This window comes from Arachis stenosperma, chromosome 2 (genome assembly GCF_014773155.1).
Source record: "Arachis stenosperma cultivar V10309 chromosome 2, arast.V10309.gnm1.PFL2, whole genome shotgun sequence".
NCBI lineage: Eukaryota > Viridiplantae > Streptophyta > Magnoliopsida > Fabales > Fabaceae > Arachis > Arachis stenosperma.
In genome coordinates this window covers 5782045-5854133 of record NC_080378.1, presented here as the reverse complement: position 1 = coordinate 5854133, position 72089 = coordinate 5782045, and the positions used below count along the sequence as shown (strand labels likewise).

Genomic DNA, 72089 nt, shown 5'->3' with positions numbered 1-72089 from the left:
AAAGTGTACTATGGGGGTTGTATAAGTTGTAAACATGTGTTTTTCGTGACAATGAATTATTAGCGCAAAGGTTTCATTATATTATAACCTTTTTTAAAGCTTGAAAAACTTCAAGTCATTTGTTGATTTGGATGCATTTGTATCCCACATAAGTTTGCAATGAATCTATCTTTCTTTTATGATTGTCCTCCACTCAGATGTAGTAAAATTATACACAAAATAAAAAAAATACACACAAAAACACACACACACATATATATATATGAAATTATTTATAATTATTTATATAGAATAATAAGAATAAATGAACTCATATTTATAGAATTTTTTATTAATTTTTATTTCATTTTTTTAACATAAGAAAACAAGATAAAAAAAAAGTGTCCTCAAATTTATGAATATGAGTTTAAGTATGATTGATATGTAGAAGATTTAAGTCCTTTGTGGATATTTAATTTAAAAAAATAATAATAGAAAAAGGAAGAGAAAAGACTAAATGGATAAAAGATAGTACAAAGATGATCAAGCCAAATCTCTTATTTGATCCACACTACCTAGAAAGCCAAATTCTTTGCCATGCTTTATTTATTTTATTTATTCTTAGGTGAGACATGCAACTTTATATTTTGGACCAATAATATCAAAATATATATTTTTTATTAGTACATACATATACAATAATTTGTTCACTTTGTCAATCATTAATCCCAATAACAAAACAAGATAGCTAAAAAATATTGATGAAAAGTAATCAAATAAAGTTGAGGCACTTATTGCAAAGTCAAAACATTCTTTTTATAAAGACTAAAGTATTTTATCTTTATACAACTAAAATTAAATATATTTCAAAATTTAAGATTAGGCAACAGATCTGTGTATAAATTTATTCAAAAAAAAATAATCTCATTTCAAAGAAGTAATGTTTTTCGATAAAATTATTAACAAGGAGATTAATATCATATAAAAAACTATTACTTATATATATTTTAGTGAACTTTTTCATTAATGATTTTAGATTTTTTTAAATTATATTCAAACTAAATTCTTATGCATATTTATCATTTGTAATATTTAAATTTTTATAAATATTTTTAATAAATTTTTTAATATCAATAAAGATAACACTAAAGAAAGAAACAATTTAGCTTTTGCTAGTGTATACTATTATAATTATTTAAACAATTTTCGTCAACCAGTTGACATGCATAATTAACTTTTTTTTTTACTTATGACAAGCACATAACTGTAAAGATGTACAATAAATAAAATATAAAATAAAATATTATTAATTAAGGGTATATGCACGTATAAAATTCTCTTAGTAGAAAGCCAAATTGCATGATCCAACATGCTTTTGTTTGCAACTTGAGATGGTCCTTTATCTATCGTGCAAGGACCTGTCAAATTAAATTATTAATTAATTTTTATATATAAATTTTTGAATGATATCGGCAATTTGGCATTATGCAACCACAATTGAGTTGATCTAACGTTATTAGATTTTGTGAAATTTTTTCTTTGGGACTTCAAGCACAAATTTTCTTGTAAAGAATTATATTTAAAAAAGTAATTACAAAATTTAAATCAAATTAATTATTAATACTTGATTATTGAATTAAAATAATAGTTACAAAGCAAAGCTAAAACTAATCATTACATTAAGAAATCAACTTTTTTTTAATTAATAAATTATTAAGAATAATAAATGAATAAGGATTAAATATTTGAATTGTTAAAATAGAACAACACAAATTAAAAAATATATATTAATTATTGAAAAAAATAAAACCAGTTAGCACTATACAATCACAGATAGAAAACCTTAGCTGATGTGACTCCTCACATACTACATGGTTCCCTAGGCATTCTAGTTTCTTGGCAACTGTGATTGTGACTCTAACGCACACAGACATTGCCATTAATTTAGTGTGGGGCTATATTGGTTTTTCTACTTGTCCTCCTTTCCACCATGACTGTCTATACTATAAGCTCTTTCCTTGTCACAAAAATAGGACCACACATTCTTTTAAGATTTAAAATTATTTAGCCAAAGCCAGGATAGATTATTCTATTATGATTGTGATCAGATTTAAATTTCTTTTTATTTTTAATATTTATAAAAATATTTTAAATTATTCACTAAAATAGTTCAGATTTATATTGAGTAAAAATCAAATTCATTTTTTATAAAGGAATTATTTTTTATTAGTTGTGTTAATTATCTTTATAGAATTTGGATCACAATTTTAATACCCTTATTTGTTAGGTTTTCATTTGCACGGAAAGGTATGAATATAGTTGTAACTTCAACTTATCTATGTAAATTGACAAGAGAGTGTTGTACAATAATCTTACTAGGATTTAGTACATACAATTCCCTTTGTTGAGTCATATTTTCTCATTTTGGACAATTCAAAATTAATTTCAGGCAGTGACTTTACTCCCATTTGAATGAAAATGGTTATTATCATGATGGCATGATAGGTAAAAAGAATTTAGAAATTATTATTGCAAAAGGACATTTACGACATTCTATGAGTACATAGATTGCTATAACCATAGTTGGACGATTAAGTTTTGTTGACTATGGTCTTTAGTTATCCTTTTTTGTCAACTTATAATTTTTTTTTCAACTTTTTTGTCCCTTCTTTTTCCATAATTCATTTATATAATAAGGTAGCATAACTTCATTTTCTATATTCATTTTAAACCATATATATTTATAAAACTAAGAGATATAATTAATCTGAATTATAAGATTTTAATTACAAGATTTTTTCTTTTTTTCGTATACAAAATTTTAAATCCAAGATCTTACTTAAAGAAAATCAAATGTATATCATTTGAATCTTTTACAATAAATGAAATTTAATTCTAAATATTGTCATTCATTATAACCGAATATTTTTGCCTAACAAACTTCACTTTTTTCATTTTTATAACTAAATATTCTACATTTCTACCTAGCATATCTCAAATTTAATGAAAAAAATTATGTATAAAAGGGATTAAATTTCTATGCCATAAATATATATAAATAAAATATTTTTTATTTTTATAATCATATCAACATTAATATGAAATTGAATTCACAATTGAAAATTTTCGGCTAATTTAACAAGGCCATAATACTAAGAACTAAATAAAACTATTGAATGTCAACCGCCATTCAAGATAAGAACTAAGGCTATATAGTTCATACAAAAGTAGCACTTTTATGGAAATTAAATGGGCCCAAACACATTAAACTTGTCATTCCAACATTTTAGGAAACAACATGAGTATTGGGATGACAATCCCAAATTGGTGGACGACATAGAGAAATATGCCAATGTTTTTGTTCTGTCTATCTTGGGATTTATCTCCTTAACGTTTTCAAATTTCTTTGATATTTAGAATATGCTATGCACATATGATTGGTTTGGTGTTAAATTCTAAACTTTTATTCAATAAGAATATAAATTTAAAATATAATCTACACAATTTAAACACAGTTTCAAGTTCTTTAGTATGGTTCAATAAAAATTAATCTTGTATATTAAAATGAATTTGGAGTTTAATGAACTAAGAATTTAATAAAAATTAATTAAATTAGTCTTGTAAACCATCAAAATAGACTAAACTAATGATAATTAAAGTCAAAAAAATTAATAATACAAATAAAAATATTTACTTAGTACATAAAAGCACGGCTGGCTATTCAGTGGGTTAATTAGTACTACAATGATGACTTGGTTGACAAGTAAATTAAAAATATATCAGCATGCATAGAGTTAAACTTAATGGATGAAATTAAAAATTTGACTAGTAACGGTTAAAAACTCATCATCATCATCAAATGTATACATATATACAGTATTGACTGATGAGTACTTGTATCTAACAAAATGTCAAGTAAGAAAAGAAAAACACTTGAAATTACTAACATAAATATTTGTTTATTTATATTAATTGTCACATCAACTTTTTGTTTAAACCATGATGACCAAGCCTTAGCTTTCCCCACTCTACTACTTAGATTATTGGTATAGCCGTAAAAGATATATATACGTTTTGCACATGTCATCAGTATTAAACCATTAATTGTGCCCTAATAATGTTGCTAATGTACTATGTCACAATTCACAAGTCCCTTTCTTGATAGTTTGTTCATGTTTCTAGTCCAACATTGTGGAATTTTTCATATGTTAATTTTTGCTTTAATTTGCCTCCTTCACTAATCCACTGGTTTACCTAAATTGGTTTTAAAGAATTGAATCAAATACTTTCTTAATTCATTTTTCTTTATTTTTTGGACGAATATTCATCTCAACTTTTGATAATTTTTTTGAAAGACTTTGAGGTGTTCAATTAAAAATATTATTTTCGAACTTTGATATTTAATTTTGTGGGATGATTAAATCCTTTTTAACGATCTCCCTTTTTAGTGACTGATCTATCTTCAAAACATACTTATATGACACGTTAATTACTAATATATCTTCTATTTAATTTTTATAAGTAAAATAATTTAAAATTACTAATATTTCTTAGTTTTACACCATAAATTTAGTTAATATATTTAAAAAAAAATAACAAACAATATAAAAAAACTAAATGTTATTAACAATTATTTTAAAAAAACAACGAGACTTCCAATAAAATGAATTTGTCAATCTTAGTTAATTTTTAATGGATAGATCAACAGTTTAACATGTCATGTAGGTTTATTTCATTAATACAGAAAGAAAATATTGATAAAGAAACTAATCAGTCTCATAAAAATAAAGATTAGAACAAAAGGATTATTTTTTTAATTGAAGGCCTAATTATCTTTTAAAATAATTGTCAAAAATTATTTAAATTTTTTTCTTATTTTTTTTATTTCACTATAATTATTTATATGGTCTAGTTGAGCTAGTATACTATACTTGTATAAACTAATTTTATGTATATGTTTTTTTATGACTTAAAAGTAATGAACAAAGAAAGAGCAATGCTAGGGGCCAGCAATTTTTGTGATTGTTAGCCATCAATTAGCCATCAATGATGATTTGATGGTGTGAGATTGGTGTGAAATTTCATCCAATAGCTCACCTTCCTCTGCTGGTTACATGCTGGTCAAAATTCAATAAAACTACTGGCCCCTAGACTTTTCCGACAAAGAAATAGCAAAAAAATTTAAAGAACTGCTTAAGAAGCAGAGCAATTTTGTTAAATACTATTCTCAAACTTTTTTTAAGATTAACAAAGTTTCACGTAATAATAATGAAATTTTATTATTATTTTTGTTATAATATTGACTACTGTATTTATATTTTTCAAGATCAAATAAATATTAACACATGCATCATTTTCAAGTCATGATATTTCTGATCTTATGTACAAAAAGATCAACAAAATTAAAATTAACATAAAAATTATTAACAAAATTAAAAGTCTATCTCCACATAATCTGTCTTATAAATAATATTTTTGTGATCTAAATTCTAGAGTAAAAAATATCCACGCTAAATAAAAAATAACCCCTCTTACAAAATATTCTTATATATGTATATGTCTTAACATTGATTAATAAAGACAAATATAATATTAAAAGTCAATAGCTACTTATTATAATTATTTTAATTAATCATAGTTAGTGTTTGCTAAACTTGTTCAATTGAGGGTCTTTAATTAATATTAATATTTGAGTGAACGCTTATGATCAAACAAATGCTAATTGGTCAGTCCTTACGTGTAACCATGTTTCTAAGTTGTTTTTCCTATTTGGCTCATGTTTATTAAGACGGTTGAAGAAACTTGATGGAACCCACCATGACAATGATCTAAGAGACAATTAGGCCTTTTCTCCTAATACTGAATTTTGATAAAGACTTTCCAACCATTCATTAAGATATGCATTGAGTAAAGATTTAATTACTCTAGAAGTTTATATAATTTCTTTCAATTTTCATTGAAAGTTGAAATATTATTTTAATTTTTTTATAATTTGGTTAAGTTTTAATTTCATTTTTATGTTTAATCGTTTTATTTTTGTTTCAAAACATTTTATTTTATTTTATTTTTATTCTCTAATTAAAATTAAATTTTTTTTAAAACATATTTGTTTATTCTATTTTTTTTATTTTTCTCTTTTTTTTGTGTGTAATTTTCCCCCTTAAATCGTACAACCACAACTATAATTATTATAATTACAATTTTTTTGCGTTACCTAATAAAAGATCTAATGGAAAAAGGATATTTCTAAAAAAAAATTTAACTAAAACACTAAAATAAGATAAAATATAATATTTAAAATAAAAATAAAATATTTTAAATATAAAAAACAAAATTAAAATTTAACACTAATATATATTATATGCTTCTTATTAAAGTCTCTATATAATTTATGATGGAGTCACTCACTTCTCTCTGTTGCACAAAATTTTTGACGTCGCGGTAGTTTAAAATTTTTAAATTAAATCCTTATTATTCAATATAATTTTTTAAAATTTAAAAATGATGTGATAGAGTTTTTAAATTATACGCAAATTTTCAGAATAAGTAAAAACAATTATTTATTATCGTGTGGTATACGTGTTTAATTACAAAAGTTTTAAACTAAAGAGACCTAAATGAAAAAATATTTTTATATATATTGTAGAAAAAACTTGTTAATGTTTTAGAATCATATATTGGGATTTTATGTAACTGAAAATAATGTTTTGCATGCACAACACATAGGAATCTGATATCTAGATATCTATTAATAATCTTGATTAAAAAAATTAGCACCTAATTAAGTCATTACATGACCACTTCCCTAAAGTAGGCTTGCCCTGCATCTTACTAGATAGAGACACTGACCCAAGAGCAAATCCAAGCACAAGGAACAACCGAACAAAAGGATAACATGTTAACAAAAAACACACAAATAAATAAATTTTAAATTTTTACAAAATATTAAGACATATTATATATGTAAAATATAAATTTATTATTTAGATAAATTGTAATGATATTTAATAATTTATTAATATTAAAATATAAATTTATTTTTTAATTGTTTTTAATATTTTTAATTATATAAATATTTATTATTTTAATAATAATATATACTATTTTTAAAAAATATATATTAAGAATAAAATTGAATACGATGATATGTAATAGTATCTAAATGTGTTATATTTAGTTAAAATTTTTTTATTAAGATATAATTAGACATAAAAAATATATATGTCAAATAAAAATAAACAAATATCATATCTAGAATATATCTGATATACGGACACGATAATTTATCGAAGTGTTGGTGTCTCTTAGGTAACATCCCTTGTTTGGATAAGTGTGCTCAAACTATAATGTTTTCCATTATTATTATTCCAATGGGGACTCACATATTACAAGTCCATTTCAATCTGATATTGCACATCAAGATGGATGCTTATTTGTGCTTGCATATGCTATAGTTGTTTGATACTTATACCTGTGGCAGTTGTTTTGCCTTAATTCAATGAAAATAATAGTCACAAATTAATATATATATATATATATATATATATATATATATATATATATCTTTGTGTGCAACAAAATTTATCAATTCAACAGTTGAATAATTTTAACATGATCTTATTATATAAAGTTCAATCCAAGAAAGTTTCAAAAATTTAAAATTAATTTGATATATCATCATAATATATACTTTATTTTGTAAAAAATTAAGGAATACGACTATATATATATATGCTTTATTAATGAATCTTTATGTTGGGGATTTGAGGCTAAGCTAATTAAGGACCACTCATTTACAGGATTATTGTGACATTGACATGTTACAATTTATATATATTTTTCGTTTGGATTAGCTACCAAGTTCTTTGAGTGATAGGGGAAGTACGTATAAATGTATATCTCAAAGTACATGTAAAGATTGTTATTATTTACGTATAAAGTATAGTAGCAAGGTTTATCTAGTGCAATTTTTAATTAAGACAATTTCTATATATGTATACTGATAATGTTGCGATTGCGACCTTGAGGTTGGTAAAAGTGGTAGGTAGTTTGGTTCTTTAATAAGAAGTTTTAGGTTTTAGTTATAAAAATAGGAAATAAATTTTATTAAGAACTTAAGCACTTAACCCTTCTTTACAATATATCAGCTAGGTTGGATTGGATTGTTTTTAGTTAATTTAGTTTTTAATAATAGAACTAATCATATGCCAGTAATTTAATAAATAGAAAAGAAAAGGAAAATAGCAACAAAAAAAAGCCTTTGAATTTTGCCGATGTGCAATTTAAATAAATCACAAACATTTAAACTGTACAATTCAACTCTCCAAAATAGAGTTAATATTCAATTTGGTCTCTAAATTTGCACGTAAGTTTTAATTTAGTCTTTAAAACTTTAGTTACCTCTATTTAGTCTCCAAATTTTATAAATGTGTCTCACATTAGTCCTTGAGATGATTTTTAGTTCAAAAATGTTAATAAAATGTTGAAATGGATAATCAAATGCCACACTGAAACTTGTAAAATGATGTATTTTTAGTTTTGGCATTCAAATAACTCAAAAATGATGTCGCATCACTTGTTTTGTTAGGTAAAGTTTCAATAAACACCACTTATGATGTTGTTTTTGAGTTATTTGAGTGTCAAAACTAAAACGACATCATTTTACAGAGTTTAGCTTCCATGATAGCATTCTATTAACGTCTATACAGTAAAAATTGTTTCAAGGACTAATATAAGTCATGTTCGCAAAGTTTAGAGACTAAATAAGGCAATTAAAATTTTAGGAACTAAATTAAAGATCGTGGACAAATTTAAGGACTAAATTAAGTATTATCTCTTCCAAAATGATCAGATAATGTAAAAATAAAATTATCTTTTTGATAACTTTTTTTCGTAAAAAATTATTTATCCAAAAAATTTAGACGACATTAATAGTTAGATTGTTAGATATTTTACACTTTGTTTACATAAAAATTGTTATGGGATTGTTAAATTTTATATAAATTATATTTTATATTTGTCTTATGTTAAAAAAAATTTAAGTGTCAAAAAAATTAAATTTTAAACTTTAATTGTAAAAGTTATGATATTAGGTCATAAAATTAATTATTTTAAGAGTTTAAACAAATAAAAAATAATGATGTGATTGCCAAATAAAACTTGGCATGAAGGGGGAACAGAAATAAAGTATAACGGATTGTTAATGCAAAACTTGATGGTTTTCATCCATTCATGCACCATGACTAAGGTTGTGTAGTTAATGTGGATGTTACTTTTGTAATTTGTATGTGACTAAAATTGTGTTAGAAACAGTGAATGAGTAGAAACAACATAATGTTATTGTCCTAGGCCTAATCAAATAGATTAATTATGATCTAAGATGTGGTGCACTAAATAATGTTTCTCCCTATACTTGATTTTGACATAAGCGTACCATGACAACCTTTCTATTTTACCATGTTTTTGTTTGGTGGAATTGGCTATTCTTAGTGTCTAATCCGATTAGTCATTCATACCAATTAGCGTGGCATATCCCCCAAATCTCGCAGTGTTTGTGACACAATTAATGGATGAAGATAAACTTATTATTAACACAATGCAATAAGTTGTTCTTAGGAATGCGATTTTTTTACCGTATCTGCGATGTAACAGGTCAAGAATTAATTTGTTATAAATTTAAAATTTATTTATAAGTTTATTATTAATTAATCAATAAATTGTTATATATATACACAAAATAAAATTCAAACATCTAATATTTATTTAAAAATAAATAAATTAATCATTCAATTAATCTATTTTCTTAAATAGTGTTGATTTTCGAAGGGCCTTTTTAGTCCACAAGTTGGTTTTGTAGTGATGAAATGACTTACTTTAATTTTTCTGTAATTATTGTGCGACTATCATAATGCATCTTATCATCACAAAATAGAATATAATATATAATACAATAAACGGTGTTTAATTATATATAATCCAACCTAATAAAAAGTGTTAGAAATAAGAGATTAAATTAAAAAAATAGTATATTATTGAATTATAAATGAATGATATAATATATAAAAGTATATTAATATTAAAAAAAATTAAAAATATAATATCTTATAATAAATATAAAAATATACAAATTGATGCTAATTAATTTAATTGATATTAATGGATCTTAATTATACTCTAATAGAAAAACATAATATGACATAAAATTTCTTAGGTTGACTTTAAATTTATAGTTTTGACTCGATGTAATTTTTTGGTCATGTTTATTTGGTTGGTTCGATTTTATTCTAAATGTTACATATCTTTAAAATTATATTTTTTAAATGAATTTAAATAATTTATTGTTTAACTAATATCTTTTTATACTACGTAATTTTACTTTTGCATTAAAATGATATATTTTAATACACACATTGCATTTTAATTTATAATATATATTTAATTTTATTTTCAACATTTACAATCTATAAAAACTTAACTCTGAGCTTTAATCTACCTCAACTAAGTTAACTAATGTATTTACACCTCTTTAGTATTACCACAAGAGTTAAAAAAAAAGACTCTCACGCATGAATCATGCGATGCGTACGCGTGACAAACATTATGGAAGACATTTAGAAGGAGAGACTGATCTATCTAATTTTTAAGAACGTTAGAGACTTAATAATTAGGGACGGAAATGTCTGCAAAAAAAAGATCAAAAACAAAAATATCCTTTACTCACAAAAAATTGACACGTGCATACACACATCTATTTTGGCATTGAAATGGGACAAATGTTTTTGAACAAATAAAAGCTAAATACAAATAAAACAGGGTAAGATAATTACTCTAGCATTCTCATGAAAGATTTCAACTATTTTTAATGGAAGATGATACTTGGATAAAAAAAATCTTCTAATTCTACACATTTTTTTTTACTGAAAAATATCACTTTTATTGCTTTTTCTAAATATCTAAATAAAAGAATTTTGCTGTTTAATATTTTTATGTCATTTATTTTTTTATTACAGAATTTTATTGTTCTTTTTCTTGTTCATACACACCCAAAATTGTTGGGGTCATATGGACCTCCAAAATTGTTGGGATACATACATCACTAAAGCTAACAATGTACATTGAACTTATCCAAAGTATTTCAACTATTTTCCGAGCCTAAAACTATGCACATGCACATACATGCAACACCAACAAGTCTTAGATAACTATAGTAGTGTGATCACATGAATCTTAATTAGTAAACTTAATTGTGAGATAAATAAGAGTGCATTGAACTTTGCCAAAGAATTTCAACTATTTCGGACCCTATAAAATCATGCACATACATACAATCGGAAAGTTAGATAACCAGTCTCAATAAGTATGATATATATATATATTGGGAAACCCCATTGTGAGATGATGAAAAGTACATTGAACTTTTCCAAAATTATTTCAACTTTTTCGGACCCTAAAACCATGCACATGCAATATGAAAATCTTGGATAATAAGTATGACTTCTTAGGAAATTAAATTGTCATATATATTAATATATATACTCATTGTTTTTTTACCTGATTTAATCTATATAATAGATACATTAAATAAAAAAAATGTTGAACTCTGTAAAAATTTGAAATACTTCCAAGAAATTACTAAAATTCTTTGCTTGAATTATTATAATTATTGCAAAAAGAATACAAAAATTTTCACATTATTCTTAATTAGAAATAATTAGGAATTAAGAGTAACAAAATTGTGATAAATGTGCTCACATGCAAGCTAGTATTATAGTACTCTAACTGAGTCCTTATTGGAGTAGCTAAAAATAATGTTGCATGCAATGAATTCTAGTAATCATAATTATTGGTATTCACTAGTCACATGGATATTTGCTTTACAATGCAAGTTTTCAAAATCTCAATTATTCTGCGCTTACTAGAGCCTAAATATATACAGCATTCTCCTTTAAAATTAAGCTATATATGATGAAAACTTCTAATAGAAGTAATTAAAATAAATTCCTATTATATGAATCTGTCTAAACATCATAGTTCATTGAGGTAAGTTAGAATTTCATTTGATCTGATCTATTCTTCTTTTGGATTATTTATATATAGCTTTGTTTGTTTCCTTTGGAAGTGTGGACTGATGGACTCACACAAGGTCTAATAAATAAAAGAATATAATCATATTATAATGTATATACAGAGAAACCTCAACTCTTCGTGAACTTCTTCAAGATAACTGGCATTATTGGCAACAAAAATGTATATGATCAAACATTTGGTTTAGATACATTTGTAATATATTTTATTTTTTAATTTTTTTAAATTTTTAAAAAAATTAAACTTTGTTTCTATCATTAACGATGTTTTGAAAATAAAATAAATAATTATCTTATGTATACACAAACAATCAGTAGTAAATTAATCATTGGTATATAATAATATTAATATATATATATATATATATATATATATATATATATTAAAAATGAGTTAAACAACACATATATTGATACATAAATATATTTTGACTGATTTTATATGTACACATAATATTTTAAATAATTTACCTTGATAAAATAAATAGAATTTAAATTACACATATATCTTAACCAATTTTGATTTAAGACATTTACATAATTTTAAACTCCATTTATTTTATCAATATAAATTACTCCAATATTTTTGTAAAACAAAATAGAACTATTATACATACTTATTCTTATTTTACCTTGTATCACGGGTCTAACACACTCTTTTCTATTCTCCTTTTTAGTGGTAAAGAAATGTTATCAATTAATTTTAAAATAAAAATAAGTACAAATAACATATCTAAAAATTTAAAGAAAAGAATAAGAGATTGGAGCTAGCTATCCTTTTCTCTTTATAAAGGTTGTTACAGTCCCTCAGAGCAAAAGACATGAAAGAATCTCACCATAATAAACCCTATCAAGTGTGAATGACAATGACAACATAGTAGTAGCATTATTAGAAGAAGCATCACTCTATCTACCATAGGTTAAAGAGAAGTGGGAGAAAAATCCAGAGGGAACTCTCTTAACTTCTTAAGAATATTCGCATCGCGAAAATGAAAATCTCATCTTTTTTTTACACTTACAAATTTTTAACTATATAAATTATAGAAAAAAATTGTTAGAGAATCAACTTTTTTTAGTCAATTAAACATTTTTTTTTAAAATTATTTTGTTTATCTTAAATTCAAACTCTAAAATCTAATCTTTTAATCTTATTAAACTCTAAATTAAAAATTTTAAGTTCTAAAATCTCAAAAAAGGGAAATTTTTAGAATTTTTAAAAAGATTTGGGTAATGTTAACTAATTAAAAATTAGTTTTTTTTATGTTTTTTCGAAAAAATATAGGGTTTCAAGATTTAAATTAACAGTTCTTTCTTCGTTCAAAATGATAAAAAAAATTTTGAGTGTAATAAAAATTGGCAAAAGACGAGATTGTTCAATACGGGAAAAAAAGTTTAAAAGGGAGAGATTTCTTTTCGATATATAACAAGCAAGGAGGAAAAGAAAATAAAAAAGCAATTGTGGATTATTGTAAGTTATAATAATAAAATAATGAATCATTTAATAGTATGACCCAAACATGGTTCTCCATATTCCATAACTCCATCTGTCTATTGCCCTCTGAATTAAAAAACAAGGGTCCAATATCACGTCTACAACTATGTGGCCCATTTTGTCAATGGATATACATAGAGCGGATGCCAAAACTTTTCTATCACATACTCTTATCTTCATCTCTTTTTTAAATTCTTATCATCATCTTTTATATCCTAAAGTTGCAAGTTTGCAGTATTACAGTGGATTAATTCTTAATTTGTTGGACTAAAAAATATAGTAAAAAAATGCAAGTTTTCAAATAGCTATTAAGAGTTATATTTTTAACATTTTATTAATAATTATATTTTTAATTTTTTTTAAAATAAAAGTTTTTTTTTAGGTTTATTTGATTTTTTGCATAGATTTTTTGTTAATCTGTTTTATGCTATTTTTTATTTTTTACTTTTGTGGTTCTATAGTTTTTCAAGAATCTAACTCGGTTATGTGATTCTCCAAAAATCTAACTCACTTTTGAAGTTCTCAAAGAATTTAACTCTTGATCTTTCAGACATAAAATTCTGATACCATGTCATAAAATTACACATCCCAAAAATTTAAAATAATAAAAAAATAACATTAATAATTATATATAATATTAAAATTATAAATTAAATACATATAAGATATGCGTATTAATAATTTAATATATATATATATATATATATATATATTTATGTTCTTAATTATTTAAAATTTTATAATTATTTTTATATATAATTTTGATGTAGAACATAAATAAAAAATTTATAATTGATAGATAGACAATATATAAAATTTATCTTTTTTTATATATAAGTTATAATTTATTGATATAAAATTATAGATTATGTTCCTATTATTTGAGCCAGTTTATGAGTTTTTGTTGAACGGAGCTTAAACTTATAAAATAGGCTTGATTGTTAATGAGACGAGTCGTAAGCCAATCTTAATTTTCCTAAACCGATTTTGAGCTTAGTCTAACTCGACTCACTTCCAACCCTAATTACAGTATTTCACTATTCACTTCTTAATTTAAGATTTATAATATGGTAGTACAACTATTTATAGCCTAATCAAGATTATTTTTGGTATTGGACCTGAACAAGTAATCAACCACTTAATAATCCCCATTGGGCCTATTCCAAAATATTACACTATCTAATATTGGGCCTGGCTCTTATGAAGATCACACTCCAAAAATATAAAAATGAGAACAAAGCCTTGAGATGTAAGTCACAACCGAAAGCCTTTGATCTAAGTAAGGTTTGTTGACCCGTTTCTCTTCATAAAAAATGCATTTAGCCATGGCTACATAATTAAACATGGCATATAACATAATAATAGCATAAATATTTAGACTACCCACAATGCTTATGATGAAATTCACTTCAACAAATTCACATACTATAAAGTCTAAAGTAACCAAGTTAAAACAACACTGCCTCAAGTCTATGATTACCAAAATGATATTTGTGTTAATAATAATAATCATAATAATAATAATGGATATACCAAAAACCATGGTTCAAGCTCATATTCTCAGTTTTCTTCTGGCTTTGTTTTCTTGCCATAGTACTGCAGAGCAAATGCAAATCCCAATATCAGCAACGGCAGCACGTATTGCAAGAATTGAAGGACGAATCCGGCCGAGGATTGGTTGCTAGAGGAAGGTGCTAGTGTTGGTGGTGGTGGATTGTGTTTAGCTTTTGCCGGAAGTGTGTTGGTATCTACCTCGCCGACCAAGTATTTTTGCATCATCTCTACAGCAGAGTCACTATGGCCAACATCCTCAAAATCAATGGTAGCATCCTTTGCTGTTATAAACAGACTCATGTGAAAATTCTTAGCTTTTCTCTCTTCTTTTCTAGATTTCAGTATGATCATTTTTATAGCTATGACAGTTTCTTATCAGAAAATGAGTCACACACACATATTAGTATGCATACATGAAAAAAGTTGAAGTATTTTTAACCATCATAACAAGTAAATAAGAAGAGTTTTTTAGTCGAAAATCGCTGATGGAGAAAGAGAATCCAATTACCTGTTGATGTTAGCAAAACTTCGTCGCCTCCTGGATGGTCATCCAAAAATGGGGTAACATCATATGCCTGATACAATGATATGCATGTTATAATTTTCCATACCATCATTTTCTTAAATCTAGCATTTTTTCTTTCAATGGAAATCATCTAATGTTAGATAGTGAATCTAAAAAGATGGTGATCAAAGTTTTCATGGCATCAAAGGACATTAACATGATGTTGCACAGCATATGCATATAAGGTATTGAAGCATAATTGATTAGTCAATACACAATCAAATATTTCCATCATCGATGTTCTTATATAGTCGCGTTTATATGAATTCATAATGCCAACAGTTTCACGGTCCACCCAATTAGTATGTGATGAGGATCAAACTAGAACATGAAGAATCTTTGTGGAGAAAATCTTGACAAATTTGACATCTGGAGTGTAAAATTTGCAAGCATGGACATCTGCGAGGGACGCAACTACCAAACAAAAATTGATTCTAATACTACATGATAGTTATGAACACACAATTCAAATAGTTAGCATGTTGAATTGTAGTTCTAATACTCTCTTCCATCTTACATTAGTTTCCTATCTTTTCAGGACATCCCTCAATTTTCTTTCCCCCTTCAAGCTAATTAATATTCAACACCAAGGGCATGCAACTTGAGAGTTAACATAATCTTGTGGCGTTTAAGTAAACTTGAACAGCAAATTGGGTAAACTTGACGCGATTCGAGTTAATTCCAGCATTTGATAGCCTTATTCAACATACTACAGTTAAGGCAATATCTATAATGAGCAGTGTTGGTTGTGTTCAAACTCAGATAGCAAATGTCATATAGTTTTACAAAGCATTTCAACTCGGCAAGTAAGTGCTAAAATATAAAGAATTTAATTACTATGCACTGACAATATAATTAGATGCTTGTGTAAAACTTTTAAGATAATAGAAAGTTAAGTCAAAGTGTCAAACACTCTTCCTGATGTATCAATACATTTTATTTTATTTTTCGATAACTGAATGCCCAAACAAAATAGAAGAACATCAAGGAAAATACAGAATGAGTCTAACTACCCCACCACTTGAATTCGACTATACTACGTGTACACCAAAATCAGCTACCAAAGTCAGCCACAGGTATAAAATACATGTTGGAATACAAATACACATTGAAAATAAATTAAACCACACATATATCTATACACAAACACATTCATGGCTGATTTTGGTATACAAATAACATTTTTGGCTTGAATTACATGACCATATCACAGACCAAACATTACACACAGGTAAGTACTATGCAGTTTTGCTATATATAACAAATTAACAATACCAACAGAAGGTATCCCTCTTCCCTATCCCTTTTTGACTTCTAGAACCTTCCAATATACATCTATAGGAACCCTATTTTTCAATAAACAATTTCTTAAAATTATTCCTAGTGAATGGAACTGCTCCAAAAGCAGTTAGAAGCCACAGATCAGAGCAAAACAATTTCTCTGTAAATTTACGATCTTTCTTGTAATTCTAAGAGAATCAAAGGCATAGTTACAGAACTAGTAAAATAGTTAGGTTGTGCACTGAAAGAGACTAATCCCATTTCCCTTTGATGCTCTCAATTAGTATTCTCTCTAGTGGTAAAACCCAGAACCTAATATTCCTAGAGATGCCAATCCAGTGTTCCTATAATTCTAGAAATGCCAAATTAACCCAATCATATTGCAATTCAATCCTTGCAAACAGTAAAAATATGTTTTTTTTTTTAATCCTCAAACACATACGAATCAGATATATGTATTCATCTTATTAGAAGCATAGATGAGTACAAATCAGATCCAACCCAAAATCTACAACAGATGAATGTAGAACAACAGATCAAGAATAAGAAGTAATTGTCAAAAGTTAACCTTTCCATTGATTATAAGCCAGCAATCATTCTTGTGATTGTGCTTAGCCACATCTTCAAAAGTAAAAATCTTTGAACTCATGTTGCTTCTGTTACTTCTTCTGACTGTTCACATACAAATCCAAACACACCTCACTTCAAAATTATTCATCAAACCCACTCCATAATAGAGAAAAATAATTTCCAATACTAGAAGATATCAAGAAAAATATCATTCAGAGTACTTTTTCATTTTTATATTTTAAATGGACAAGAAGAGTTTGAAAGAAATGTCTTACATTGAGATGAGTGATGACAATTGACAGAAAAAGTGGATGAGTCAGGCACTTTACCAAGTATTGTGTTTTTATTTTCTAGTGAGATGAGTTAAGAGTTATGACTTATGAGTTATGACTATATAACTTGTGAATCTTATATATTTTTATATTTTTTTAATAAAATCTAAATTTTAATTGGTTATAAGAGTTGTATGCACCTCGTTTTTAACGAGATATTAAAATATAGGTGAGTTACCTTCTTTGAAATTAAAGTTCATTAAATAAAATGACTCACGAAGTAATATTATTAATTACAAATGAATCATACACATTAATTAAAGGTGAGATTTAGCTATCTTGTATAAAAAATAATTTTTTAAGTTTTAAATAGCTTATTCTTAAACAATTTTTATTAGGTAATCATTTTTATTAAGTAAAAAATGTTGCACTCTTTATCAATTAAATTTAGAAAAAGTATAGGGGACCTAAAAAATTTATATTGGGAGAAAAAAATAATATATATTATTATCAAAAGATATATTAATCTAAATTTAAAAAAATAAAAGTGCACATTAATTATTCGAATAAAAAAAATAAAAAAATTACATATAATAAAATAAAACTAAAGATATTTTTTAAAATGTGAAAACGGAAGCTGGAAAAGGGGGTTGCAGAGTTGGAATGGTGAAGAAGAATAGAAAGGGAAGGTAGAGAGAAGATTCTGAAATCTGTTTTGGTAGAGAGAGAAAGTGATGTGGATGAAATGGAAGCTAACAGAATCAGTTAGCAAACCCTGCTTTATATAACAACTTACATGATAAATATCTTAGACTAATTGAATATGCTAACTAATAACTAACTATCAATTATAAATGCTAACTAAGCTAAGTATGCCAATCTGCTATAGCTAATACATTCAGGTAACATGCCCCCTCAAGCTGGCAGTGCTTGGTTGATGAAAATCAAGCATGCCAAGCTTGGACACACAAGAATCAAAAGGAGCAGGGGATAGATGTTTGGTGAATAGGTCCGCCACTTGATCTGTAGTGGTGATTGGTAGGAGATGAAGCAGGCCGCTGAGAAGCTTATCTCAAACAACGTGACAGTCGATATCGATATGTTTGGTGCGTTCGTGGAATACAGGGTTAGCCGCAATATGCCTGGCTGATTGACTATCACAGTACAGGGAGATTGGGAGTTTGTGATCTATGCGGAGGTCCTTCAACAAGTAGTTGAGCCATTGAGCCTCACAGGTGGCCACAGCTAGTGACCTATATTCAGCCTCAGAAGATGATCTGGAAACAGTAGATTGCTTCTTACTCTTCCATGAAATGAGTGAAGAGCCCAAGAAGAAACAAAAACCAGTAATGGAGCGTCGCATGTCGGGGCATTGTGCCCAATCTGAGTCAACAAAGCTAGAAATGCGAAGCTCAGAATCTGCTGCAAAGAATAGCCCCGAGGCCGGAGCTGTTTTGATATAGCGAAGGACACGATATGCTGTTTGGAGGTAAATATTAGATGGTTTGCTGAGAAATTCACTAAGTTTACCCACTGCAAAACTGATATCTGGACGCGTGTTAGTGAGGTACACTAATCTGCCAACCAATCTGCAGTATTGTGATACGTCAGAGAGTAGCGTTCCTGAGTCCTTAGAAAGCTTGAGACTATAATCCATTGGCGTGCTCGCTGGTCTTGTGCCTAATAGGCCACACTCATCCAAGAGATCTAGAGCATACTTCCTCTGATAAAGAGCAATTCCTTTGGAAGTTCTTGCAACTTCAAAGCCAAGAAAATATTTCAAATTCCCTAAGTCCTTAATCTTGAATTGGTGATCAAGGATGGTCTTGATGGATTGAATCTCAGCGAGATCATTTCCAGCAAGGACGAGATCATCAACATAAGCAAGTATCACAGTGAAGGAGGTCTCGGATTTGTGTTTTGTGAACAAAGAATAATCATTCTTCGATTGTTGGTACCTGTGAGCACGAAGAACAGAGCAAAGCTTAAGATTCCACTGCCTACTAACTTGCTTGAGTCCATAGAGGGACTTGTCAAGTTTGCAAACCAAATCGGGAGAGGAGAGCGGTAATCCCGGGGGAGGCTTCATATATACTGTTTCCTTCAACTCACCATGAAGGAATGCGGTGTTTACATCCAATTGGTGGCAGTGCCAACCCTTGATTGCAGTGAGAGCAAGTACCAATCGCACAGTAGTGATCTTAACCACTGGACTGAAAGTGTCCATGTAGTCTAAACCATATCGTTGTGTATAGCCCTTTGCAACCAGGCGTGCTTTGTGCCTCTCTACTGATCTATCAGGATTGAATTTGACTTTGAACACCCAACGGCAGCCAATAGTTTTCTTCCCTGGTGGTAAAGGGGTGAGAGTCCAAGTTTTAGTTTGCTCAAGTGCTAGAAGTTCTGCATTAATGGCATCTTTCCAACAGTCTTTTTGGATGGCTTCTTCATAGGTTTTTGGCTCATTATGTGTGGAAACAGCAAGAGAAAAATTCAATTGGTTAGTGGACATAAAAGAGCAAGACATTGAATCTGAAATTGGATATTTGTATTTTGAAATTGGCATAACTTGTTGAGCAGTGGTATTATTTGCACAATAAAAGTCATTTAGATATGCTGGTGTTCGCCTAGTCCTACTAGACTTCCTAAGAGGTGCAGGGTGAGGTGATGCATGAGTGTCCATGTGAGTATGTGAATGAGACAAGGATGAGGCTTGTGCATTAGGAATTGAGCTTGCAGTGTTATGAGAAATAGAGTCAGTGATGGAAGTCGGTTGATGCTGATGCAGAATTGGAATTGAATGCACATGTTGGTAAAACGAAAGATGATCATGATATGCAAAAGGGTCTATCCATGGGACATGTGATGTGGTTGTGACAGCAGCAGGGTTGACATCTGAAGAGGCAGGGTTGGTTTTGAATGGAAACTCAAACTCATAAAATATGACATTTCTAGAAAGGAAAGTTTGCCTTGTTTTTAGATCATAGAGAAAAAATCCTTTGATCCCTTCTTTATATCCGAGAAAACAACATTTTTGAGCTCGTGCATCTAACTTCTTCCTATTTTGAGTTAAAGTGGATGCAAAGGCAAGACAACGAAAAACTTTGATGTGGTTTAGATCAGGTAATTTGTCATGTAATTTTTGAAAGGGGGAAAGATTTTGTAAAATGGGACTAGGGACTCTATTAATGAGATGCACAGCGTGTGCCACTGCTAGATCCCAAAAAATCTTTGGAACATTTGATTAAAAAAGTAGAGTTCTAGTCACCATAAGAATGTGTTGGTGCTTCCTCTCAGCTATCCCATTTTGTTGAGGGGTTTCCACACAAGACTTTTGCTGTAAAATTCCTTTAGAAGCAAAGAAATTATGCATGCTGAATTCCGGACCGTTATCTGATCTGACATATTTGACGGTTTTTGAAAATTGGGTTTCAACCATTTTAATGAAGTTGGGCAGAATTAATGAAACCTCAGATTTATTTTTCATGAACTTAATCCAAGTAAAACGGCTATTGTCATCGACGATAGTAAGAAAGTACTTAAAACCAGAGGTAGACACAATTGATAGAGGGCCCCAAATATCAAAATGTATTAAATCGAAAGGCGAGTCAGCTATTGAACTACTGATAGGAAAAGGAATTTTCTTCTGCTTTGCAAAATGACAAAGTTCACAAGCTAAAGCATTATTGTTACATTTGATGAAGGAAAAATCTTTTTGCAGTGTTTGCAAAGCTGAATTATTCAAGTGTCCTAGCCTGTTGTGCCATAGTTGTGACTGTTGTGTAGATGAGACCGTGTTCTCACAAGTGTGATGTAGTGTTTGTGATGAATGCTGTGCAATGCAGTGAGCTACAGTTTAATCATTTGAGTGACCCAGTACATATAAACTAGTGCTACTTTTAGCTGTGCCAATCATCTTCAATAGATGGTGGTCCCAAATCTGGCACCATGTATGTGAAAATAAAAATAGACAGTTCAATGCCTTTGTAACTCGTGAAACTGACACCAAATTGAATTTAAAAGTAAGGATGTAAAGAACATTCTCTAAGTAAAAATTTGTATTAAAATTCACTGTACCAGCAATGGTAGTAGTAGCAATAGAGCCATCAGGCATGTGCACAGTAACAGGTTCAATATTTTTGAAAGATTGAAAAGCATTTAGAGAAAAATAAACGTGATCAGTAGCACCTGTGTCCACTACCCAAGTATCTGATCTAAGAAATTTTTGATTGACAGATAATGATGCAGCTAATAAAAGGGTACCTTTGGTGATCTGTAAGTCTTTTGGCTCAGTTGATGTAGTGAGTTGGTTGATAGTTTGATTAGATTGGGTTGACTGTTGTAGGATGGACATTAAAGCAATCCGTTGATCATTGGTCAAGCTATAACTTGGATTCTCACCATTTTTAACAGCAGTTGAAGGTAATGCACTGATTTCATCATTCTCATCAGTGAAAGTGTTATTGATGCTTCCACGTTTCTGCAAATGCGGGGGAAGGCCATGCTTCTTGAAGCATGTATCAACAATGTGTCCCGTTCTGCCACAAAAGGAGCAATGCTTTGTGCTATGAGACCTGCCTGAACTTTTTCTTCTACCATTCACACCCCCCTCTACCTCTGCCTCTGCCTCTGGTGGAATTGTAACCAGAATTAGCAGCGTATAGAATTTGTGAATCTGGAGTGTCAATTGAAGGGCTGAGTTGGCGTTCTTGTTGGGTTAGCATTGCAAACATAGAATCCATGTCAGGGAGGGGTTTCAAGAGCATAATTTGGGTTTTGGCAATTGCAAATTGATCATTGAGGCCACGCAGAAATCTTGCAATGTAGTCTTCATTGCGGTACCGTCGCATTTCTTCCAAACCACAGATACACTTGCTAGTGCAGGTAAGACACATGGGAATTGGCCAGAAGTTATCAATTTCTTCCCAAATTGCTTGCATCTTGGTAAAATAGGAAGTAATTGAAAGATCACCTTGTTTTGCACTATACAGCTCCTCATACAGTTCAGAGACATGGTACAAATCTCCCTGGTAATAACGTTTCTTTAAATCATTCCACAGATCTGAAGCCACCTTTCTCCAGATGACACTCTGAAGAATATCGTGTGAGAGAGATAAGTGTAGCAAAGAGAGGACATAGGTGTTGCAACGGCCCCAAGCCGCATACATTGGATCGGTAACCTCCGGTCGAGGGAGAGAGCCATCAATAAAGGGAATTTTGTTCTTGGACTCGAGCACCAATGAAATCGAGCGGGACCAATTGGTGTAATTTTAAGAATTGAGGCGGAGAGAAATTAAAGGATTACCAGGACTTTCAGCTGGGTGCAAGAAGTATGGACTGTTCTGATCAATAGGAGGATGCACCGTTCCTGAACTCGTGCGATTCTGCAGTTGAGTGAGTTGGAGGAGAAACTGCGAAAGAGTGTTAATATCGACATTGGAAGCTGCAGTGGAGCTGACGTCACTGTGAGTGGAATCCATTGAAGAGAAAAAGCAAGAATGTGAGGAGAATCCAAGAGATGAAGATTGGAGGTGATTCGGTACAAAAACAGATCACGATTAATGAACAAATTCTGTCGAATGAGTGCAAAAGAAGGGGAAAGAACGAAGACGAAAGCAATTCCAAGACATGATTCCCTAACTCGCTGATCGGAACACTATTACCGAAACCCTAGAGATTCCATGAACAGCTCTCATCAGTCTCTACTGTGTGAGTCTGGGAAAGATGTTGGATCTGGAGGTAGATGAAGAAGCTTAGAATATGGAAGATGCCCGGGATTACTTCCGGCGATGATACCATGTGAAAACGGAAGCTGGAAAAGGGGGTTGCAGAGTTGGAATGGTGAAGAAGAATAGAAAGGGAAGGTAGAGAGAAGATTCTGAAATCTGTTTTGGTAGAGAGAGAAAGTGATGTGGATGAAATGGAAGCTAACAGAATCAGTTAGCAAACCCTGCTTTATATAACAACTTACATGATAAATATCTTAGACTAATTGAATATGCTAACTAGTAACTAACTATCAATTATAAATGCTAACTAAGCTAAGTATGCCAATCTGCTATAGCTAATACATTCAGGTAACATAAAATATTTTTTGATTATTATTTCTATAAATAAAAGATATATATTCTAAATTTGTAAAGTGATCAATTGACTTTAGAAATTTATATGCAACATAATTACATATACTAAAATAGAACGAAGGATAAACAAATAAATAATAAGGATCACTAAATTGAGAATAAAATAAAAGATATAAATTTATAAAGAGAATAAAAAAATAGATTAATACCTAAACTATAATTGCTTGAATTATAATTTGTAATTGAAATTAACAAAAAGAGAAACAATAAAATTGAAAGATATATAGAGTCATAAAGAGTTATATTAAAAAAATAGAGAATTTAAAATTTACTTTTTGATGAAGAAAAAATACCACTAAAAAAATAGAAAAAGAAGGTTGAAACTAAGAAGTGGATTTAAGAGAATAAAGGAGCGATGACGGCTGGGATTTGAGAATGAGAGAAGACTAAATTTGATTAGGTTAACTAATAGTCAAAATGATAGAAAAATAAAGTGGATTTGAGGCTTTAAATAATTGGGATAAATTTATTTGTAATGGAATCATTTAAAATTTAAAATGAGGGCATATTATATATGTATATATTTAAAAAAAAACAGTGGGGACAAATGCCCCCTAATACACCACCTGGGTCCGTCCCTGTGTATAGGAGAACAACATTTTTTCTCAACGACATAAATAATAAGTTAAAAAAGGAAAGTTAATTTTAATTTCAAAAATTAAATTTTGAATTAATTAGGTTTAATAATAATTTTGAATTTTTTTTAATTTTTGTCGCAACCACTCTCTCGCAATTCTGTGTCACCGCCGTCGCTGCTGTATCGCAACTTCGGTGCCTCCCAAAACTGCTGTCTCGTTAGTTGTTTCTTATCAACTAAATCGGATGTTCATTTTACTATGTATACGGATGGTTCTTTTCGTTTTAAAGTGGATATTTATTTGGGTATACCATTGTTATTTTACTAGATTTTCTTGATTCTGCATGCACATGCTCCGCAGGATATCATTTTACTATTTATGCGGATAGTTCTTTTCACTAGGATGTGGATGTTTATTTGTGTCATACCATTTGAGTGAAATAAGACGAGGACGAAGTAGAGACGCGTCGCGTCGTCGCGGTACAACTGTATGATGGGCCGGGCGGCCTTCTTCCTTGGCAGGAATGCGCGTCGCAGGGAGCAGTAGAGCGGTGCAGTTGTGCGTAGCGTAGTGGGGTGATTGGCGGCCTTCTCACTCGTCATAAATGCGCGGCTGTTGGGAACAGGTGCACAGTGCCGCTGTGGAGAGCAAAGACGGAGGTAGCAACGACACTTTGCAGGCTTTAGGGGAGATGGAGATGCAATGGTGCGGCGTGGAAGAGAGGCGACGATGCGGCGTGGAAAGACAGTAGTGCGGCGTGGAGCAGCGACAGAAGAACGTCTTTGTTCTAGGCGAGGTGGCGATGACGACACACTGCAACTTCTTGACCGATAAAGGTGGACGGTGTTTTAAAGAAGGTGGCAATGAGAGGCTGCAGTGAAAATAGGGTTTAGAATTTGGTGTGGATGAAAATAGGTAATGAAAAAGGTGAAAGGTAAAAGTGAAATTAGGTTGGAATGTTTTTTCTTAGTTATTGGACCTAGAAGTACAGTCTCTTGTTCACGTTGTTTATCCCTCCCATTATCTATTTAGCAAAATTTTATCATTAAAATCACTCAAGTTATGAATTGAATAGCTCTCAATCTTAAGTATTACATCACCTTCACACACTCATACACGTATTTAAAAATTTTATCTACTACTCGACCATTGTTAGAATTCAAATTCGAATGTAACATATTAAAACACAATATATTTAATCACTCAATTAAAACCTCAGTTACAAGATGGTTATTTTTTATATTTGAGCTTGCAAGTTGGTTGTCTAAAACACATGATAGGAAAATTTTGTTTTGGTCAGGCGTGACCCATTAATGTAAATGAGGTTTTTTGTGTGTGTATAGATTATTGCTAGCCGTCCATGCCTTAGCCTTGTTACAAGCTGATTATTTTGGAGATGCTTAATTTTTTTAAGTCTTATTGGGCCTTTGATGGATCTACTCTTAGGCCCAAACTATTAAAAATCTGTTAAAATTGTAATATAATGTTCAAACAGTGTGTAAAATACTTATTCTTTTACCAGATTCATCTACATGGCAATTTGGCAACAGTGTGTAAAATATTTTCACCTCCTTTCACTTTGGAATTTTTTGTTTTTCTCTCTGTTTTTACTTTTTAGTTTCCCTATCCGATTATTCTATTCTTCTGATAAGACAAACATTAAGTAACAATCTTGTAGGTACTCACATCACATAGCAGGCAGAAAAAAATAATATGTGATTTATTGATTTATTGTGATGAACAATTAAGATTGATGGAGAAATAAATTTATTTTGTTGACTGATTTTCCTATTTTTTTTTCCGGGAGGAACCTTTGTTTATTTCCACCCTACAATATTAGTTCAAGAAAAATTAAAAATAAATAAATAAATAAATACAAATTATGTGGCTATTAATCTGCTCATTTTTTTAATTAAATATGAATAAATAATCAAATACAAAATAATTAAGATAATAAGTATATTACTCTATCTTTCAATAATTGATCATTAGTTTCAAAATGTTAGATAATAATAATAATAATAAAGCATAGATATACGATAAAATTAAATAATAAGTCTCAAAGTTAAGCCTAGATTAAACGAAGAGCCAAGTTTAAACCTAATTCATACATATATAATTGAGACATGGATCCACATTCTTAGGTCAAATCAAAGTCAAAGCCAAACAAACAGAGGAATAATCACGAATTACAAAATCACACAGTTCAAGGCATTTCTCATATATAATACACTAATAATAATGATAATAATAATATTTTATATTTAAAATTTTACAATATATATAGTGAACAAAACTACATCTCCACATAATAAATAGAGGGGAATCTCCCACAGAGCTTAGCAATGCATAGCTGGTGCCTGTAAAAGTCATCAGAGAAAAAAAAAACAAAAAGCAAACAAATAAGTAAATAAATTGATTAATAAATAAATTTAATTTTAATACACTGTTAATATAAAATAATTTTAAATTAATAAAAATAATTACTTTTTTATTCTGATTGCGTAAATAATTATCTAAAAAATTAATATAATTATATAATTATATAAAATATTTTATACTGTCAATATCAAAATTAAATTTTTAATAAATAATGTTAGATTACATTATTTTGACCTTTTTGTTTGGATTTTTTATTAGTTATTTGTGTAAGGTGGGCCTAAGCATATAAATGATTGGCTGGTTATTATGACATACATGGAATTGAATATGACCTTTGGGAAACATATATTTCTCAAGCATGGACCTATGTATCTTCCCTCAAGATGCATGAATAATGATATTAAAGAATTAGGCCCTTTTCATGTGTATTTTGTGATGATCCAACATATATACAAATAAAGAAAACTGGAGTGAAAAACATTTGGTAGGGTACGGTTGAGATAAGATCATATCAATAATAATTATGGGCTCTGATGAATTGACATATTAATAATAGGCCTAAAGAAAATTAATGTTTTTAATGAGTTAAAAAATTAAACCCATCATATCATGACCAAAAAAAAAAAAAAAACCATCATATTGAGTCCCTTTTTCCATCTCTCAGAACAATTTGCACCCACAAGTTTATGATAACTACATGAACTTATCTATTTGTCTTGTTGAAAAAAACCAAAGAAAAAAAATTTCCATATATTTAAAGACATACACTTCACACTTCATCAATACCTTAATAAAAAATATTCAGTATACCCTAAAATTAGCCATTATATATTTATATATAAATATATACGTAATTTAATTATTTTTAATATTTTATATTAATAATTAATTTTAATATATATCTAATATGATTATATTTTAATATATGAAAACATAGTACCAACCACAATATTTGGTTTTTCCATAAATCTTCCTCCAAGAAAAAAAAAAAATAAATTACAAAAAAAAAAGGAATTAGGAGTTAATATAGTAACATTCACCTTAAATTGGAATACAATATATTGAAGCCTTGCGGCCTTCCTTCTTCTTAGTGTGATTACCATCAATGGATTCCTTCTTTTCTGGTTTTTGATTCTTGGCATCGAAATCCGGGTGGATTTTCCTCTTTAACATTTTCTTCATGAGCTATAAGGACATTTAATCACAACAAATTATACTTAATGAAAGACTAATTTTCATGAAAATGCATGCCGCTTAGTACATATATATCTGAATTAGTTTATGTTCCGAGTTCGAAATAATCTATGGAATTAGAAATGTTGCAAATTGATTGTTATTTATATAAAATTATTAACTATCACTACTTAGCTACTTAATCTTTATCAACAACAATATTGTTAAAATTTTGTAGTAAGCTTTAATAAATATCATGGATAACAAAATTTATGAGTAGATTTTATTTTAAAAGGTTAAAAAATTCAGGTTTAAATAAGTTTTATAAAATACTCAATTTTTGGTTTTGATAGCATAACATTTAAAATTAAAGATATTTATTTTAGTCTTTGTTATTAGTTTGATCCGTTAAGTGTTGATATAACAAGTTAAATATTGACAAATTAAAATACTAATGATAGAAATTAAAATAGAGACCTTTTAAAATTTACAAGACTAAAATTAAAAGAAAAATTTTATAAAATCTAAAAACTTAATTATGCCAATTTTATGTTAACAAAAGAAAGGAATCCATTACTTACAAAACACAATTTTGACTAGGTCAACCTTTGCAAAATTTATTGGGTCTCTTGATTTTCATACATAGTCAATTAACGAAACATTAGAGAATTTCTTCATATTCCTAAACCACGTACATAATTATTCACTTATATCATTTTAAAATATAATAAATACAAATTAGTTATAAATTATAATTTAGTTTCATATACTATCAATATAAAAAATGCTACTCTAACAACTAATTATATACTGTCACATTAATAAAATTAACTAATTTTTAAATATATTATAAACTTGTTTACACTTTTAGAATATAAAAAATATTAAACATTTTTGACATATTAAGCAATACTTACTTTCTTGATATCTTTCATTGGTTGAGGATTATCCTTGACATTGGGAAGAAGCTTCTTTGCAAAAGACTTTCCATGCTTTACTTTAAGGTTTGATTTTTCATCATCAATTGACTCAACCAAGATTTTTGTGGGGCCCATCATTTTCTTCTTAACTTCAGAATCAGCCAAGAATAGATCAGCTAGTGTGATCCTTTCCCCTCTCACAATCTTCTTCTTTTGATCATCAAAATCATCACTCTCTCCATCATCATCATTGGATTCATCAGCAAGAACAATTTCATTGTTCATCAACACTTCTTCTTTGGTGATAACATTAAAATTAGCATCAATCATAATTTGGTTTGCACCACCACCAACAAGAACTTCTTCTTCTTCTTCTTCATCATCATCAAAGTTATTGTTGTGATGTTCAAATGTGTTGAGCATCAATGGATTCACTTCCTCATCATCATTTTCAGCATAATCATCAAAAACATTATTATTATTATTATTTTTATTTAACCCTTCATCACCACCTAATAATTTTTTATCTTGAACTTGCAAACCAAAGTATTCTTTGTGATCATAACCAAGTGTTCCAATGGTTAGAATCCCATCTTTCCAACCACCAAGCATGTTAGTAAGTGCAACTTGTTTCAACAAAGCTACTTCATTATCCCCAACAACCTTATTATCATCATTGCTTATTGTAACTTCATTCTTTTTCATATCTGAAGCAAACCCATCTAAGAACAAAAAAAGAATAATAATAAATAAATTGAATTTAGAGCTATAAATTAAATTAAATTAAATATGAATTGTTTAATTTGTTCATTAAGGTATTTGTTTGAAAATCAATGAGAGTATATATATGTAGAATTGAAGTTTTAAGTTTTAGAAGATCAAACCCTTTGGAGGTTTATGATTGAACCGCTTGTGCACCCAATTGAAGATCTGTGATAAATTAATAAACAACAATTGAAGAAGATCAAATTAATTAAAGAAATAATAATACCATAGGCCTATAGTAGTTAGTTAGGACTAACACAAAAATGTGACTATCCAAAATAAATTAAGTAGTAACTAAAAGTAAAGCAAAATAAACTAAATTTACAATGCAATATAGAATTTTTAAATATATAAATATGCATGGTTTGAATCACCTTCATATTGTTTTTCTTCTTAGAAAAGTTGGACAAAGAAAGGGTTAGTTTGCCAGTGCTTTATATATATGGAATTTGAGAAACTATATGAACATGTGAATATGAAAACACATGAACGGGGCCAAAATAGATGGTTGAACTAGAATGTGCCACGTGGACAACTGGTACCTACATTACATTTTGGTTAAGAGATAGCAATTGAAATAATCTCTTAATTTTAACTTAATAATAAAAATAATCTCCCAGTTTTTTAACTAATCGAAATAATTGCTTAGTTTTAAACCGTATATAATAAAATCCTTTCGTTAATCATCAAGTTAATGCTATTAATGAAGGAGTCCACTTTAATAAAAACACTAAAAATATTTTTTTAAAAGATATTTATATGTGTTATGTTATTATTGGGAATTTTTATTAAATTGGTTAATAATTTATTTTTTAATAAATTAGAATAAAATTGATTTATTATAGTAATAATTATAAACTCAATTGAATGCATTATAATTATTAGACTCAATTTGATCCGATCGAATTACATAATCTAAACCAAATATCTTTAAATTTTTTGATAAAAAGACAAATATATTCCTAATTTTTTGTTTTGAGGACATTTAAATTTCTAAAAATTTAAAAATACAATTAAATCCTTAAAAAAAATTTGGGTTTATTATTATTATTATAAAAAAATCGATTTTATTTTAATTTATTAAAAAATTTAAAAATAATTAATTATTAATATGTTCAATAATAATAGGATTACATAAACGTCTTTACAAAAAGATGTTTTACACATCTTTATGAAAGTGAAACTCATACATAAGCTGTTAATATTAAATGGGTAATGCTAAGGAGACAAAAAAAAAAAACAGTTAAAACTTGCCTTATTTAACATTTATTAATTATCGTAACAATTAATGAATACTAAATAAAGCAAATTATGATTAATTTTGGCTGATTTTCTTTGATTACCAAACATTTCTCATATTAAATATGCTAGCACGCATGATAGGATTAAATTGATTAAACAACTCTAAACTCGTATATATTCTCTTCGATAATATTAAGTCTATAAAAGAAACGGTCAGAATTTGTTTAATTTAATATTAATTAATTATTATAATTAGATAAATTATAATTATTTTCGATTAATTTTTTTTATTATCAAATATTTTCGATATTCTTTTATTATTTTCTTTTTTTTTTTCATCAGATCTATAACAATTCAACCAACATCTCTATTCCATCAAAGACTCTCCTACCAACCATAAACAGTAGTGCTTCTATTTCCTTCATAAATTAATCCACCATACTATATGAATCAACAAAATGAAATTATCCCAACTACAAACACCATTAGTTTAACAATCTTGAGACTAGTCTCTAAACTCCCTATTTGGGGAGCAACTCTTAGCTAGCTAAGGTGGCGAAAATGAATTTCATGTAGGTTTTCTCCAACGTGATCAAAACTTCCCATGGCTTATGTTCACTCATATTTCGGGTTGTGGAGATGTTGTTATAATGAATTCTATTACGACTCTTCATCTTGGTAAGAGCTCTCTTTTCAGATACTGAGGAGAAAGAGTTTGGATTTATTACACTGAAAGAAGAAGATAATGACATACGTAGAATTTTTTTTAATAGTGTTAACTTGGTAATTGCATGATAGAAGAAGTATTTAATTTATGTTTTAAAATTAAGAGACTATTTTGATTAGTTAAAAAACTAGAAGAAGATATTGATTATTGAATTAAAAATTAGAAGAATATATCAATTATTATATTGTATTATGTGATTGAATATGTGATTGAATGTATTACACTATAGTAATAATATATTAAAATTAAATTCATAAATATAACTAATAAAAGTTTTGTGCATGACTAATTAGCGTACTAATTAAATAATGTGATAAAATCAATAGGATAGGATTTTTTTAATTCATTGGATAATAATATGTTGTACTAGTCACCATCCATCATAGTCCTGTCAAGTTTATCTTTGAAGAATCCTAAGTAAGTCAACAAGAAAATGCTCAACTGCTCAATTAGAAATTAAACCAACAGTTACCTAATACAAATATGAATTTTGTGGCCCTTGTTAAAATTCACAAGTAAAAATGTTTTATGATAAAACCAATACATTCTAACAAAGAGAATGATTATTGAACTCAAGTGAAATTAAAATAACTTGTGGAAATACTTGGCTGAGAAAAATGAGAATTGTTATTCTATATATACACTAAAGTTGTGGATCATGTATATAGTTGTGAATTTGAACACTAAATTGTCCGAGAATAATAATCAATTATTTGACTGTGAGATATATTGCTGGTTGTTGCACAGTCACGTTGTTGAACTGCTTGCTCTTGTTATTTTCTATTCCATCGCAATGCATGAAAAACTACTCTTATATATATGCCTCTTCACTAGGGTTTCGTGCTTTTTTTGTTGACAGATACATGACCTATACCATAACGGAACAAAATTCTGTAAGATAAGAGAATGGTAAAGTAATAAAATAAAAAATAATTAATATAAATTAGTCTACTAGTTAGTTTATTAGTTTATTTAATTTAGTAGGGTTTGAATTTTACTTTGTGCATGTAGTAACCTATTATTTAGCGACAAATTCTTAACCGAATTCTGTAACAGCCCAAACCACGCGCTAGCACGATATTGTCCGCTTTGGCATACAAGGTCTCACGGTTTTGTCTTTGACGATAGGGATGCTAGCCGAAGCCCCCCACACTCACTCGTCAAAACGCGTCATGCTAGGGAGAGGTATCCACACTCTTATAAGGCATTTGTTCCCTTCCCCAACCGATGTGGGACCTTACAATCCACCCCCTAAGGGAGCCCAACGCCCTCGCTGGCACATCGATCCGGGTTCTGGATTTGATACCATTTGTAACAGCCCAGACCACTCGCTAGCACAATATTGTCCGCTTTGGCACACAAGGCCTCACGGTTTTGCATTTGACGATAGGGATGCTAGCCAAAACACCCCACACTCACTTGTCAAAACGCGTCATGCTATGGGGAGGTATCCACACATTTATAAGACATGCTTCGTTCCCCTCCCCAACCGATGTGGGACCTTACAAATTCAGATTTATGATAAATTAGTTTTTAATTTACCGGGTTGAAAAATGTCATGAGAAATAAAAAAAATTATCATTAAATTTGTAACTTTTATCATTTATAAATTTTATTATTTTGATTTAAAAGTGATTAGATTTTTTATTAGTTTTTCATTTTAGAAAAGTTTGATCGTAATAAAGTTCATGTTAAATTTTAATTCATGATGAGTTAATTATCAAGAAGTATCTATCTCATCATCATGTGTGGTGTTGTTGATATATCTAATATCTATAGGGTAGTTTGCGGATGAGAATTACCAATCCATGAAATTTCAACATTGAAGGAGACATTGACCAAATTAAATGTATGCTATTTGATGCTACAACAATTAAGTTATACATTGGATATTAATAATGCTAAAGAGTAGATAAAGTAAGGTTATGCATGCTTCCATGACTTATCAAAGTCTCTATGTCCGAGTAAGATATTTCCTTTCACTATGTTTACAACTTCACATGCATGAATATGGTGGGGCAATGCAAGTGGGCGTCTTGGCACTACATACCCTAAAGCTACTTTCATTGCATATACGAATATATGGGACTTCTTTTTCAATTATTTTTTACAACAATATATAAATATTAAAGTATTATTACCCATTTTCGCTTATGGTTAAATTCCCATGCAAAGCAAATTAAAATAATCCTCATTAAATTAATTCTTTTAAAAATTTAAGTAAATAAAAAAATATATCAATGATTATATTTTTAACATATTTTTTTACGTAAATTTTTTTTTAGAATTTGCATAAATTATTTTTATATTGGATCGAGCTCTTAACTTTTAGGTTATAGAATCTCTGATAATATCACGAAATTACTTCGTTCTCATAAAAATTTAAACTAATAAAAAGAGGTATATGAAGTTATATCTCTAAAACTATTTTTTTTACCTTCGTCAATTATATATATTTTTTGAATATATATATATATATATATATATATTGTAGCTACAATAGTAGTGTTATGTTTGTGGTCTAAGAATGAAAACAATAAGCTAAGTCCAACAATGCCTATCTTCTCAAATGTACTGGTAATAAGACTCGGTCTATAATTTAATGTCCTGAAACAATGTGCATAATAAATTTGAAAGTAGCTCCATTATTCAAAATGTAAAGCATAAGAGGGACAAAATAGCATGCAAAACACCCCAAGAGGGAAAATCAGACAATCACAAGAATCAGAATGTTCCATGAAAATGGAAAAGTTTATTAGCTGGAGAATGCAAGATCCTCCAAGAGGGAGTTTCCAAAGGGCAAAACAAAGCCAAAGAGAAATTTGAATATAGAATTCTTCTAAATTCTAATGATGCTACTATTCTGTTTTGTCTAGTAGTACATACCATGCACTCAGCAAATTAATTGGCTACTCATAATTCGGATGCCATTTTTCTGAAAAAAAAAAATTAATTTAAATTTAATGACTAGAAAAGTTTAGGTCATCAAGTTGCATAGTTTTGACTATTTTTCCGTACTTTGTGGTTTCTTATTTAATTAATCTAATAGTTTGATGTGTTTGTTAATGATTCTCAAAAGCTGGTTATAACATGATTTTTTTTTTACACTATTGGAAAAAAATTGAAAATAAATTTTAATTTAATTAGAAACCATTCTATTTTTTCAAAAATACTGAAAAATAATTTTATTTTTGTTTTAAAAGTTGGTAATTTCATTAAATTTTTACAAATATTAAAATTTGATTTTTTAATTTATTTTTTAATAAACACACACCTACCCCTCTAATCATCCATTAGCTCTCATTATATGGCTTTGGATTCTTTTCTTTTCATGTTTTTTGATGAACATATGGCTTTGGATTCTTGTTAAGGCTAAACGGGTGTGTTATATATCTTTAATTTCCAAATCTTAAAAGGGTAATGCCACTAATGTGGGTGGGTCATATAATTATTGAGCATGTATTTCATCATCACTATCTTACAAAATAAGAATATATAGATATGGCTCCACTATGTACTGTAATAACTTTTCATTGATGAAATAGAACACATAATAGACTAACACAATATATATCAGGTCAGCAAATTGGCACATTTTATAATTATTTACCCTTTTAATAATTAAGCTTTTGGATGTTTCAATTTTTAATGGAATAATTGAAAATAATTATAGCAAATGGATAATTTTAGAAAAATAAAAAATTTGAGAAATTATCAATAAATAAAAAACTGTAGCCATATGGTTATTAAGTCACATCTTAGCTGAAAACTTTAAGGATTCATGATATTCACGTAACTATATAATAATCGCCATTAATTTAATATTTTTAATTAGTGTGGAACTTATTTGTACTTTAAGTCTATTATTTCCCCTTCTACTTCCAAAATAAAACTTCTAAATCGATCAGTAATTAGCAGATATGAAAGCTAACAAGTCTTGAAATTTAGTTTGAGTTTTGTGATCTCAAAGATTATAAGAATGTGGGAAGTTTGAAACACTAAGAATAATAAAAACTCAGGTGCAATAATTGACTTTACGTGAAATTGATAGTTGAGAGCGATAAAAATTTAGTCAAATCAATTAAATTATTTAACCACTCTCAATTATCAACTTCACGTAAAATTGAGTGCAACTGAATTTCCACCCACTATTAAAATGCATGCAATATACACAATGCAAGATTTTTTCACCTGCAATGAATGCACTAATTGCAAGGCTATTTTTTTTTAGAAATGGAGGAAGATGTGGTGTGTAAGCAGGCACGAATCTATTCATTAAGGTCTGGGGCATTTGTCCCCTATATATATATATATATATATATATATCATTTATTGATTTTTGTTATTTTATTTAATTTAGTTTTAGTCTTGTATATAATGATTGCTTTCGTTGAAAATTTTTTTACCATAAATTGTATTAACTCTGCAATTAAATAATAAAAATTAAATGATTAGTTTAAAAAAAAAAGACATTTGATTATTTAGACTAAATATAAAAAAATTGTAATTATTTGATTTAAATTTTTGTCTTTTTTATTATTATAATATGTTTTTATCTTTCTCACACAATTATATATTGAGATGTAGTTTTTTTTTCATATTATATAAAAAATAATTAATCATATTAATCTAACAGGCACAAAATATTTGACAAGACATTAATATTAAATATATTAAACAAAACATTGTCAAAATATTGAAATAAAAAGAAAATACTTTTTAATTAATATGCTTTTTGATATATTAATTAAATTATATTAAAATTTTGTTAATATACTTAATTTAAGATATGTGAATATATTTATATTAATTTTATTATTATTATATACCAATTTTATTCTACTAATAATTTTTTTTAGATTTGTCACTGTGTAAGTTATATAATGGTTAGCTGATGATGTATTTTTTTAATATAATTTTTAAAATTTTAATTAATAAATTGAACCTTCACTTGAGGGGTAATAAAATTTATAAAAAATTGATGGTCAAATTTTATGGTACACAAATTGAAGAGTAATTTGACTTGTGTTAAGGTAAATATTGTTATTTCACCATAAAATAAATTAAAGGGTTCAATTAACACCTTAAAAAAAAATTAGACAAATCTACAGGTTTGAATGTTCAAAAAAATTTAATATAAAAAATAATAAATTCGCTCTTCATATTTATAGTTTAAAAAAAAATAAAATCAAAAGTTACAAATCTAAAAATTAAGTTTGAGATCTCCACATCATAAAAAAAAAAAAATCAAATTTTAATAGTACTGAAAAACATTATCCGAAGGCCAACATCAACATCATAATTAAAAAATGTGATTGCATGCAATATGCAAGTACAAAACTTCCTAGCATTAGTGTTGCAAATGTATCACTTTGCCAGCTTCTTCTTTTCTACTTGCCACCGTCTCTTCTTTATTATTTTTTTCTTCAAAGGGTACTATAAACTAACTAGTACTCTTCATTATATCATTCCCCATGTTTCACTTGTATTGGAGCTTCCACCTAACTCACTTGTGACTTGTGAGTGCTTACACGTGATAATAATATTTATTCATTCATTGTTTGGTCTGTTTTAGGTATACGTGTGAATTGTTTTTAGTTTTTTTTTTTTAATTTTGATAGCTAGGTTGACTTAGTTTTTTTTAAAGTACGACTCAAATTAATCTTTTAAAAGTTTTCTAACTCATGTTAATAGATTAATTTAACTCAAATTTACTATTTTGATTTATCAAAACTTATAGAGACCGAAATTAAATAACTTGTATACATTTTTTTTACTAGACTCGAACTCGCGACTTTTTAAATGAGTATAAAGAGATTATGTTATTTGAGATATAACTTATTGAATTCAAATAATTTATATACATACTTTCACATAAGAATTGGTTTTGAATTTTATTTTTTTATTCGTCTTTATAAAACTGTTTTCTTTTAAAATTAACAAAGATCAAACTTTTTTTTTACTATAAAAACTAAAATATCATATTATAAAATCACTTGTCTCAAAAATTTAGAAAAAGAAACACGTCAGATATAATTATATCTATGACAATAATGAGCCTAAAAATTAAATATTGTGGAAACTTACATATCATTTCAAAAGAAATAAATGTTATCAATGGATAAATTTTGATAGGAAGATCAATTATTTTTTAGTCAACGAGTTATAACAGTTTTGGATCAATTATATTTTGTTTGGAGAATGCTATATAGCCAAAATATTATAGACAATAAATAAAAATATATGATTAATAATATTTGCGTTTATAAGAGAGTGTAAATCACTTTCCTAATTTAATTAACATAATTAATTTCTTTTTATAATTAATTATCTTTTTTTATTTAATTATACTAAAAGTTAATTTCAAATTTAATGTGAATCAAATTTTAAAAATCTCTCCTTCATTATTATTACATGCATTTATAATTCTATAATATTTTTCTTTTAAATAAAAACTTGGTGTGGTATTTTACAACCCACACTACTAACCGGCAAGTGCACCGGGTCGTACCAAGTAATACCTTACGTGAGTAAGGGTCGATCCCACGAGGATTGATGGATCAAGCAACAATGATTGATTGATTGGATTAGTTAGGCAACAAGAAATTGGTTTTGAGATGTTCAAAAGATTTAAGTTTGAATTCAAAAATATCAAAAGTATAGACAATTAAATAAATTGGGAATAAAATATGGATAAACAGTTAAGGCTTCAGAGTTATCTATTTTTCCGGATTAACTTTTCTTACTAACTATTTTAATTATGTAGGATTTAATTTATGGCAAACTATATGTGACTAGACCCTAATTCCTTAGACCTTTCTAGTCTCCTCTAAAGTTCATCAACTGTCAATTCCTTGGTCAATTAATTCCAATTAGAGGGTAAAAATCAATTTTCAGTTTTCATGCCACAAAAACTCTAATTACCCAAAAATAAGGGGATTATATGTCACGTATCCCATTAAATCCAAATAATTAAAATTTAGGAGAATATGCTTTCAAGCTGTTGTTCAAGTATAGAGCTTTTTCAAGTTATACAAGAACTCAAATAGAAAGAGGGTCATACTTCCGTTCCACCCAAATTCATAAAATAAAGAGCGAAAACAATTCTTAAATATAAATCCAAAACATAAATTAAAATAGAAAAAGTAATAAAATCAGTCCATACAAATAGATAGAGCTCATAACCTTAACAATGGAGGATTAGTTGCTCATGGAATGTGAGATGTAAATTTGTATAGAATTTCCTAATGGAATCCCCCTAATGTGCTCTAATGTAATCTCTGATATCCCTAATAGAAGAGAAGTCTCCCCTTTTTATAACTAATCCTAATTAATTTAAAATCTAATTATCCAAAAATAAAAATAATATCTTTTCCTAAAAGATAAGATTCGAATTTAAATTCGAATTAATTAACAGATTTTCAATTGATGGGTGGGGACCACTTGCTTTGTCCATTCTGCAGCTTCTAATCTGTGTTTTCTGGGCTAGAAAGTGGGTCAAAACAGCCCAGAATTCGCCTCCAGCGTCATTTGTATTTTTGCAGATCGCGCATGTGACGCGTCCGCGTCATCCACGCGTTCGCGTCATTTGTGCAGATTCCAGTCCACGCGTTCGCGTCAAGCACGCGATCGCGTCATTGCAATTTCTCCATTCCGCGTGGTCGCGTGAGCCATGCGTCCGCGTCGGTCTTCGCTGGTCATCTATTTGGTTTCTTCTTTTTCTCTGCAGAAACTTTATCAAATCCCTCTGAATGCTACCTAAAATAAATAAAATTGTACAAAACTCAAAATAGCATCCATAGTGGCTAAAATATAATTAATTCTTAATTAAACTCAACAAATTAGATGCAAATTCACTAGGAAAAGATAGACAAGATGCTCACGCATCAGCCACGCGCACACGTGGGAGTATAAGAAGGTAGCCCGCATACGCATTCCCTTACCATGCGTACGCGTAGGTGAGAACATCATGTCACGCGTACGCAGGGACAATGCGTACGCGTGGTCATGCATGCTGGCTCTCATTGCGCGTACGTATGGGGCTACTCGCGCACGCACAGTTCAAAATTCCATGCCACGCGTACGCGTGGGCGTACGTTTTTTCCAAAAAAACACAGTTCACCAGAAAGCTGCATAATACCCAGAAAGCTGTTATATCCACCTGCATAATACATAATTCACACCTAAACTTCCGATGTTCATAACTTTTTCTACAAAATTCTGTTTTTTAAAAAATTTATACCGTTCAAAAGCTTGCAAAACTATCTTTGAGTTGAAACAAATTCCACTTCCAACCAAAATTTGAGGCTCCAGTTATGAACCGCCTATGTTTGGCCGAAAACCAAGTTTTTCAAGACTTTAAAACCTCATTTTCTTTTCAAAACTCATTCCCACTCAATTCACCATATTCATAACCATCAATATAACTTACACTCAACAATAGCACAAGAATCCTTGCAATCCTATCAATTCCTTAGCTCATTGACACCTCATTTCAACACAAACTTTACAAGTTTTAATCACAAACTAACATATTAATCTATATACATATATTGTCATCATCGTAAATTCTCCAACCATCATCACATCATTATTCATTATATCAATACCAACAAAATCAAGTAAACACCACTCAAGCTCAAACCATATCATTATATTGCCATGATCATAAATTCTCCATATTCCTCAACACATGTCCAACATCAATTTATCCATCAATATCATAAAGACTAATCATTTAACATATTTAACCACTTCAACTTATCCTATAGTTCTCTAGCCTAAGTTTTCACAGAGTCTTACATATTAAACGCGCGAAACCTAAACCATACCTTGGCCGATCACCACATTTGATCCAAGCAGCCACTCAAGCTATACACATAGCCCCCACAATTCAAAACAAACACCAAGGCCGTAGCACCAATCCTCCACCAAGCCTCCAAATGTCCATAATTCAATTCCAACACATATATATACCTATTTCACACATATTATACATATTTATTCCAAAATTCAGAAATCACATAATAAAATCAAGAGTTGGCTAGGTTAGGTGATCCTTATCGCACCCATGTACAAAGCATCTCAAACCCGATAATTTTCGTAAGCTAAATCGAACCTAGAACACCAAATTTGACAAAATCTCATTACAAGGACTCAATTTCACAAATCAAAAGGGGGTAGAGAATTTGAGATGGGATTGTGGTTTACTCGTAAAATTGATCCGATAGAAATGTAGAGCTCGACGCGCTGGACGCGTGGCCACAAACGGTGCGGCGATCGGAGCTCGAACGGAGGAGTTATGGTGGTTCAAAGTAATGGTGAGGGTTTGGGAGCTCTCGTATCCCCCTTGCTGTTTTCAGTGTGTTTTGTTTCTGAATGGGGAAGGAGGTGCTTCTGCCCACTTAAGTGATTGGGTTCGGTTGGGCCCACGAGCCTGGTTTAGGCCCGATTCAATCGGTTCGGCCCATCCTGCCAAAGTTTGGGCCAAATTTTTTGAAATTAGTGTCAAAGTTCTTGTTTTGAAGAGCTCTACCCTATTTTAATATTAGATTTATATTTCTAGTTTTCCTAATTAAAATTTAATGTATTGACTAATTATTTACTAATTTTAGTGGAATTTACAAATCTCATAAGAATCTGCATTCATAGTGTTAGCAGCAGCTTGAATAGATATAAAATGTAATGAAGTAGATACATTATTGAAAGATACATCATGAATATCTATGCATGTAGGATGAGTAATTGGGGTGAAGGGTTCAATAACATAATTAGAATTGGTAGTTATCTAAGGGAGTGTGAAGGTTACTGCTAGAACTAGGGACGGTGATAAGGTGTTGGTAGTGGATTGAGTTTGGAAAAGGGTAGAGTAAAGGTAATTACCTTCGTTGAACAAAAAATTTTGTGCCATGTATATTCTACTAGATGGGGAATGACATTTGTAGCCCTTTTGGTCTGAATTGTATCCAATGAACATGCAGTTATGTGATTTGTGATCAAATTTGTGTTTGTTATATGGTTTGAGTAGGAAAAAACATACACATCTAAAAGGTTTGAGATGGTGGTAATCTGGTGTGGTTTTGTGTAAGAGTTCAAATGAACTTTGAAAATTGAGTGTTGCTGTTGGTAGTCTATTTGTGGGATAGGTTGCTATTAGGATTTTTTCATCCTAAAAGGTTAATGGTAGTGAGGCATGAGAGAGTAAAATGAGGCAAGTTTCATCAAGTTGTTTGTATTTTCTCTCAGTACACCCGTTTTGTTGGTGTATGTGTGTGAGCATGTGAGTCTATATTAAACTCCATGAAAGTTGAGGTATTAGGTGACAGTTGTAGATAAGTACTCTCTTCTATTATCTGTTTAGAGGTATTGGACTTTGCAACAGGTCTTAGTTTCTATTAGTACTTTAAATTGGCAAAATGCTCATAAGGTTTGGACTTTTGTTTGTAAGAGATAGATACAAGTGTATCAACTAAATACATCTATGAAACAGATATAATATCTATAAAATGATCCGTTGAGGACTGGAGCTAGTCCCCAAAGGTCTATGAAGATTAGTTCTAATGGTTGAGTGTACTTGGTTTGTGATTGAGGAAAGAAAAGTTTATGGATTTTGTTGATACAGCAGGAATCACAAGGTGTTGAGGTAGTGATGTTATGATGAGGTATAGGAATGTTGTGTTTGGTGAGAACATATTTGGTGAGTTTGAGAGATAGATGAATAAGTCTCTTGATCCAGAGATCAAGAGAGGAACTGGTAAAGTTGGGAGGGTGGAGTTGTGATTTGAGTTGCAAGGTGTGGTTGTTGTAGCAAGAGTATCAACTAAGATAGTGTTAGCAGTAATGTTGAAGGTAGATAATTCAATTTTATTTGAAACTTCAGCATTGTTACTGATTGTAACAGCACATGTATTTGCGTTTGTGATACAGATAATTATAGAAAATCAATAGGCTTAGCAGAAAATCAATAAGCTTATTTGCATTCCTATTTTCAACATTTACATCACTAATATTATCAGTAATGTTGTAAACAACAGACATATTGCTAGTGCTATTAATGCTAGCACAAACAGAAATATTTATCATCGTCATTATTACAATTTTCTTTTTCTTTTATTGAAGTAAAACTGCCTAGATTATCTTTATTTATGCTGCTCTTTTTACTGCAATATTTGCACACAATTTCTTTCTAGCCTTTTCAATATTTTCTTTTTCAACTTTTCTTATGGATCTTGGAATCCAAATATCATCAAATCTATACACCCCATTTCTAAGCCTGCCTTGCAACAAAATCATTTTAGATTCCTAGCATTTTATAGCACATGCATAAGGCTAGAATTCAAAGTAAATTTTATTGTCTAATACAAATTTTGAAATATTACTAATTTAAGTTCTTTGCAATAGTTGGTACATACTACAAATTGTGGACCATAAAAAATTGGTTAGACATAGATGTATGCATGATAGATCTTCCAATATTAACAATTCTCATACCTATTCCATTAGCTCTAAATATCTGCTCTGAACCTTTATACTAAAAAATGTTGATAAGGTTCATTTGGTCAAAGGTGATGTAGTGAGAAGCTCTAGAGTTAGGGTACTAGCCTGTGTCAATTGCACCAAAGGAAAAGATACGTATTATTTATGGGTCTAGGTTGGATCTTGAAGGTTATTGTGGATGATTCTGTTGCTAAGGACTGATGAAATGCTGAATTTGGTAGTGATGGATCACCGGAGTGCTGCATTTGGGAATTTTGATAACTCTAATTAAATTGATGAAAATAATTCCATACTATATGACTTACTTTGCCACATAATTGGCACCAAGTCCTATCACCGTGTCACCATGACCTGCCACCTCTATAGTTTCTATGTCTTTCTCTTCGGCCACATTGTCATCTACCAAAATCTCTATTGTACTATTCATAGTGTGTATACTCACTGTTACTCTTTTCTAAACCTGATTCCTTGTGTACCAGGTTTTCATGAGCCATAGATAGTTCATTCTTTTTAAATATTTCATTCACTTCTTCTTGAGCTACAATTGAGTTTCAAATTCGCTTATAAACATGTTTTCTGATCTTGCATTAGCTATTGTTATAAATGCACTGAATTTCTCATTTAAGCCTCCTAAAGCATATTTAAAATACTCTTTTTTGGACAGAGGAGCTCCAAGAGCTGATAATGAATTACTAACTTTATTGTTCTTGTAATATACTCTAAATCAGTGCTACCACATTTCTTGATAGTTTTAAGTTGAGTCTTCAATACTTTGATCTTCGATTTCAACATAGTCGCAAAATAGTACTCTTCTAATGCTCCCAAATTTTCATAGGCATAATTATATTCAACCACCTTGAACACAAAAAATTTCATCCATAGCTGATAGCATTCAAGCTACTAAACACTCATCACACTGCTCCCATTCTTCAAATTCTTAAGAGATCTTTCCTTTTTCACGATCTTCCTCTGACTTGAATTTCTTTAAAACTGGTTTAGCATTGATATGAATTTGTAACTTGTTGGCTTTGATGCAGACCAATGCTTGATGCTTTCATGATTTAAAGTTGTCTTCATCAAGTTTAATTGTTAATGGAAAAGTTGCAATTGTTGTAACTGCGTGAGGTTGTAGATAGGGGTGGCAAACGAGTCGAAACCCACTAGGCCGGATCGTGTAACTCGCCAAAAAAGGCGAGACGAGCTAGAAATTTGAGACCGCTATGATAAAAAGTTCACCTAATCCACACTATCTAATCCATGGGGTTTGACGAATTTTGGCGGGGCGGGACGGGCTTGTCTGGCGAGCTTTTGGCTTTAAAATGATAATTAAATTTGGAACGTTACTTTTGTGCTTGTATTTATAATGTTTGTTTGTTTTACTTTACGTTATAATTTGGACTGTGTTTGATTGATTAGAGAGTTGGATAATATTTAATTATATATTTTGGGACAATGTTTTGCTTTGGACAACGTTAGTTTCATTATTTTGTTTCAAAAAAATTAGTTGATGAGTATATTTATTAGATATTTAGAATTATAAAGACTTTAGTGTTTGTGAATTTAAAAATTATAATTTTTTTATCTTTAAAAATTATAAGTTTATTTATTGAAATATTTGTGAAATTATATATTTTTAATATCTAATCGTTTAATAATTTTTTTTAAAAGAGAGAGAATTGGAGAGTTTAGCCAATCCACCATTAGTTGTGGAGTTGGATCATCAAAATTGGACTCAAGAATGTAAGAAGCAGAAATTATGGAGCTCATGGATCAGAACCTAGTGAAAAGCTTAAGAAGATTATGGAATTGAGAGAGAAAGCAAAGAGAATATAGAAAGTTTCATTACAGAGAAAAATAAGAAATATAAAAAAGGTGAGGTACAATCAGTTACAAAATAACTATATATTGTAAAGATTGTTAACTAACTTGGACAACTAAGAAAAATACTAATTATCCAAACCTAGTTGTTAAAGTTTAGCTAACTAGCTTAAACTTCATCCCTGACATAAAATATAAACTCAACTGAAATAGGAACCTTTGCTTAGTTGTTGATCGAGTTAAACTCTAAAATGGTTCTTGAGATTCACAAAATGTAATGATTTGGTCCCTACTTACCAATTGCACCTTTTAGATCCCTACATTGTAAAAAATGTACCTAGTTGGTTCCTTGTCTTATTCCTGATCAATTAGCCTTCCCGCCGGCAGTGACATGGCACTGACGTGGCAAATGACTGCCACGTTGTATACCACAAAATGGTGTCATATGATTTTTGGCGCTAAAACACTTCTAAAATGATATCGTTTAACAAGAGTAAAAATTTTGTAAACCCAAATGTCTGTGATCACTTCTTCTAAACTTAAACACTCTACGCGACGAAATTCTCTACCCTGTAACTGCTATCTAAGATTTGCCTGGTGAAACGATTTGGCTCGTTGGAGTTCGTTGGCACCCTGAACTGTGTGTGTGATCGAAGTCATTGAGGGAAGGAGAAAGGGTTCTCTGCGAAACCTAGTCACACAAAAGTAAGTAACACAAATAGTCTGATAAAAAAATTTTGTTAGTTCAACTTAAAGATATGTGTCATTGTGTTTGTTAGTTCAAAATCTTGTATAATTTGATGAAAATTTTTTGTTGTGGATTATCTGCTAGGGTTTTTATGTATGCTCTGTTTTGTGGGTATTTTATTTAATGCAAATTTAATTGGGATGGGGGATGGACATTTGTGCATTTTTTTTTGTGTTTTAATGTGAGTTTCTGATTTCGTTGTTATATGTGATTGAATCTGTTTATGTCATGTCATTGTCGACTAAAAAACTAACTGATCGAAAATAAGATAAGGGTCCAATTAGATACATTTTTTACAATATTAAAAACTTAAACAGTATAATTAGTAAATCAATGATCAAATTAATGTATTTCGTAAATTTTACAGATTATTTTAGAGTTTAACTCTCATCGTCCAAATTCCCAAATAAATTTACTTCTAAATTTCGCAAAACTCATAACAAATATCAAGATACATTATTAATGACTTATTGTTCATATATGTATGTATCACTTTCTCAATAGATGATTATTTCAGTGATTAGGTATATATAATAAAAATGGTCCATATATAGAATTGTAGGTCATGTATATTTTCATGCACTACATAATTGTACCTACAAATACAGAAAAAAATGGAAAATCATGTCCCCTCATTTATTCAATTTCGCACACAACATACATTTTGCCGTTTTTATTCGATTTGAAGTTCAAGAAATATCTACACCCTAATTAGTAATCAGGTATACCATCATATTTGTTCAATATGCACATGCAAGATTCACAACACATGCACAAGACCCACGTAGAGAACTAAAGTTAACAAGTGAGGCCCGGCTTGAATGTGGATGATTGGCTAGTAAAAAAAAACCCGTAAATAATAATAATAATAATAATAATAATAATAATAATAATAATAATAATAATAATGTCACCAAATAAAGCGAAGCTTATAGACCAACGTCGACCTAACTCAAGTTCGCAAAAGTTGTGCTATTTTTTCTTTTTTTACTATTTTTTAACTCGATAGATTAAAAATTAATTTATCAAATACCGAATTTTATTTAAGAATTTGTCGCTTGCTAAGATAACATTTTTTTTTGGAGACTCGGGCTGAAATTTAAGGACTAAAATTTAATATTATATTTAGTAACAAAAAACTGAAATTAAAATTTTAATCTCGAGACATAAAAGTTTAGTCTCTTCAATACCTCCAAAAAATAAGAATTTAAAATTTTTTAAGACAGAAATTAAAATTTTAATGATATTTTTTTAAAAGAAAACTTTTATTTAAATTTCTAAATTCTAAATCTACCTTTTAATCTCCATATTTATTTTAAACTAAATATAATATTAAGATATAACTCAGTCAAATATATTTTATACTAAATATAATACAAATTTAATTTATTTGTCTCTCAATTTCTGTTTTTTCGTCTCGATCTTTTAATTTTAGTCTCTTTTTTAAATGTAATCTAAGATATTTTAGAGAAATAACTTTATTGTTTATGATGGGAGAGAAAGAGAATTGAGCTAATAATAAGAAATTTAAATAATTTGAATCAAATATAAGTTTGGGCTAATTAAATTTGGATTTAACGCTTTGATTAGCTAGCTCCAAAATTGGTTGTCATTTGAAAATATTTGTAAAAGGTGATTAGACAATTAGATTCTTGCATGCATTGCTCTTGAATATGGTTGATTGCAGATCCTAAATTACACTGTACTATTTGTTCTCTTTCTTAATGGTTTATATGATATATATGTATCCAAAAATATAAAATAAAATATTTGTGATGCATACTCATTGCGATTTGGTCCTTGAATTCTGTGCGTCTCTTTGTTTCGAATCTTTATTAGTTTTCATTTTGTCTGGCATTGCCGACAGAGATTACATTCTTAATTAAATTTAATTTTCCATTTGTTCATTAATCTTTTGAATCAAACAGGTTTATCATGAACAATAAAGTACATGACACATATTAAAAATTGATTTGCCCATTTAGATTTGATTAATGTCCCGGTTTTTCCCCTGTTTTGTCCATAAATGCCGACGGTTACTTAAATTCAATCATCCAAATTGTAATTATTTGTGTACGAAAAAAACCAAATTAAATAATCCAAATTCCGGATTATGAATCATATAACCGTATCAAAGAAAAAGCATATGCTAACTTTTAATGTTGATTTGGCCCATTAATTATGTATTTTCATGAAAGTAAATATTTTGTTAAGCCTACTTTAGATTCTGAGATTAGCGAGTTGTATTGATTTGATTTCTAACTTTTTAATTGTCACAATTTGGTCTTTTAAATTTAAAAAAATATACCAATGTAGTCATTTTTCAACGCCGTTAGTGAGATAGCTCAAGTCTTGCCATGTTGAACATATTAAAACGATGTTGTACACATTTTGACGCTAAAAGAGTACTAAATGATGTCATTTTAGGGTTTGAACAATATTAAAAGGGAGGGTTATAATATTTTAGTATTGTTCAATCTTAGTACCTTCTTTAGCGCCAAAATGTATACCATGTCGTTTTAATATGTCTAGCATGATAAGGCTTGAGCTACGCTACTAACAGTGTTGAGTTCCAGTGATGGAAGATACACAAGAGACTATATTGGTGCACTTTTTTAAATATAGAGGACCAAATTATGGCAATTGAGAAATCAGGGACCAAATTAGTGGAACTCACTAATCTCAGTAACCAAAATGGAGTTTAACTCCTTAAATGTTATATAGTAATATATGAATGATTATATATTTATTATGTTTTTTCGTGAATTTTTTTTAAAATAATGAAATATAAACCTTCTTTTGTTTGCCTTAATTTGAAATTTGAATTAAATTTTGTTCCGCTTTCTTTTATTTTGACAATATATACAAAATCTAGTTCATAAAAAAGATACTAATCTTTATACAAAGAATTTTAAATTGTGACTACAATTATAGTTGTACTAACATCGTGATTGTAGAAACTTCACAGAAAGATGCAACAAATTAATGAAACTACCATGTTAAATATTACCCATAATTAGGGTTTGTTCAAATGATGTATTCTTAAATTTTAGTCATTTCAAATATAAAAATTTAAATATCGCAATTAAATTTCCTTTAATTTAATCTTCTGTGTAGTTAAGGTAATTTTATATATTAGTATTTTAATTTTTTTTAGAAAAAATAATTAGATTATCTATATTCATAAAAGATATAATTCATTTTATTATTTATCAGTTTTATAAATGTTAATTAATGCATATAAATACATTTTAAAGCGAGATATATAGAGAGAAGAGGAGAAGATTGAAATCCCTTCTCTTGGGGGAACTAAAATTTTTCATAAAATTTTTAATAGCCAAAATTAATCATTGAAATCGTTGGAATTTTGAAATCCTCTCTAAAAAAATATCCAAAATGTTTTTTTTTGACATTATATCAATTTTAAATACTCTCTAAAATTACTTTTCTTGTTACCCCATCATGCATCTATGCAATTATCGTAGCTAATAAATATAGTAAAATTAAAAGTTTTATGTTATATGTTACAATATGGGTATGTCTAAAACGAGCTCACCAATTATGTGCTTATTGAATGAGCGACACTTATATAGGCCATTAGATTTTATTAGATGAAATTCAAAGGCTAATATAAAAGAAGAGCATTGATGGACTCTAATAAATATAGAATATCCTAATACATAAATAAATACTTTAAATGACAATACTTTAATACACAATACTTTAAATGGCAACAGAATCTTTTATTCTTAAATAATTAAATATAAAATATAAAAATATAAACTATATGAATATTTTTTATTTAATAAAATTAATTATTATGCAAAATCTTTTTATAATAATAAAAAATTATATTAAAATAATATTTTAAACTGTAACATAAAAATATAAAATTATTAAAATTTTATTGTATATTACTTAGTAAATAATTAGAATATTATATTTAAAATTTATTAACTACTCTTATTAAAAATATTATTATATAATATAATTTTTTATAAAAATATTTAAAAAATAATTTATTTAAAATACTATATATAATACATGAAAATATTAATTTTTTATTTTTTAATTTTTTTAGAAAAACAGAATAAATCATACAATTTTAAATACATACCTAAATAAAAAAGTTAATATTTTCATGTAATATATATAACGTTTTAAATAAATTTTACTTTTATAAATATTTTAATAAAAAATTATATTATATAATAATATATTTAACAAAGTTAATATTTTATGTTTGAATACAAATTTAAATGCCAATAAAATAAATAAGAAGATTTTATTGGTAAATTTGTTCACATGAGTTAACATATATAACTTATTTAACTTGTGAATTTTTTTTATGTAAAATAAATGTAGAAAAAGTGTTACGAGTTTAAGTAACAATAATTTAAACATATGTAGCTTAAGATAGTAGTGTTTATTTAACTAGATTATATCCAGATGGTTATTATTAAAGAAAACATTACAATATGTGATAATACGCATTTTGCGACGGTTTAAACAAAATTGCTGCAAAATATAAAACAATAACTCACCAACAGTACATATAGCGGCGGTTTTCGAAAAGACGTCACTAAATGTAAGTCTGATTGAAATATAGCGGTGGTTTGGTTTGTGAAAAACCACGGCTAAATGTGGTTCTGATTGCAGCCCCAATCAATAACCGCAGGTTATCGTTTTATGAAATTGCCACAAAATTTTCACCGTTATTTACCGAAATTATTGTAGTGAATAAATCCAAAAAATAAATACGATCGTTATTTTAAAACGAAAAGAGTAACGTATGCTAAGTATTCATTGTGTAATTAATAAAATAACGGGACCAAGAGTTTTAATGTCATCCTTTGAATGTGTTTATATACCCTATTAAATACAAGTACCAAGTTAATTAGAGTGCGTACAAACCAAAAAATTTATATTATAATGATTACTAATAATTATGTAATTAATAAAATAATAAGACTAAAAGTTCTAATTATAATTTCATTTTTTAACACATATTAAATTTAAAATAAAGTAAGTAATACCAAAATTTTTATAATATATGCATGAATGGTAATAGTTGTGTAATTGATAAGATAATTAATAACACCAACCATTCAAGTTCTAAAATATTTTTTGCATGAGTTTACATATTCTGCTAAATGTAAATTAAATGTAAACTTCAAGTTAATTTTAAGTAAATATACTGATAAATTTTTAATTAAGCAAGTAAATACTATAAAACAATATATAATCATGTATGTTAATACAAAATAATATGCTGAATTATTAAGATTCAACAAAACCAAATGATCTTCTTGAATTTAAGTTATTCTCTACTTTTTATCTTGCATGCTCTTCTTTTTTAGATATATCTTAGATTCTTCTTTAATTTTATTTTTCTTCTATTTAATAGATGTAATAACCATATATCAATTATGGCCAATATACAAGTTGATAAGAACCGTACAAATCAAATCAAACTATGCATGTAGCATGTTTGAGCAAAGAACATCATCAAGCAGTGTAACTTCACTGTTTTTTTTTTTATTTTTTTTAAAGCTTTTGGTTTGGCTCTTCTGTTTGTTTTTATTTATTTTGTTCACTTGTTTATGTTTCTAGCTAGTGCACCCTGTTTATTTTTTATTTATTCATTTTTGTTACATTGGCCCCTCCCCCGTCTAATAAGATTTAAATTGTGCTTGTGTATAAATAGAAAAAAAATTAATCACTTTCTAGATTAAGTTCTTATATTATTTCCATCATTAATAGTATATTGTTTCGTCATATTTTTTCCAAACCCTTAACGCAAGAACAAAAGTGCTGTTTGTTAATTGTCCTTTTCCTAGTGCATAAATTTGTTAATTGTCTTAAACAAAAATACATAATTACTCAGAGAGATAACGATAAAACAGAACACGATCAAGAACTCCAATTCAACATACGTAAACAAGATCAAGAACAAATTAAATTAGAATTCAATTCAAACCCAACAGTCCAAACTCTCAAAAGTTTTGCAATTTTCAAGTTTGACACATTCAAGAAGAAAAGAAGGAATAAGAAGGAAAATAACAGTTTCCTATTTTTTTTAATTTAATTAAAATTTTGTTTATTATTTATTCTGTGTTTGTCAAACACATATTTAGGGGGTGTATATATATAATCATGTTAATTGTACATTAAAATCAACCATTAAAATTAATTACGGTTATAAAATATATATTGAAATATGAAATATATACCAAAAATAAATTAAATTATATATGTATTTATACATAAATATATAGTAACTGGTTTTAAGGGCTAATATTATGTGTACAAAGTACAAACTACAATAAAAGTTTTTTTTTTTTTAGTGGCAAATAAAAAAAAAAATTTCTTAGACATGTCCCTACCTTTTTAATTTGTGGTCAGCAGGTCAATACAAGTCTAAGGCAAATTTGGGACACCTTCTCCAAACTTTCTAACTCAGGTCGGTTTTTTTTTTTTTTTTTTTTAGTCGGTGGATTGGACAACCCCCAATCTTAGGTACCTCAATGGATTGGACAACTCCCAATCGTAAGTACACAATACACATTCACACACTCCTCACATACTTACCAATTTTTCCTTTTTCAGTTGCAGCTGGTAGGACTCGAATCCGATACCTTTAAGATGGAGAGCAGGCAGAATGCCGTGTGAATTATGGCTCATTGGCAACTCAGGTCGGTTTAAGACGAATGACTGAGTCTTATTTTGGTTTGGGCTAAGCCCAAAATGACTCAGTCTTTGAAAAGGTGTAACCAAAACTAAATTGGGCCTAAAGAAAGGAAAATATGGGCTAATAATCAACATTAAAAATATACCAACAAAAGCATTATAAAAATGTATTTTCTTGACAAAAAAATGTGTTTCTTTAAAAAAAAACGTGTTTTCTTGTAAAGATCGAGAGAATGAAAACATTAGTAATAAAAAAAATGGAGATAGAGATTAACCCAAAAAAAAAGAGGGAGTTAGAGAATGAAAAAAACCAACTTGAGTTGATTGAGTAGTCAACTCACTCATCCGCTAAAATCTCAACTTATAATTTTTCTTTTTTAAAAGTAACTTATTTAATTATAAAGTAAATAAATTTGGAGTAATATAATAGGTATTCAACGATGAACTAAGTAGCCACAACCCATAGAAATTATTTATAAGTATTATATTATTTTGAAACTATAAGTAGTTCATATTTTACGGTTTTAATATTATGTTAAAAATTAGAAAAAAAAAATGTGACATAAAGTGTCCTCATTTTTTCTTTTTATTTTAATTTTTTAGTCAATTTCATACCCTTTTTTTAAAAGAGGAATCGTGGTTAAAATATAGTCATTAAACTTATAAAACTAAATTATTAGGTATTATGCTGACTGACGAAAAATTAAACACCATTGTAGTTTGGTTTCACTAGAATCAAAAGTAATATTTTATTATTTTTTAAACACACAAATATATCTATTACTTTTTTTCTTAGCCTATGTAGATAATATTGTTGTCATTGAAAATGACAGTGGTAAAATAGACAATTTATTTTGAGAAATTATAGCGTACAAATGTGAAGGTAAAGATATGCTCTTTTGTTTGATGTGAAGCTGACACGTGGATTTCTGCTGGTAGTTGGAAGAGCAGCTCGCAGACGGCAGACCTTTCTGAACAGCTTACAGAGGTTGCAGGGCTAGTTTACAAAGGCTCCACATTGTAGCTAAGCCGGTGGATGGGGAGACCAGGTCAGCATGAGAATCCCGTTGAAGGGATGTGAATGGGCTTGTTGTTGTTGGGCCTTGTTTCATTCCTGAAATGTTATGATTGGGTTGGGATTGTTTGATTACGTAGGATTTTTTGATATAGTGAACTGTAACCGGAAATAAAAGAGAGAAAATCGGATAATAAATTCAAAACTTCCAATTCAATGTTGGGGATAGGCCCCAAAAGATAATGGATTGATCCATTTAGATCATTGTTTTGAAAAATTGTTTCTTTTTCAATCATAGAAAAAATCTTGTCGTATATAGTTTCTCATGAATATGTGATAAACCACATTCTTTTAAACTATTTGGGATAACAAATAATAAATATGTTTAAGTAACTCAATTTGAAATTTAAATTCGGTGTTTATATACCACATTGTTTTAAGCTATTTCTTTTATGCTTTACTTTACACTTTTGATGTTATCAAAAGATTTTTGTGATTTCTAAAAAATTAATTAGTAAGTAAATTAACAAATTACCAATTTGTGTACATTGAATTAAGTGTATTTTGTAAGTGAAATAAAATATGTTAGTGTCTGTAATTATATCCTCCCCTAATATAAGAGGAAGAAGTTTGGTAACTAAAAATTTTCAGTCATAATTAGCCAAAAATTTTTATAATTTACTTTATTTATATCACTTAATAATAGTTTTATTTTTTATCTCACTCTCTTATCATTTCACTTATCATATTCTTATCAATTCTACTTATTAATGATATTAATTATAATATCATATTCCTTACTAGTAGGCATTCTTGTAATTAATACTTAATATTCCTTTTATAATTTAATTTTTATATTTAAAAATACATTAAATAATAATAATAATAATAATAATGGACGGTAATGATAATATACATTAATTAAGTTAATTACACTTGATTTTTTTGTTTCCCTTAAGACATTTAATATCAATCAATGAAAATACGAAAAATCATTAATTCTATGTTTTCGTTAAGGCATTTACTTGCACTTGATTCTTTGTAATATATACTTTTCATTAATTTAATTATGATCATTCAAAAATCATGGCTATAATACCATTGCAAACAAAATAGTGTATAAGTCAAGAAATTTTAGAAGAAGTCGCGTTGATTTGGGCCAAAAGAAAAGAAAATTGGCAAGCCCAGATGTGTTACTTATAGCTCAGCCTTGGAATAAATTGCCTTAATTATTTTGACTGAAGCAAGTTATTTTTGTTTGGGCCAAAAAGGATTATTATTACTACCAGTCCAATTGAAATCTTTGCTAAATAGACCAAAGTTTGGTCCGAAACCATTAAGAAAAGAAAGCAAAGTTTCATTGCTTTCAACGGATCTCATTCTCTCATCATGTGATGGAATTCAAAATTTATTAGGATGAGTCCTTAGAACTATGAGAGAGAAATTGAAGTTGATTTGATTGATAGCTTTAATGAGGCACGCTACCTCAAGCAAAGGGAATTGAAAATTTAATTTACTTTATCAAGATCCATTAGTTAGTGTTCAAATTCTCCTTTCCTCTCTCTCATCTTGCTTCTTGTTTTCGGTCATTACACAGCAGCTATGGAAGAAACTTTGAGCCACCGAAAAGAAGGAAGAGTAAGTAACAAGACCATCACAATGATGGCAAGAAAAAGAAAACATAAAGTATGTAGTGGCTAAGATCTTCAACCATGAATGGTAAGATTTGGTGAAGAGATCTCAGCTTCTCCATACCAAAAATGGATGATGAAGATTTCGGTCAGTAGAGGAAGATCCCTGGAGGGATGGCTCGCCTCTGCTTTTGAGTTCACTTATCACAGAAGGTAGCTAGGATGGCTACGTAAAGGAGGAATCAAAAGTGGAGCAGGAGGAGTTGTCATGCATCATGAAGCATCAAGGACTAGGAGTTCATCTTGAAGAGCAAGGCAAGATGGAAGGCTCGGATTGGTGCTTATTGGTGACCAAGGAAGGACCAGAGGTAATTGCATGTTGGTTAAAGCATTTGGTTTCCTCTTCTTTCTCACTGGCCGAACCGGTTTGCATGAAAAAGAAGAAGTTTAGCTTGATTTGTTTGGTTTCAACCATGAAGGCTTCCTCCTATAAGTAAGGGAGAACAGCCAGGGCTTGAGGCAAGGAGTGAGAGTGCAAGACATAGAGTTCTCAGAGCTACCTAAGCTAACAGATTTTCTTCTTCTTCAATGTATTCTGTTTTGTATTTTTCTATTTAATTTTGTCATGTCTTAAATCTCATGGAAAAAGAAAAACAGTGAGGTTTGTATGAAAAAGCCATAGAGCAAAAAAAGGCAGAGAGTGCAAAATTAAAAGAAAAAGTCATAGATGTCCTTAGAGTTCCTTTGTACATCTGTGTTGTGTTTCATGATTCTGTGAGAATCCCCTTGTAAGTTGGGTTAGCACTTTACAGTTGAAAGCTTGGCAGTAACCAAGTCAAGTTCAGGATTAGGTTTAGATTCTGGACTTGTCCCAGATAGGAAGGGTAGTTTCTAGAGAGAATTGGTGCTTGTAATCAAGAATGATTATAGTGAAATTCCATCATCTTTGTGATGGAGACTGGATGTAAGCTGCACTGCACTTAGCAGCTGAACCATGATATATCTGGGTGTAATTTTCCTTCTCTTCTACTCCTTTTCTGTTTCTGCCGCACAGGAGATAAAACCGTAAAATATCTCGTGCCAAGTGACGAGACAAAAAGAAAAAGTCTCATGATTATTATATGTGAATCTGTTTGTCAGTTTGTGGGCATTGCTGCTAATAATCTGTATGAATTGTGAAGCAATCTCACAATTTTGGAAAAATTTAGAGTTGAGAAAGTGAGAGTGTGATGGGAAGGGAGGATATTTTGCCGGATCAGGGTTCACGAGGATTTACTGGGTTAGAGCAAGTCATGAGTGAGAAGGTGCGTTGGACGGCTTGGCGGTTTAGGGCTAAGAGGAGGAACGCAGAGGATTAGGGTTCCAGGTTGGATGGGTTGAACAAGTAATTACAAATTTCATCTTGAACTTTTCGGTGGCCATGTCAGCATTGTCGTCGTCTTAATTGTGCTGCAACGAGCTTAGGGATACGTTGGTCAAATGTTTAAATCACTTGGACGGACTATGCGGTTAAATGGAAATGTCAGAAACTACTACATCAACGGCAAAAGAATTCATAAACCGATTTAGTTTTTACCTCTAAACTGGTATAACAAAGATACAGTGGTTGGTCAGATTTACTGAATTTTTTTCTGCCATTGAATTTTGCTTTTGAAAATACATTTTAATAAATTACCTTTTGTTGAGTTAAGAAATTAACTAAATTAATTAGTGATAACAAACATTATTTTTGGGCAAAATAAATAATTAGTGTTGATTAATTGTATTTACTTTTTTACTAATTGTTTATTGTTGCAGGCCAAAATTTCAATAGCCCAAATGGAATAAAAAGCAATTAGCAAGGGAAAGTTGTTCTCTTCTTTCCAACTCTCTGCTCTATCCGAAAATAGCATTCAAGGAAAAGTTATTCTCTGCCCTATTCTGATTCACATTGATGAGCGGATAATTTGTATACTTTTTGGCATTGTTTTTAGTATGTTTTTGATATGATATAGTTAGTTTTTAGTATATTTTTATTAGTTTTTAATTAAAATTCACTTTTCTGGACTTTACTATGAGTTTGTGTGTTTTTCTGTGATTTCAGGTATTTTCTGGCTGAAATTGAGGGACCTGAGCAAAAATCTGATTCAGAGACTGAAAAGGACTGCAGATGCTGTTGGATTCTGACCTCCCTGCACTCGAAGTGGATTTTCTGGAGCTACAGAAGCCCAATTGGCGCGCTCTCAACGGAGTTGGAAATTAGACATCCTGGGCTTTCCAGCAATATATAATAGTCCATACTTTGCCCAAGATTTGATGGCCCAAACTGGCGTTCAAAGTCACCTCAAGAAATCCCAGCGTTAAACGCTGGAACTGGCACCCAAATGGGAGTTAAACGCCCAAACTGGCACCAAAGCTGGCGTTTAACTCCAAGAAGAGTCTCTACACGAAATTGCTTCATTGCTCAGCCCAAGCACACACCAAGTGGGCCCGGAAAAGGATTTTTATGTCATTTACTCATTTCTGTACACCCTAGGCTACTAGTTTCTTATAAGTAGGACCTTTTACTATTGTATAGAAAGCTTTTAATCTTTTGATCTTTTGATCTTTTGATCTTTGGAACCTTTTTCTTTAGATCTTTTGATCACTTTGGGAGGCTGGCCATTCGGCCATGCCTAGACCCTGTTCTTATGTATTTTCAACGGTGGAGTTTCTACACACCATAGATTAAGGGTGTGGAGCTCTGCTGTACCTCGAGTATTAATGCAATTACTATTGTTCTTCCATTCAATTCCGCTTGTTCTTTGTCCAAGATATCACTTGTTCTTCAACATGATGAAGGTGATGATTGACGCCCATCACCATTCTCACCCATGAACAAGGTGACTGACAACCATTCTTGTTCTACAAGCATCTGAGGCTTAGTGAATATCTCTTGGATTCCTGATTGCACGATGCATGGTTGATCGCCTGACAACCGAGTGCTCGCCTGACAAACGAGCCAACCATTCCGTGAGATCAGAGTCTTCGTGGTATAGGCAAGAACTGATGGCAGCATTCAAGAGAATCCGGAAGGTCTAACCTTGTCTGTGGTGTTCTGAGTAGGATTCAATGACTGAATGACTGTGACGTGCTTCAAACCTGTAACCTACTGGGCGTTAGTGACAGACGCAAAAGAGTTATTCTATTCCGGTAGGGGAGGGAACCAAACCGGTGATTGGCAGCACTGTGACAGAGTGTGTGCATTAGCTTTCACTGCGCGGATGGGAGGTAGCTGCTGACAACAGTGAGACCCTATACGAGCTTGCCATGGAAAGGAGTAAGAAGGATTGGATGAAGACTGTAGGAAAGCAGAGAGACGGAAGGAAAAGCATCTTCATACACTTGTCTGAAGCTCATACACCAATGATATACATAAGTATCACTATCTTTACTTCTATGTTATTTTCGTTCATCACCATATATATCTGAGTTTGCCTGACTAAGATTTACAAGATGACCATAGCTTGCTTCAATACTAACAATCTCCGTGGGATCGACCCTTACTCACGTAAGGTTTATTACTTGGACGACCCAGTGCACTTGCTGGTTAGTTGTGCGAAGTTGTGTAATGCCATGGTATTGAGCGCACCAAGTTTTTGGAGCCATTACCAGGGATTATGAGAGTTGTGAAAAAGTATAGTTCACAATTTCGCGCACCAAGTTTTTGGCGCCGTTGCCGGGGATTGTTCATGTTTTGAGCAAGCTTTTGGTAACATCAGAGCCAAGATCCAGCAACAACATCAAATTTTTGGTGTTATTGCCCGGGATTGTTTAGGCTGGACAACTGACGGTTCATCTTGTTGCTTAGATTAGGTATTTTTTTTTTCGAAATTCTTGAAGGTGAATTCTAGAGTTTCATGATGATTTGTTGAAATCTGGCTGGCTGAGAAGCCATGTCTAATCTGATTGGACCGAGGTTTCAACTTATCACCACAAGAGCTTGTTGATTTCGTATCAATCTTGCTTTTGGAGCAGTGATTTGCTAAGGCTTGGCTGACCTTTGGTCATGTCTAGTGTTTTGGACCGAAGCTTTCCTTGAAAGCTTGGCTGGCTGTGAAGCCATGTCTAATTCATGGACCGGAGCCTTAGACTAGCATTGCACTGATTCCTGGAATTCTCATTAAGAATTTTGATACTTTTTTTTCACTCAAATTTCGAAAAAAATACAAAAAAATTTGCAAAATCATAAAAATCCAAAAATATTTCTTGTTTGAGTCTAGAGTCTCATCTTAAGTTTAGTGTCAAATGCATGTTTTTGTTATATTTTTCGAATCCATGCATATATTTCTTGTTTTGATCTTTAAATTCTATTGACTTGAGTGTTCATGTGTCTCATATAGTGTCAGTAGTACACAAACTGCTAAGTTTGGTGTCTTGCATGCATTGTTATTTGTTTCTTGTTGCATTTTAATTATTAAAAATCCAAAAATATTTTTAATTTGTGTCTTTTCAAGTCAATGATACAAAGGATTGAAGATTTAGAACATACTGCAGAGGAATTATACAGAAAAAGCTGAGCATTCAAAAATGCCCAGTGAAGAAGGCAGACTGGCGTTTAAACGCCAGCCAGGGTACCTGGTTGGGCGTTTAACGCCCAAAAAGGTAGCATTTTGGGCGTTAAACGCCAGAATGTATACCATTCTGGGCGTTTAACGCCAGGATGGTGCCAGGGGGAAGATTTTGTTTTCAAAATCAATTTTTTTTCAAGTTTTCAAAGTTTTTCAAAACCAAATCTTTTTCAAATCATATCTTTTCAATCAAATGTTTTCAAAATCAATTTCTTTCCCTTTTCAAAGATACTTACTAACAATTAATGATTTGATTGAACATTTTTTGCCTTTTCTATTAAGAAAGGTTTTATGTTTGAATCATATCTTTTCTTGTTAGGCAAGTCATTAATTTTCAAATCATATCTTTTCAAATTGTTTTCAAATCATATCTTTTAAAATTATTTTCAAATCATATCTTCTCAATCACATCTTTTTAAAACCATAACTTTTCAATCAAATCTTTTTAACCACATCTTTTTCAAAATAGTTTCAATCAAATCTTTTTGACTTCTAATTTTAAAAATCTTTTTCAAAAATCACTTGATTTCTTTTCCACCTTCAATTTTCGAAAATTATCAACATCTTTTTGATTGAATTTTCGAAAATTCTCTTCCCTCCTTCCCACATCCTTCTATTTATGGAGTACCACTCATTCTAAATGCACAATTCGAACCTTATCTAATTAAAGTTCGAATTCTTCTTCTCCTTCTTCTTACTATTTCTCTTTTCCTCTGACACTTCAAGGAATCTCTATACTGTGACATAGAGGATTCCACATTTTCTTTTTCTCTCCTCTTTCATATGAGCAGGAGCAGAGACAAAGGCATTCTTGTTGAAGCTGATCCTGAACCTGAGAGGACCCTGAAGAGAAAGCTAAGAGAAGCCAAAGCACAACTCTCTTTAGAGGACCTGACCGAATTCTTCAAGGAAGAAGAACCCATGGCAGCCGAAAACAACAACAATGCCAACAATGCAAGGAAGGTGCTGGGTGACTTCACTGCACCTACTCCTGATTTTTATGGGAGAAGCATCTCTATCCCTGCCATTGGAGCAAACAACTTTGAGCTTAAGCCTCAATTAGTTTCTCTAATGCAACAGAATTGCAAGTTCCATGGACTTCCAATGGAAGATCCTCATCAGTTTTTAGCTGAATTCTTGCAAATCTGTGACACAGTCAAGACTAATGGGGTTAACCCTGAGGTCTACAGACTGATGCTATTCCCTTTTGCTGTAAGAGACAGAGCTAGAATATGGTTGGATTCTCAACCTAAAGAAAGCCTGGACTCTTGGGAAAAGCTAGTCAATGCCTTCTTGGCAAAGTTCTTTCCACCACAAAGATGGAGTAAGCTTAGAGTGGAAGTCCAAACCTTCAGACAGAAGGATGGAGAATCCCTCTATGAAGCTTGGGAAAGATACAAACAATTAATCAGAAGATGTCCCTCAGACATGCTTTCTGAATGGAGCATCATAGGTATTTTCTATGATGGTCTCTCTGAACTATTCAAGATGTCTTTGGATAGCTCTGCTGGAGGATCTCTTCATCTGAAGAAGACGCCTGCAGAAGCTCAAGAATTGATTGAAATGGTTGCAAATAACCAATTCATGTATACTTCTGAAAGAAATCCTGTGAACAATGGGACTAGTCAGAAGAAAGGAGTTCTTGAGATTGACACTCTGAATGCCATACTGGCTCAGAACAAGATATTGACTCAACAAGTCAATTTGATTTCTCAAAGTCTGTCTGGAATGCAAAATGCACCAAGCAGTACTAAGGAAGCTTCATCTGAGGAAGAAGCTTATGATCCTGAGAACCCTTCCATGGAAGAGGTGAATTACCTAGGAGAACCCTATGGAAACACCTATAATTCTTCATGGAGAAATCACCCCAATTTCTCATGGAAGAATCAAGAGAGACCTCAACAAGGTTTCAATAATAATGGTGGAAGAAACCGGCTTGGCAATAACAAGCCTTTTCCATCATCTTCTCAGCAACAGACAGAGAGTTCTAAGCAGAATACTTCTGACTTAGCAACAATGGTCTCTGATCTAATAAAGACCACTCAAAGTTTCATGAATGAAACAAGGTCCTCCATCAGAAATTTGGAAGGACAAGTGGGTCAGCTGAGCAAGAAAGTTACTGAACTCCCTCCTAGCACTCTCCCAAGTAATACAGAAGAAAATCCAAAAGGAGAGTGCAAAGCCATAGACATGGCCGAATATGGAGAGGAAAGAGAGGAGGAGGACGCCACTGAGGAGGACCTCAGTGGGCGTGTACCAATCTCCTCTGAGTTCCTCAATGAGGAACAATGGGAATCTGAGGCTCAAATTGAGACTATAGAGATTCCATTGGACTTACTTCTGCCATTCATGAGCTCTGATGAGTATTCTTCCTCTGAAGAGGATGAGTATGTCACTGAGGAGCAAGTTGCTAAATACCTTGGAGCAATCATGAAGCTAAATGACAAGTTATTTGGAAATGAGACTTGGGAAGATGAACCTCCCTTGCTCACCAAAGAACTGGATGACTTGTCTAGGCAGAAACTGCCTCAAAAGAGGCAGGATCCTGGGAAGTTTTCTATACCTTGTACCATAGGCACCATGACCTTCAAGAAGGCCTTGTGTGACTTAGGGTCAAGTGTGAACCTCATGCCCCTCTCTGTAATGGAGAAATTAGGGATCCTTGAGGTGCAAGCTGCAAGAATCTCATTAGAGATGGCAGACAATTCAAGAAAACAAGCTCATGGACTTGTAGAGAATGTTTTGGTGAAGATTAAAGACCATTACATTCCTACTGACTTCATAGTCCTAGAGACTGGGAAGTGCATGGATGAATCCATCATCCTTGGCAGACCCTTCCTAGCCACAGCAAAGGCTGTGATTGATGTTGATAGAGGAGAGTTGATCATTCAAGTGAATGAAGAATCCTTGGTGTTTAAGGCCCAAGGATATCCCTCTGTCATCAGGGAGAGGAAGCATGAAAAGCTTCTCTCAAAACAGAGCCAAATAGAGCCCCCACAGTCAAACTCTAAGTTTGGTGTTGGGAGGCCACAACCAAACTCTAAGTTTGGTGTTGAAACCCCACATTCAAACTCTAAGTTTGGTGTTGGGAGGTTTCAACACGGTTCTGAGAATTTCTGAGGCTCCATGAGAGTCCTCTGTCAAGCTAATGACATTAAAGAAGCGCTTGTTGGGAGGCAACCCAATGTTTTATAGTTAACTATTTTCTTTTGTTATTTTATCTTTTTTGTAGGTTGATGATCATAAGAAGTCACAAAAACAATGAAAAAAAAGCAAAAACAGAATGAAAAACAGGAAGAAAAACAGCACACCCTGGAGGAAGAAGCTGCTGGCGTTTAAACGCCAGTAAGCCTAGCAGTTGGGCGTTTAACGCCCAGTCTGGCACCATTCTGGGCGTTTAACGCCAGAAAGGGGCACCAGACTGGCGTTAAACGCCAGAAAATGGCAACAACCTGGCGTTAAACGCCAGGAATGGGCACCAGCCCGGCGTTTAACGCCAGAAATAGCTCAAAACGTGATTTTGAGCAACACTTGGTGCAGGGATGACTTTTCCTTGACACCACAGGATCTGTGGACCCCACAGGACCCTACCATCACTCTCTCTCTTCTTCCCCCATTCACCAATCACCTCAGCACCTCTTTCCCAAAAACCCCTCACCTATCAAATCCCATCTTTCTCTTCACCACTCACATCCATCCTTCATAAATCCCCACCAACCTCACCCTTCAAATTCAAACCACTTTCCCTCCCAAACCCACCCATAATGGCCGAACCTTTACCCCCCTCTCTCCTATATATACCCTTCTTCAACCCTTCATTTTCACACAACCTAAACACCCCTTCTTTCCCTTCTTGGCCGAACACACTACCATCCCCCTCTTCCTCATTTCTTCTTCTTCTACTCCCTTCTTTCTTCTTTTGCTCGAGGACGAGCAAACACTTTAAGTTTGGTGTGGTAAAAGCGTTGCTTTTTCATAACCATTTATGGCATCCAAGGCCGGAGAACCCTCTAAAAAGAGGAAAGGGAAGGCAAAAGCTTCCACCTCCGAGTCATGGGAGATGGATAGATTCCTCTCAAGGGTGCATCAAGACCACTTCTATGAAGTTGTGGCCTTGAAGAAGGTGATCCCCGAAGTCCCCTTTTCACTCAAAAAGGGTGAATATCCGGAGATCCGCCATGAGATCCGAAGAAGAGGTTGGGAAGTACTTACCAACCCCATTCAACAAGTCGGAATCTTGATGGTTCAAGAGTTCTATGCCAATGCATGGATCACAAAGAACCATGACCAAAGTGTGAACCCGAATCCAAAGAATTATCTCACTATGGTTCGGGGGAAATACTTGGATTTTAGTCCGGAGAGTGTGAGGGTGGCGTTCAACTTGCCTATGATGCAAGGAGATGAGCATCCTTACACTAGAAGGGTCAACTTTGATCAAAGGTTGGACCAAGTCCTCACAACCATATGTGAAGAGGGCGCACAATGGAGGCAAGATTCAAGAGGAAAGCCGGTTCAATTGAGAAGGCATGACCTCAAGCCCGTGGCTAGAGGATGGTTAGAGTTCATACAACGCTCAATCATTCCCACTAGCAACCGGTCCGAAGTTACCATAGACCGGGCCATCATGATTCATAGCATCATGATTGGAGAAGAAATAGAGGTTCATGAGGTTATAGCCCAAGAACTCTATAAGGTGGCGGACAAGACCTCCACCTTGGCAAGGTTAGCCTTTCCTCATCTCATCTGTCACCTCTGTTATTCAGTTGGAGTTGACATAGAGGGAGACATTCCCATTGATGAGGACAAGCCCATCACCAAGAAAAGGATGGAGTACACAAGAGATCTCACTCATCATGAGACCCCTGAGATTCCTCAAGGGATGAATTTTCCTCCACAAAACTATTGGGAGCAACTAAACACCTCCCTAGGAGAATTAAGTTCCAACATGGGACAACTGAGGGTGGAGCATCAAGAACACTCCATTCTCCTCCATGAAATTAGAGAAGATCAAAGAATCATGAGGGAGAAGCAACAAAGACAAGGAAGAGACATTGAGGAGCTCAAGCACTCCATAGGATCTTCAAGAGCAAGAAAGAGCCGCCATCACTAAGGTGGACCCGTTCCTTGATTTCCTTGTTCTTTATTCTTCTGTTTTTCGATTTTTATGCTTTATGTTATCCATGTTTGTGTCTTGTGATCATTAGTGTCTTAGTGTCTATGCCTTAAAGTTATGAATGTCCTATGAATCCATCACCTCTCTTGAATAAAACGTGCTTAATTGAAAAGGAAAGAATTGCATGAATTCTGAATTTTATAGTAGTTTAATTAGTTTGATGTGGTGGCAATATTTTTGTTCTCTGAATGTATGCTTAAACAGTGCATATGTCTTTTGAATTTGTGGTTCATGAATGTTGGCTCTTGAAAGAATGATGAAAAAGGAGACATGTTACTGAGGATCTGAAAAATCATAAAAATGATTCTTGAAGCAAGAAAAAGCAGTGAATACAAAAAAAAAAAAAAAGAAGAAAGAAAGAAGCAAACGAAAAAAAAAAAAAACCGAAAAAAGAAAGAAAAAGAAAGAAATAAAGTTGTGATCCAAGGCAAATAAGAGTGTGCTTAAGAACCCTGGACACCTCTAGTTGGGGACTTTAGCAAAGCTGAGTCACAATCTGAAAAGGTTCACCCAATTATGTGTCTGTGGCATGTATGTATCCGGTGGTAATACTGGAAGACAGAGTGCTTTGGGCCACAGCCAAGACTCAATAAGTAGCTGTGTTCAAGAATCATCATACTTAACTAGGAGAATCAATAACACTATCTGGATTCTGAGTTCCTAAAGAAGCCAATCATTCTGAATTACAAGGGATAGAGTGAGATGCCAAAACTATTCAGAGGCAAAAAGTAAAAGCCCCGCTCATCTAATTAATACTGATCTTCATAGATGTTTTTGGAGTTCATTGCATATTCTCTTCTTTTTATCTTATTTGATTTTCAGTTGCTTGGGGACAAGCAACAATTTAAGTTTGGTGTTGTGATGAGCGGATAATTTGTATACTTTTTGGCATTATTTTTAGTATGTTTTTGATATGATATAGTTAGTTTTTAGTATATTTTTATTAGTTTTTAATTAAAATTCACTTTTCTGGACTTTACTATGAGTTTGTGTGTTTTTCTGTGATTTCAGGTATTTTCTGGCTGAAATTGAGGGACCTGAGCAAAAATCTGATTCAGAGACTGAAAAGGACTGCAGATGCTGTTGGATTCTGACCTCCCTGCACTCGAAGTGGATTTTCTGGAGCTACAGAAGCCCAATTGGCGCGCTCTTAACGGCGTTGGAAAGTAGACATCCTGGGCTTTCCAGCAATATATAATAGTTCATACTTTGCCCAAGATTTGATGGCCCAAACCGGCGTTCAAAGTCACCTCAAGAAATCCCAGCGTTAAACGCTGGAACTGGCACCCAAATGGGAGTTAAACGCCCAAACTGGCACCAAAGCTGGCGTTTAACTCCAAGAAGAGTCTCTACACGAAATTGCTTCATTGCTCAGCCCAAGCACACACCAAGTGGGCCCGGAAAAGGATTTTTATGTCATTTACTCATTTCTGTACACCCTAGGCTACTAGTTTCTTATAAGTAGGACCTTTTACTATTGTATAGAAAGCTTTTAATCTTTTGATCTTTTGATCTTTTGATCTTTGGAACCTTTTTCTTTAGATCTTTTGATCACTTTGGGAGGCTGGCCATTCGGCCATGCCTAGACCCTGTTCTTATGTATTTTCAACGGTGGAGTTTCTACACACCATAGATTAAGGGTGTGGAGCTCTGCTGTACCTCGAGTATTAATGCAATTACTATTGTTCTTCCATTCAATTCCGCTTGTTCTTTGTCCAAGATATCACTTGTTCTTCAACATGATGAAGGTGATGATTGACGCCCATCACCATTCTCACCCATGAACAAGGTGACTGACAACCATTCTTGTTCTACAAGCATCTGAGGCTTAGTGAATATCTCTTGGATTCCTGATTGCACGATGCATGGTTGATCGCCTGACAACCGAGTGCTCGCCTGACAAACGAGCCAACCATTCCGTGAGATCAGAGTCTTCGTGGTATAGGCAAGAACTGATGGCAGCATTCAAGAGAATCCGGAAGGTCTAACCTTGTCTGTGGTGTTCTGAGTAGGATTCAATAACTGAATGACTGTGACGTGCTTCAAACCTGTAACCTACTGGGCGTTAGTGACAGACGCAAAAGAGTTATTCTATTCCGGTAGGGGAGGGAACCAAACCGGTGATTGGCAGCACTGTGACAGAGTGTGTGCATTAGCTTTCACTGCGCGGATGGGAGGTAGCTGCTGACAACAGTGAGACCCTATACGAGCTTGCCATGGAAAGGAGTAAGAAGGATTGGATGAAGACTGTAGGAAAGCAGAGAGACGGAAGGAAAAGCATCTTCATACACTTGTCTGAAGCTCATACACCAATGATATACATAAGTATCACTATCTTTACTTCTATGTTATTTTCGTTCATCACCATATATATCTGAGTTTGCCTGACTAAGATTTACAAGATGACCATAGCTTGCTTCAATACTAACAATCTCCGTGGGATCGACCCTTACTCACGTAAGGTTTATTACTTGGACGACCCAGTGCACTTGCTGGTTAGTTGTGCGAAGTTGTGTAATGCCATGGTATTGAGCGCACCAAGTTTTTGGAGCCATTACCAGGGATTATGAGAGTTGTGAAAAAGTATAGTTCACAATTTCGCGCACCACACATCTACGGTCACAAGTGATACTTGAGGACCAAGTAGTTGTTCAATGGCTAAGATCAAGTTGACCATGAGAAGATTTCCATGGTTGCTGCTTTGTGGCTTTCGGTCAAGATGAGGAAGTCAGAGGGAAAGTTTATACTCTGAGGATTAAAGAGGAAAAGTGAACATGTGGGTTGGTAAAGCTCAAGGCTCAAGATACTGACCTTGGAAGAAGAACCAAGAAACATGCAAGGAGATAAAAAGAAGCTTGCTGTTCATTCAGAGGCAAGGAGAGAAAACCAGAGTTTGTGAGTTGTGTTCTGTAAAATTTCTCTACTTGGATAATGCTCTCTTTCAAAGAAGCATTCGACCAACACTAAAGAACTGTATATGAGGTTTGCAAATCTGGTTTTGCACATAGCAAAGAGGCTACTGATGAAGTCAATCTCCTTCATGTTTTACTGATTGTAATGTACTTTTCCAAGTTTATCTTTCTGTAATTTCTTGTGAGAAAAGGCATTGTGAGAAAGTTCAAGTAAAAGCCATGAGTGGTAAAAGGTTGAGTGATACACTTAAGAGAAAAGCCTAGAGTTAATTTTCTGATTTCTTTAGGTTGGCTAAGTGTCTTGTATCTTGTACCTATTTGGTATCCCTTTCTTAGTTGGGTTAGCACTAAGAGTGAATAGTTAGGAGTTAGCATAGCCAATGTCAAGTTAGGATAGAACTTGAGTGTGAAATTGGTGTATGTAATTTTGTTAACTATAGTGAAATTCTTCCATAATTGTGGAGAAGACTGGATGTAGGTTGCATAGCACAAAGCAACCGAACCAGGATACATGCTGGTGTTTGCTTTTGTCTTTTCTGCTGAGTTCTATTTTCTGATATTCATGAGACAAAAATAAATTGTCTCATAAATTTCTGCTGCTGAGTTCAAACAGAATCAGAATTGTAATTTTGTTTAAAAAGATCATAACAGCAACATAAAAAGAAGGCATAGATTCAACCCCCCTTCTCTAAACCTACCACAACTTTCACCTTTTAATCGTATTTGCATGAAAATATTATTTAAAAACTTCGAAAATAAAATTATTTTTTTAAGATCTCCTTGAATAATTTTTTAACTATTAAATTATTACGATAATTCTTTTTGTTAAAATTTTTTTATACTTTATTATTAATTTTTTGATACAAAAATATATTAATTTAATACTAAAAAAACTGTTAGTAAAAATTTTTTTTAATATAGATATATTTTTATTGTTGTGCGTATTAGTGATGGTAATATTTTTTATTTAATGTAAGAAGAATATACATTAATATCGCAAAACTAATAGTAAAATATAAAGAAAATATTAACCAAAATTGTGGAAAAATAATCATTTATTAATTAAAAAAATTATTGAAGGATACTTTAAAAAAATTAATTTAATGATTAAATAATATTTGTAATTATTAATTCTTTATGTTTATGCCCGTAAAATAATTCGTTATAATTGTTTTTAGGATTACTCAGACGGATTGAATTTTTAATAGTTACCTATGTTAGTTATTTATTTGCAATTAGTTTTTTTTTAAATAATTTCCACAAATAATGCCGAAGATGTTTTATTAGGTTACTTTAATTATTAATTCTTCAGAAAGTAAGCCTTGATTACCAGCAGCATGCATGGTACGGAATCGTCCCCCGTATTAACCCAATTGCTGGCTTTCCTGCATTTTTTTTTCTGAAACCCCCAACATGGCCCACGTTCTAAGCCTCCAATCAACGAACGCGAAATTTTCAAAACTCCGTTCTATCTCACCAAACAAAGCCGGCTCAGTTGCTTATCCCATCAGCGCCTTCAATTTTTTTAGAGCCAGCTGGTTCTTAATCATGAAACAACACGTGTCAAATGCTTAAATAAAATAATTATAAATCTGTATATCTGTATAGAATTACATCTGTACACTAGTGCGACCCATATAAATTTCATTTTCAATTCTACATCTCAAATTTCTTTCTCTAATTCTGCTTTTTGCATTAGTGTATGAGACCATTTTTATGCTTCTCATTTTTCATTCTATCTCAATTGCTGTTATAATAAGTAATTTTATTTCCAATTTCTCTCTCACTATAAATCAACAATTTCTAATTTATTTCTGGGGAAAAGAGTATAAGCAGAAAAAATTAAAATTGTAAATTTGAAATTGAGGCGTACATGACACTTTTGGGATTTTGGCTCCTCCAAGTGTCTGATTTCGAAGTTTCACTACTCTTTCTTCTTCGGCGTTGCTATATATATATATAAAATAAAAAAAAAGATTTCATGACACTTCCAATACTCGCTTTATTTGATTGTCTCCCTCTTTGATTCCAATAATGATTATTGAACAAGTTATCGAAAGTAATCAAATCTTTATTTATAAAATAGGTAACTAGGAATCACCACATATCTCTTTAGCTGACGTGTATTAATATTAAACTTAAACTCTGTAATGAAGAAAGTAAACATTTTTTTAAGGGAGTCATTTAGATAAAGATGTTTAAAACGTCTTTTTTAAAGATGTTTTCCAGTAATTAAAATTTAACATGTATACTCAATTAAATCATATTATTTTTATCAAAATTAGGCTAGACAAATTGATTTGACTAAAAAAATGGTGAATCAAATTTTGAACTGGTCTAAATTAATATTATATTTTTATAGAAAATGACTGCAATACTCTATTATAAAAAATGACTAAAATACTTCTATTATATATATTAATATTGATAATTCTAAATTTTAATCTTTTATTTTTCTATCGTAGGGTTAGGATTTAAAATTTTCAAAATTAATATATATATATATATATATATATATATATATATATATATATATATAAGAGTATTTTAATCATTTTTTATAATAAGAGTATTGTAGTTATTTTTTATAAAAAAATAATATTAATTTAAGCCAGTTCAAGATTTGATTTACCAATTTTTTTGTTAAATCAAATTGTCTAGCCTAATTTTAACAAAAATAACATGATTTAATCGATTATATATATTAAATTTTAATTACTGAAAAAATATCTTTAAAAAAAGACATTTTAGACGTCTTTATTTGAGTAGTTCCCATGCAATCACTAATCCACTATATATAAAATGATTAGGCTATTTAAAGAGCCATCTCAGCTCCTATTTAAATATGACCTATGTAATCCGATGAGTATGACATAACAATTTGATGCAATTAAAGTTAATTAGAGTTAAATAGGCTAATCAACTATGATAACATATCTTCATAAACTCTAGGCACTTTTTTTTGGTGTCCAACTCTATTCACTTAGATATATATTACCCATTGATATGACAGTCATCAATACGAACTATAATTTGGTATCATGGCTGTTATTAATACGAGCTGTAACTCGGTATCATCCGTTATAAACTCGATTTTTATGAGCCATAATTCAATCAGATTAATGTGCTTATTATAACCGACGTTCAAACAGCATAGCAGTCAGTTACATTATCGATCATTTCAAAACCAACGTTAATACCAAAAACATAACAGATGAGAAAACCCATAATATAAAGCAAAGATAAAGTATTTTCTTCAGTAAGTTCGAACGATACAATATACTGACTTAAGTTTTGGAGTGCCTTTGCAGGTACACTCCTCCCCCTCTTCATTGCTCGTGCTCTCACACCACGTCGGAAAGAAAAAGTTTGGATTCAAGGATCGGATGTTCAGCCTCCGAGGTTATAGTTTGGTAGTCATCAGTTACTAGAAGCCGATCTATTTCGCAGGCAAGAACAATTGGCGCTCACCGTGGGGTCAAGGAAATAAGTCCTTTCTTTTGGTCCCGTAACCCTCGTTCGCATCCATGGCTGATGTACCACCTCCTTCCCCATCCGAACTTCTGCGGATGGTAACCGAGCTATAGCAAGCCAATCAGCGTATGGCAGAAGAGAATCAAAGAATGGCTGCCCAAATCGCCGAGCTAAACAATCCTCGGATAAAAAATAACAACACCCATCAACAACAACCAAAAGATAATGAGCATCATTCCGACCCCTCCCACATCTCGAAGACCATCCGAGTTGAGGGAGCCCAACCCGAAGATGAAAACGAAGAGCCCGACGAGTCAGTGGGACCCTTCACGCCAAAAGTGATGAACTTCAAATTACCCCGAAGATTCATCCTGCCACTAACCCTCACACCTTACGTTGGGCTCGGAGATCCAAAAAAATTTCTCAAGAAATTTCGATCAATAATGATCGTTAACAGTGCATCAGATACTGTGTTATGCCGTTATTTTCCTAATTATTTAGACGGTCCGGCACTTGATTGGCTTTGTGCTTTGCCTGCAGGTTCTATCTCACGATTTCAGCAGCTGGCCAAGCTATTTGAGGAACACTTCGCTGGATCCGCAATATATCTGCATGACTCAGATTATCTGAATACGATCAAGTAGGGCCAAAATGAAAGCCTAAGGACTACATGACCCGCTTCACTATAGTCGCCATCAGCATACCCGACCTTCACCCCGAGGTTCATCTGCACGCAATCAAAAGCGGACTACGACTTGGGAAGTTCCAAAAAACCATCGCGGTAGCCAAGCCGAGGACCCTTGCCGAGTTTCGCAAG

At 30.9% G+C, this 72089-nt stretch overlaps 2 protein-coding genes and 1 non-coding gene across 3 annotated transcripts; all 3 read right to left on the bottom strand.

Annotated features, from left to right (window-relative positions):
* Positions 1 to 14814: 14814 nt before the first annotated feature.
* Positions 14815 to 17953, bottom strand: LOC130962340 (cytochrome B5-like). Its single transcript, XM_057888560.1, has 4 exons — positions 17800 to 17953; positions 17523 to 17626; positions 15617 to 15683; positions 14815 to 15389 (listed from the first exon to the last, which is right to left on the bottom strand). Exons 2-4 carry the CDS (start codon positions 17601 to 17603, stop codon positions 15115 to 15117), a joined length of 423 nt encoding a protein of 140 aa, XP_057744543.1. The 5' UTR covers positions 17604 to 17626; positions 17800 to 17953; the 3' UTR covers positions 14815 to 15114.
* Positions 17954 to 26626: 8673 nt separating this feature from the next.
* Positions 26627 to 30167, bottom strand: LOC130962068 (protein TILLER ANGLE CONTROL 1-like). Its single transcript, XM_057888156.1, has 5 exons — positions 30132 to 30167; positions 29877 to 29922; positions 28990 to 29714; positions 27940 to 28084; positions 26627 to 26877 (listed from the first exon to the last, which is right to left on the bottom strand). Exons 1-4 carry the CDS (start codon positions 30135 to 30137, stop codon positions 27941 to 27943), a joined length of 921 nt encoding a protein of 306 aa, XP_057744139.1. The 5' UTR covers positions 30138 to 30167; the 3' UTR covers positions 26627 to 26877; position 27940.
* A 30872-nt stretch (positions 30168 to 61039) lies between these two features.
* LOC130964394 (small nucleolar RNA R71) lies at positions 61040 to 61147 on the bottom strand. The gene has a single exon (XR_009080491.1). It is a non-coding gene; the product is annotated as a small nucleolar RNA R71 (small nucleolar RNA).
* Between the last annotated feature and the right edge of the window lie 10942 nt (positions 61148 to 72089).

What these genes read in the sequence shown, in the direction of transcription:
- LOC130962340 (XM_057888560.1), bottom strand. Translation starts at nt 17,603, where the DNA reads ATGAGTTCAAAGATTTTTACTTTTGAAGATGTGGCTAAGCACAATCAC. An exon ending in GGCTTATAATCAATGGAAAG is followed by an intron (nt 15,684 to 17,522) that starts GTTAACTTTTGA and finishes TCATTGTATCAG; the next exon opens with GCATATGATGTTACCCCATT. An exon ending in AGTTTTGCTAACATCAACAG is followed by an intron (nt 15,390 to 15,616) that starts GTAATTGGATTC and finishes TGTTTATAACAG; the next exon opens with CAAAGGATGCTACCATTGAT.
- LOC130962068 (XM_057888156.1), bottom strand. An exon ending in CAATCATAAACCTCCAAAGG is followed by an intron (nt 29,715 to 29,876) that starts GTTTGATCTTCT and finishes TTTTGTTCTTAG; the next exon opens with ATGGGTTTGCTTCAGATATG. An exon ending in CAATGAAAGATATCAAGAAA is followed by an intron (nt 28,085 to 28,989) that starts GTAAGTATTGCT and finishes ATGTCCTTATAG; the next exon opens with CTCATGAAGAAAATGTTAAA.